General features: G+C 45.0%; 1 protein-coding gene across 1 annotated transcript; it reads right to left on the bottom strand.

The window, feature by feature from the left end:
* Nucleotides 1–4,662: 4,662 nt before the first annotated feature.
* LOC136588595 (beta-1,4 N-acetylgalactosaminyltransferase 2-like) lies at nucleotides 4,663–50,916 on the bottom strand. Its single transcript, XM_066587944.1, has 10 exons — nucleotides 50,646–50,916; nucleotides 44,390–44,539; nucleotides 30,056–30,156; nucleotides 25,522–25,556; nucleotides 23,065–23,254; nucleotides 22,594–22,680; nucleotides 15,279–15,466; nucleotides 14,805–14,945; nucleotides 5,994–6,216; nucleotides 4,663–5,474 (listed from the first exon to the last, which is right to left on the bottom strand). Exons 1-10 carry the CDS (start codon nucleotides 50,879–50,881, stop codon nucleotides 5,263–5,265), a joined length of 1,563 nt encoding a protein of 520 aa, XP_066444041.1. The 5' UTR covers nucleotides 50,882–50,916; the 3' UTR covers nucleotides 4,663–5,262.
* Between the last annotated feature and the right edge of the window lie 21,173 nt (nucleotides 50,917–72,089).

Consider the following 72,089-nt stretch of genomic DNA (forward strand, 5'->3'; position numbering starts at 1 on the left):
CGCGCTACTCGGTTCCCAGTTGCCACTACTTTTCCCGATGTGCCATCCCAGGCCTGCACGACCACGTCTCCCGCAACATTGTACGCGCCCTCACCAACGCGGTTACTGCCAAGGTCCGCTTAACAACAGACACGTGGACAAGCACAGGCGGGCAGGGCCACTATATCTCCCTGACGGCACATTGGGTGAATTTAGTGGAGGCTGGGACAGAGTCAGAGCCTGGGACCGCTCACGTCCTACCCACCCCCAGAATTGCGGGCCCCAGCTCGGTGCTGGTATCTGCGGCGGTGTATGCTTCCTCCACTAAACCACCCTCCTCCTCCTACGCAACCTCTGTCTCGCAATCAAGATGTGTCAGCAGCAGCACGTCGCCAGCAGTCGGTGTCGCGCGGCACGGCAGCACAGCGGTGGGCAAGCGTCAGCAGGCCGTGCTGAAACTACTCAGCTTAGGAGAGAAGAGGCACATGGCCCACAAACTGCTGCAGGGTCTGACAGAGCAGACCGACTGCTGGCTTGCGCCGCTGAGCCTCCAACCGGGCATGGTCGTGTGTGACAACGGCCGTAACCTGGTGGAGGCTCTGCAGCTCAGCAGCCTCACGCTCGTGCCATGCCTGGCCCATGTCTTTAATTTGGTGGTTCAGCGCTTTCTGAAAAGCTACCCACACTTGTCATACCTGCTCGGAAAGGTGCGCCGGGTCAGCGCACATTTCCGCAATTCCAAGACGGACGCTTCCACCCTGCGGACCCTGCAACATCGGTTTAATCTGCCAGTGCACCGATTGCTGTGCGACGTGCCCAAACGGTGGAACTCTACGCTCCACATGTTGGCCAGGCTCTATGAGCAGCGTATAGCTATTGTGGAATACCAACTCCAATATGGGCGGCGTAGTGGGAGTCAGCCTCCTCAATTCTTTACAGCAGAGTGGGCCTGGTTGGCAGACATCTGCCAGGTCCTTGGAAACTTTGAGGAGTCTACCCAGATGGTGAGCGGGGATGCTGCAATCATTAGCGTCACCATTCCTCTGCTATGCCTCTTGAGAAGTTCCCTGCAAAACATAAAGGCAGACGCTTTGCACTCGAAAACGGAGGCGCGGGAAGACAGTATGTCGCTGGATAGTCAGAGCACCCTCATGTCTATATCTCAGCACGTTGAGGAGGAGGAGGAGGGGGAGGAGCATGAGGAGGAGGGGGAAGAGACAGCTTGGCCCACTGCTGAGGGTACACATGCTGCTTGCCTGTCATCCTTTCAGCGTGTGTGGCCAGAGGAGGAGGAGGAGGAGGATCCTGAAAGTGATCTTCCTAGTGAGGACAGCCATGTGTTGCGTACAGGTACCCTGGCACACATGGCTGACTTCATGTTAGGATGCCTTTCTCGTGACCCTCGCGTTACACGCATTCTGGTCACTACGGATTACTGGGTGTACACACTGCTCGACCCACGGTATAAGGAGAACCTTTCCACTCTCATTCCCGAAGAGGAAAGGGGTTCCAGAATGATGCTATACCACAGGGCGCTGGTGGACAAACTGATGGTAAACTTCCCATCCGACAGCGCTAGTGGCAGAAGGCGCAGTTCCGAGGGCCAGGTAGCAGGGGAGGCGCAGAGATCAGGCAGCATGTACAGCGCAGGCAGGGGAACATTCTCCAAGGCCTTTGCCAGCTTTCTGGCTCCCCAGCAAGACTGTGTCACCGCTCCCCAGTCAAGGCTGAGTTGGCGGGAGCACTGTAAAAGGATGGTGAGGGAGTACGTAGCCAATCGCACGACCGTCCTCGGTGACGCCTCTGCCCCCTACAACTACTGGGTGTCGAAGCTGGACACGTGGCCTGAACTCGCGCTGTATGCCCTGGAGGTGCTTGCTTGTCCTGCGGCTAGCGTCTTGTCAGAGAGGGTGTTTAGTGCGGCTGGGGGAATCATCACGGATAAGCGTACCCGCCTGTCAACCGACAGTGCCGACAGGCTTACACTCATCAAGATGAACAAAGCCTGGATTTCCCCAGACTTCTCTTCTCCACCAGCGGACAGCAGCGATACCTAAACAATACGTAGGCTGCACCCGCGGATGGAAGCATCGTTCTCTATCACCATCAAAAACGGGGACATTTTTGCTTCATCAATCTGTGTATAATATTCCTCCTCCTCCTCCTGCTCCTCCTCCTGAAACCTCACATAATCACGCCGAACGGGCAATTTTTCTTAGGCCCACAAGGCTCAGTCATATAATTTTTCTAAACAATTTTTATACGTTTCAATGCTCATTAAAGCGTTGAAACTTTCACCTGAACCAATTTTTCTTTTAACTGGGCTGCCTCCAGGCCTAGTTACCAATTAAGCCACATTAACCAAAGCGATTAATGGGTTTCACCTGCCCTCTTGGTTGGGCATGGGCAATTATTCTCAGGTACATTAGTACTGTTGGTACACCAATTTTTGGGGGCCCTCGCCTACAGTGTAATCCAATTAATTTTTAGCCCACCTGCATTACAGCTGACGTTACATCAGCTGTGTTGGGCACTGCAATGGGATATATTTATGTACCGCCGGTGGGTTCCAGGGAGCCACCCATGCCGTGGGTCCACACGGAGTTGTAACTGCATGTGTCCACTTCTAAAGAACCCCAGTCTGACTGGGGCATGCAGTGTGGGCCAAAGCCCACTTGCATTAAACATGACATTACCTCAGCTGTGATGGGCACTGCAATGGGATACATTAATGTACAGCCGGTGGGTTTCAGGGAGCCACCCATGCTGTGGGTGCACACGGAATTCCCGTTGCGGAGTTGTACCTGCCTGTGACTATTTATAAAAAAACGCAGTCTGACTGGGGCATGCAGACACCTTGACAGAATGAATAGTGTGTGGTACATAGGTTCCCCATTGCTATGCCCACGTGTGCAGCTCCTGATGGCGGTGGCACAGGATTATATTTCTCATTGCTTCTGTATGGCATTGTGGGCTATCGCCCCGCCCCTTTTAAAGAGGGTCGCTGCCTAGCCGTGCCAACCCTCTGCAGTGTGTGCCTGCGGTTCCTCCTCATGGCAGACGCACTTATTAATAGACATGAGGGTGGTGTGGCATGAGTGCAGCTGAAGACTGCGCAGGGACACTTTGGTGTGCGCTGTGGACACTGCGTCGTGCGGGGGGGGGGGGGGTTGCGCAGCATGTAACCCAGGAGAAGTGGCAGCGGAGTGTCATGCAGGCAGTGATTGTGCTTTGTTGGAGGTAGTGTGGTGCTTAGCTAAGGTATGCCATGCTAATGAGGGCTTTTCAGAAGTAAAAGTTGTTGGGGGGGGGGCACTCTTGCCGCTATTGTGGCTTAATAGTGGGACCTGTGAACTTGAGATGCAGCCCAACATGTAGCCCCTCGCCTGCCCTATCCGTTGCTGTGTCGTTCCCATCACTTTCTTGAATTGCCCAGATTTTCACAAATGAAAACCTTAGCGAGCATCGGCGATATACAAAAATGCTCGGGTCGCCCATTGACTTCAATGGGGTTCGTTACTCGAAACGAACCCTCGAGCATCGCGATAATTTCGTCCCGAGTAACGAGCACCCGAGCATTTTGGTGCTCGCTCATCTCTAATGATGATATATTTTTATCTAAAAGTAATATTATTTCAAAATTTCTCTAAAACCTCATTAAGACCAAAAGGGGATAAAGTGTTCATTCTAAAAATCCAAAACATCTCTCGTGTTCTCAGTTTAGCGAAAGAGTATGTATGGATTTATTCTAGTGGGGTTACTTTCATATCTTTTGGATTTTTATTGTGTTTCTCCAAAAAATGACGTGAAACACTGTGTTTCGAGTAACCCGTTGCTATATTGAACCTACGTTGGTTTAATCTTACATTTAAAGTGTTCGTAGTGCGTCCCATATATTGAAGTCCGCACGGGCATTCAATTAGGTATATGATAAATTTAGAGCAACAATTTAAAAATTGATTAATTTTAATACATTTTTGTTCTTTTGGACAATATACCTCTTTTCTCCCCTGTGTGATGTTATTGCAACACTTGCATTTCTTTCTACCGCAACAGTATACTGCTGTCACTAGAGGTTTATTAATAGCTGATTTAACAGTGGATCTGTTCTAAATAAGAAGGTCTACAGCAGGAGCGTGGAAGGAAGCTTCTTTTTTCTTGAAAACATTTCTTATTTAACCCATTGAAAAAAAAAATTTTCTTTGGGGTTTTTTCTTTCCTGCGGCTCTCCTTCTCCACCGAAGGATATCTGGAGATCCTCTGCATATTCTACAGGCACACTCGGACCACAGGTGCAGGCGGGGTGTCCCTGACTATCCCACGATGTGCACCAGGTGAGTTATTTGATTTTTTAACCATAGGGGGGGGGGGGGGGGCGGATCGTTGTTCCAGTTTGCTGTCAGAATTTAAAGAGTTAACAGCTCCGATAAGCAGCGTGGTCTATCAGAGCTGTTATCGACATGTTCCGCCTGTAAGAAACAGTAACTGTACGTCCTGTAGCGTTAAGGGGTTAAAGATATATTAAGACATTAATCAGCGCAGTAATTAGTGCCCATTAAGCTAAAAGAAATAAGTGGTTTTTAAGAGCAGATATTCACTTTAAAGCCAGGATTGACAAGAGTAATGAATCTCTAAGCCATACAGGACACTTAAAAATATGCAACAATTTATGAATAGCAAAAATCTATTAACATTATAATTTATTATCTATAAATAGATCGTAATCATGGTGACCAATCACATTTCGCATATACAAATGAAAAATGGGAAAACAAAGATAGTTCCCCAAGACCAAAAGCATTAATCTTCTTGACCCATGGATGATGGCCAAACCATATGTGGGGAATGAAGGGTGCTTTCATATCACCGTTCCATTGCCTATGCTACCGTGTTTCCCCAAAAATAAGACAGTGTCTTATATTAATTTTTGTTCAAAAAGGTTTGACTTTTTTACATGTATAGCTCCCTGGACACTATTTAAATTGACTTTTTTAAATTAACTGTTAGCAGGGTTTAATTTTGGAGTAGGGCTTATATTTCAAACATCCTCAAAAAGCCTGAAAAATCATTTAGCATCCTCAAAAATTCTGGAAAATCATGCTATGTCTTATTTTCCGGCTATGTCTTATTTTTAGGGAAACAGGATAGTATGGACATATCTACAGCCAGGTAAACCTGCTTGTTTGCTGCAGGTAGATGTATGACAGCAGCAATAATGGAGAATTCCTTCAAGTAGACTTCAGTACATTACAGTACAACAAAGAAGATGATCATGTTGAGAGATTAACGCCTGGTAAAACAGCTCAGCCGATTCTTAAAGTGTAGCAGTTCAAACTTAAACTTCTGGAGCTCTGCAGTATCTTGCCGGAATAAAGTGTAATTATGCAATTTTTCCGCTGTTTTTTTATCTTTTGGATTCTCCATTTTCTGGTGTCCAATAGAAACATGACTACAGGATCCAACTCTCAGACGTCCCAAACCATCTATAAAGAATTCTGCAAGTGCAAGAAAAAAAAAAATATTATACAGAGTAAGGAAAATAATGCACTAGGCGTCGAGACAAGAAATGCAAGTGCTCCTATGCTGGTGGCAGGGAACCGATCAGGCTATCTAGATGTGGGGCTGCAGATCATTACTGTGTAATGCGAGATGGGCCAGGAGACAAGTATGTTGTGTGTCTAATCAAAAGTTCCTCCATTCAGCAGCCTCCGAGCCCCTATAGATCTTTTTAATAAAATTGTTCTATAATGCATTTGGTGATAATGAAAGCTGTAATTTGAAGTGCTTGGGTCCCAATGCAACATCTGTAAAAGCTGTCCCCATGTGCCATGTGTTCTCTTCTGTAGCAGATGGGTCTATAGACCCCCTCAGGGCCTGGGTGTGATTGCTACCTCTGCATCCACTGTAGCTATGCCCCTGGCTATAAAACCTGATGGCACTGGAAACCACTTTTATCTTCTGGCTCTTCTAGCGCTAAAAGTAATACAAGATTGTTTACAAAATGTGACAATTACCAGTATGTGCCACTCGGCTTAATTTTGGGTCAAATCCAACACCAAGAATTCGGTTTGTGTGGGCCAGGAAGAAGTTTACCACCCCACCAGCCAGGATGCAGTTAGGGAAGCCTGGGATTGTATGGTAACCTCCTCCCCTCCAATGTAAACAATCACCATCATCTCCACCTTCTTCCAAAATGAGCTTGAAGCTGAAATGGTTTCCAGCAACGTTACCTCCTACCTGTATAAAAGACAAACCGGACAGAAAGTCTGTCAATGCATCATCCAGTCCTAAAATTGGAAAAATCAAGAGAGGAATGTTGAGGAAAGGGAGTGCACGGGGGAACAGGAATATAAGGGGATAAATTAGAAGGCTACTAAAAATAGTGGGAATTAACCCCTTAATGACATGGCAATTTTTGGTTTTTGCATGCTGTGTTCCATATATTACTTTATATTACTAGCTTTCACTATTGAGTTACAGAGAGGCACATAGGACAAAATGGAGCAAGTGGTAAGATGGCAGCCTCTTGCTCCATTTTGTCCTATGTGCCACTCCGTAGCTTAATAGTGAAAGCTAGGTAATATATGGAACGCAGCGTGCATTCCACCACGACGCTCGTCCCTTCACTCAATACAATGCCCACTGTCACATGACAGCCATATACATGATGCAGTGACGTCACTAGTAGCTGCGCCCCCCCATACGAGCATCGGGGTGTGACAGCAGCCCAGGATGTAGCTGTACGGGATCACTTTTTAGGAAAGGTGCCGCCGAGTACAGAAACGCTTTGCTCTTTTTTGAATAAAGGTTTATTCTGTACCAGATCCTGACTATTTGTGTGGATCTACACTATATCGCTGGACTGGACACTTCAAGGAGGGGGCTTCTGATTCTCATATCCTCCTCCTTCAGAGTAAGTGCTGTTTTAGGTTTTATCTATCGGCATTGCATTACATGTCACCCGCAAGCATTCCAGGAGCGCAGGACGTTTTTTTATTAATGATTTTTCTTTTGTTGTCAGAAATAAAATACGATACATAGGGCTGGAAAAGGGTTCCCACTTTTTTTGGGGTGCAAGCTAGCTTCAAACGGAATAACAAAGGTATTCTAGATTGGTTGTTATGGATGAACAGCTTGTTTCACACGGACAGTTTATCAAGGAACTTGTCTTTAGCAACTTTTCTGTCCCCTACTAATCTAGGCCTCAGGTTCAAGATGAAGGCAGAATAGCATCAAAGCAGCTTGACTGGACTCAGTAAGCAGAAAAAAAGGGTAGCCTATTTGGCTGGTGATACACAAGCATATTCTGGCCGCAGTTGTGTTTCAAAATATTTTATTGAACGGGTTGCATTTTTTAACATACTAAAAAGCTTTAACAATTTCCCCACGCAACTGGTCTCTTACAATATGCTAAATAACCCTTTGCAATCCAATTTTGGATTCAGGGTTTCCTAGGGGCTTTTCTCTTTCGGCCATTATACAATGGCACAATCTGCTAGCTAGAGCCAATACTGCGGTATGGGACACGCCAAAGAGGCCCCCGACAACAGAGCGGCCAGCAATATACAGTATGAATACCCTGCTGGACGTCTTCCGACATCTGAGCTGCACAGGATTCAATCAGAATGTCTTCAGACGTCAGACAGTGGATAGGAAAGGGTTAATGTCCACACTCATTGCCGCAAAATACTGTGATAGATTAACAGCTCTTTCTTCCTCCTTTCTCCTCTCCCCTGAACCCATGCTTAGGGTGTACTAGAAGGCCAATATTTTTTATTTTTTTTATTTACCCCCTCCTTCCCTCCCCGCCTGGCCACCACTGTAGATTGTATTCTTGTGGACTTCTACCCCCAGTGGTCAGTTCTGATATCCCTTTCTCAGGCGCTAATTAGTCGGTTTAGACCGGGTATTTCTAGGGAGGCGGCCCATGATTGCCAGATTTTGAAGAAAATCTTCATTTTGTCCTCCCGCATGGCTGACAGCTTTTAGTATAACAAATCAAGACTTGTGGCAGCATGTAGAGGTGCAAATAAATTCCAAATCTTTATTCCTCCATAGTCCGAAATGCCACGTTTCGACCTCTGTTCAGGTCTCTATCAAGCTTTTTGTATAACATATTTCTTTAGATTCTTGTAATAATTGGGCTAAATGCAAGCGTAGGCCTAAGCCATTGGGAAGCAATAAGAATTCTAGTTGCCATGCAGATGTGTTGTGAAAGTTTGTGCTGTTGGTTATTAAAGCTTAGGGTTTTGTCTACCAGGAGGCAACTTGACCAAGAAAAAGGAAACGGTTTGCCCAGCACCTTAGAGGTTAGCCACCCGCCTCCAGAGAGGCTTTACCCCCAGATTTAGCAAGCGTGACTTGATGACTACCTTTTGAGATAAATTTACAGCAATGCTTCCATCAGGGAGATTCCCAGCGCTGCATAAAAAGGGAGCTTAGCCTCAGGTGGGAGTTGGTTCATGTTAGTGTACATGTGGGATATCGTATCTGTCTGCAGTGGGGACCCCTTGCAGGTTCTCTGAAATGCTGTAGGGATAGTAGGGGTGTTAATGGAGCCTACTAGGGAACGGAGTAAGCTGTTTATTTGCCACAATTCAAACCAGAGATGTTCTGGAATTGAATATTTTTCTACCAATTGCTGTGGTGTGAGGAGTTTATAATGCGGCATGAAATTATATAATAAAGGTAATGCCTCTAGTCCACCACCATGGAAAACTGTCTTTCTTGGTGCTCAGTATAAACTTTTGATTAGGGATGACAGGACGTAGTGAGTGGAGAGGCGACATTATAGAGTACTTAAACTCATTTCTCCTCCAAATCAAAAACAGGTGGTAGGTTAGCGGTGACAGATGTTGGATGGATATGGGCTTTATAATTTTATCCTTGAAAGGTGCTCCGAGATCCACCAGAGCCAGAAAGGCGGCCTCCAAGTCTACCGATAGAGGACCCCTTGGACCTGCAAAAATGAAGGGGGGGGGGGGAAGAATTTGTGACATCTGAGCTACTAGATAGTATTTTCACAGGTTAGGGACTGATAGGTGTTAGGTGAACTGTTCAGACACAATCTTCTGCGTCTGGCAAATATGGCCGTCGTCCCATTCTCTGTTCCCTCAGCTTATATTCACTCTCTTCCAGCACTTCTAGGGTTAATAGCTTCTGGTCTCCTGCTCAGCTGATGCTCCTTTTCTAAATCATTGTATTTTTAGCCTGCTAACCAAAATATTAAGGCTGACGCATTATCCAGAGCATTTGACTGTAACAACACTGAAGAGGCTCCACAGTACATCATTGAACCTGCCAGATTGGTGATCGTAGCTCCTGTTCAAATTAAGGATATCCCGCCAGGGAAGATGTACATGCCTGAGGCCAAGAGGAGAAGTGTCCTATCGTGGGGTCACTGTTCCAAATTAGCTGGTCATTCTGGGCAACGCAAGACTAGCGAGTTAATTCGCTGTCATTACTGGCGGCTGTCCATTATAAAGGATATCTGTGATTTTGTGTCCTCCTGTGCCTCCTGCGCCCAGTATAAACCACAGAAACTGGGCTCTTATGTCCATTACCCATACCTGAAGCTTCATGGCAGCATATTGCCATGGACTTTATTACAGACTTACCGCCGTCCAGTGGCTGTATTGTTATATGGTTAGTAGTGGACCGATTTTCTAAAATGCTCCATTTTGTGCCTCTTCCCGCTTTACCATCTACCAGTCAACTTGCCGAGAAATCCATTGATCACATTTTCCACCTCAATGGCTTTCCTAATCATATTGTGTCAGATAGAGGGGTGCAATTTACATCTAAATTTTGGAGATCTCTTTGTAAATTGATGGACATAGGATTAGACTTCTCTTCTGCTTATCACCCACAGTCTAACGGGCAGGTGGAGCATACCGACCAGATCCTGACTGGATATCTCCGTCATTTTACCAATGCTCAACAGGATGATTGAGTCAGTCTTCTGTCCCAGGGTGGAGTTTTCTCATAACCAGCATGTCAGGTGACTCCACTAAGACTTCTGCCTTCTTCATAGCATATGCGCATCAACCCAGAGTTCCCCTGCCAGTCTCCACGACTTCTGAGGTTCCAGCAGCTGCTTCTTCAGCAGAGAGTTTTGCAATGATTTGTCAGGAGACCAAGGTTAATCTGGAGAAGTCAATCGCTTCCATGAAGAGGTTTACTGCTTGCAGGAGTCGGTCCTCCCCACAGTTTGTCCCAGGGGACAAAATGTGGCTTTCCTCCAAATATATAAGGCTGAAAGTTCCATCTTATAAGCTCGCCCCATGATTTCTGGGTCCGTATGAAGTGTTGGAGAGAAATAATTCTGTTTGTTACAGGCTGCGACTCCCACCCTCCCTGCGTATCCCCAACTCCTTCCATGTTTCTCTCCTCAAGCCACTTGTGCTCAATAGATTTTCCACAAATCCCAGACCAGATGCCACTTGGGTTAGTTTGGAGAACATCTTCAAGGTGAAAAATATTCTTGATGTTAAGAAGGTCAAGAACAAATCCTTTTACCTAGTGGATTGGAAGGATTACGGACCAAAGGAGAGATCATTGGAGCTATCTGAGATCATCAACGCTCCACGTTGGATTCAGGAATTTCTGCAGAGAATCAGTAGGAGGAAGAGGGGGCGTAAGGGGGGAGGTACTTTTAGGTGCACTGTTCAGACACAATCTTCCGCTTCTGTGTCTGGCAAAGATGGGCATCGTCCCATTCTCTCTGTTCCCTAAGCTTATATTCACTCTCTTCCAGCACTTCTAGGGTTAATAGCTTCTGGCCTCCTGTTCAGCTGATGCTCCTTTTCTAATCCCCATCCTATATAGCTGCCCTGGGCCTTTCAGACCTTGCTGCAGTGTTTTTGAGAGTTTGTTCTCTTCACTTCATGTACAGCCACTGCTTCGGCAGTTACCTTGCTACCTTATGTTCTGCTTGTGTTCGGTGTTCTTCATTCGTGTACTCTGTGGTCTGTTAATCACGTTGTCTGCTTCTGTGTTTATCCCTGTCAGCTTGTTTCTTCTTTGTTTCTGTACTCCCTGTTGTTGTTCTAGCTTTTGTTCTATAGGTGTTCTGGCCCACCAGGGTAAGTCAGCGCCTGGAAGAAGACAATGGGGTCGTCCTTATCAGGACGAGTTCTCTGCTTATAGGCAGGGGTTTCCCTCTCCTGGTTATCAGCTCAGGGCAAGATACCTTCCCTAGTTTCCATCCGTATACGGGGCTGTTCATCTGGTATCTTACCTCCCACGCGGTGGTTGGCTGTCAGCCATGCTGGATCGGATCTTCACCCACCCGGTAGGTTGACACAGTGGTTCCACATCCACAGTCCTTACAATAGGTCTCTCACTCGCTTATGGTAGTGCATAACTTTGTTTGATTCTGGCTCTTTTGTTTCTCCATATAAAATGGAAGATAATTTGTTGCATTTCCTTCATATCAGTTGTAGGGACCTCTATGGGTAAACATCTAAAAAGATATAAGAGGCGAGGCAGGACTGTCAACTTAATGAATTAATACATTAATTCTGTGTTGGCGTCCCCCTGTAGGTAAGTATATAACTTCTGTATGGCCAATATTTAATGCACGATGTATATTACAAAGTGCATGTATATGGCCATACAGAAGTGTTTAACTTTACTTTATTTTGCGGGACAACCCCTTTAAGTGAATAAGACAAAGACGTATTCAAAGAATTAAAAACATTAACACTCAATAAATAAATATTCATGTCAATGTAAAGCCTTGATCTAAGGTCACGGCATCACTTCTTCATCTGCCAGTTTCTGTGAATGGCATCTAGATAAGATGAGTAGAGATGAGCGAGTATACTCGCTAAGGCTAACTACTCGAGCGAGTAGTGCCTTAGCCGAGTATCCTCCCGCTCTTCTCTAAAGATTCGGGGGCCGGCGGGGAGCGGCGGGGGAGAGCGGGGAGGAACGGAGGGGAGATCTCTCTCTCCCTTTCTCCCCCCCGCTCCCCCCTGCTCACCGCCGCAACTCACCTGTCACCCGCGCTGGCAGCGGAATCTTTACAGACAAGCGGGAGGATACTCGGCTAAGGCACTACTCGCTCGAGTAGTTAGCCTTAGCGCGTATACTCGCTCATCTCTAAAGATGAGTTATCACATAAGTAAAATTTCCATGTGTTTAAAAGTTCATTGCTGTGCGGCAACACAGATAAGTGACTTTAAGTCCGAGCCAATGCAATTTTGAAAGATAAATTACCTGCTGAATACCTGCTGAATAAGTGTATGCAAAGGAAACTTTTCAGAGTGTTAACACCTTGCTATCACTTTCACAGATATGTAAATATAGAAACTTTTGTAACATCATCTGTGACATATTCAGTTTAATAGATTGAATAAATAAATGTTTCAGGTTAAAAAAAAAAAACTGAAAAAACCAACAACACAATAAGTAGCAAAAAGGAAATCATATTGTCATACCATGTTGGGCCTGGGGACCCAAGGAATTCCAAACTGAACGCGCCCCTAGATAAATATGAGGAGCACATTCAGAGTCTGGAAGAGAGTGGTCATCAAATTTCCCTGCCATGTCCCAGGGCATTATGTAAACATGTAATAACGAAAACAATAAATCTAGTCTTCCGTGGAAATCAGTCTAGGGACCCACTGATGATTCAGTTATGAGGTTCAGTGTTTACTTGTGGAGGACCTTTGGGGTGCCTCCTATGTCCACATGTGCCTTAGCCTCCAGAGGGCACAACGGAGGGAAACTACGGCAGCCCTGCATGTTCCAGGTGCTCTCTCATGAGGAGTATTAAGAGCTATATGTGTGCACACCGGGGAGAGTCCATGGTTATTCCTTGCACCCATGATCTGTGCCCATAAAAGGTTTAACTATGAATGAATGTGGACTAGAGTCTTTTGGCCTCAGTGGTGTCAAGCGTCTCGGGGCGTGTAGTGTAGCACCCTGGAGTAAGGTGCTGCATAACTTTACCAATTGGTTCCGCTGCTGTTTCCCTAAAAATAGGGCTTAGTGGAAGAAGTAAGACTGAAAGACCTAAATGTTATCAACAAAACTTTAAATAGCAAAAGGTAAAGTCAGAAGATAATAGCCTGTCTCAGACGACTGGGTCGCAATGCTCCGTAGGTATTGGGCTGCGACGATGGTTTCCCACAGTCATCCAGGACCACACTGGTCGCTGAGGTCTAAGAGGTCAACCATTCTCTTCTTCATAGAGATTCTCTGCTCCACCAGCATGCGTTTTCCTTCTTCCAGTGACCTGATAGTAAAGGATCTTTGATAGATACAGGTGGAGCTTTCCATTTGCTTTGCTCTTCTGTATCACATATTTGCTTGCTGTAGTGCCATGGTGATGGATCTCAGAGTTCGTTGTTTCACTAGAGTGGAAGGGGCGATGTCGGCATGAATCTGGATGGTACGGGACACCCCCAGCAGTGCAGCTAGAACTCAGGCAGCAGACATTTCAGAGTAGTGGAGTTTCAACATGATGCCTCTCAGGAGGTCAGGATTAGCAGGTTTAGTGCGGGCGCGGTGTACTCTATCGATGCAGAGAGACTCCTAAGCTACTTGAGGAAGGAGAGCTGAGAACAGATTGGTGGCAACTTTCTTCAGATTCACAATGGATTCAGGGAGACTTATATTTGTCCTTTTACTCCTGTTTTCGAGGTCTTCACATTTTAACTTAAAGGTCTCCACCCTTGCCGAATATTCATCCCACTTATCTCGTTCTTAGACTAGGGCATCGATAATCTCGTCTGTTTTCTATTCAAGGTCGTTTGTACGTTGGCCTAGATTGTTGATCTGCTTAGAAATGTCGCATACTGCTGTTTTGTAGCTTGTCCTGAAACAGTTTTTTGATGTGACTGAAGAGTGCTCAATCTAAGGTAGATTGTTCAGCGTTACGAGTCGGTACCTCTGGTTCACTAGATTTTTGACTATGAGGGTGGTTCCCTGAGTCAGAGCTATGTGGTGAGAATTCCTTTAGTCTGGGAAAGTTGAGTTGGGATCCCGAGAAGGGTTCTGGCAAGGTGCTCTGAGCGATCGAGGGTTTCGCTTTGTTCTGCCTACCATTATTTCTGGTCATACTGGCTCCAGGGCTAATTATGTTTGTCTCGATTATTGCAAGGTGAAGTTTTCATCTGAGTGGCTAGCATAGGGTCAGAGCACAGATCATGGGAAAACCGTGGTGATCCCATTAATTGTGAATGAGCTCCTCTGGTGTTGGGGGTCAGGATGTCTGTAGCGTAGTCAGCGGCAGGTGTTCAGACTGCTTGTCATGGAACTAGTTTCATTCTATAGCCTGACGAAAGGGGCGAGATATCCCCGAAAGCTTGCTGTAACATCATGCATTTTTGTTAGCCATTAAAAGGTATCATATCTACAAGATTACTTGGTTTCTCGCTCTGAGAACAATCAGGCCTCCTTTACACTAGGGGGCTTTTGCCTGGGTCTCACTGCGGTTCTCTGCAGTTTGGGGCTTTGATTTTGCCGGTACTGCTCCCTCCCCTCTTCCTCCTCCCCTGGGGTTTGTAGTACCTATTGGTGGTGGTGATGGGGCTCTGGAGTCCTGCTATGGAGTCAGGAATCAGCCGCGCGGGTGTCCCCGCAACTTTAGCCTGTGGCTTCACCCGGCTGCTTCAACCACTATTGGTTTCATTAGGAAAAAGCTAGCTATGGCACTTCTGCTCCTGTCCCGATGTTGAGATCTGGCCTGCTGAACTAAACCCCTTTAAGTGCGGCCTGGTGGGGCAACATTATACACACTGTCAGCTATAGAAAGACTTAGCCGTGAGACAATGAGCAATGTGGGATACATTAGAAACATTTCCTCAGCTTCTTACCAGATCCAGGTCAGTCGCCTCCAGCACATCCAGCAGCTTTTCAATTTTTGTGTTACTGGTAAAGAGGAAATCGTCATCCACCCAGAGGAAATACTTGGTTGTCACCTGAGACACTGCAAGATTCCTGCCTGCAAACCATCCCTACATAAGATGACAGGCATCACAACTCTTATTACATTTTGTACTTTAGAAACAAAGAAGTTCCATAAATTCTTTCAAATATTGATTTTACATAATATATCATATTATCTAAATATTTGTAGATATAGCAAATAAATCATCCAGAACCAGTAGTTGGAAAATTCCAAGTTGGCAAGCATGATATAGCATGCCTGGTAAGCCAGCGCTCCTTTATGTATAGTGTACAAGCTTTCACTGGTTGCCTAGGAGGAGGAGTAGACTGAGCTTGCTGCATCTGCACCACCTATAGATACATCATTGCATTTAGAAGTGCCTGCTTATGTACATACAAACCTTTGCGAATGGCATAATATATTGCTCTACATTGGGGTCATCAATCTTCTCAGGCGTTTCATTGTCGTCAGCCACAATGACTTTCACATCAGGATAATATTGGCGGATGCTCTTTAACATCGTCCGCAGATTGTCGTAGCGTAAAAAGGTCTTGGTGGTAATGGTGACCAGGTCACGAATTTTTCTTTCTGTAAACACAATATGCAAGTTCACCATGACACTCCATTATCTACGTATAATCTGTTATAGTCGACTAGATTTGTAAATGCTCTCTGGAATAGGGAAGCGGGGTGGTTTCTGGATAAAAATCAGATCTTTTCTGGCAAGAGTGGTAGATTGCTGGGGGGTTCAGTCGCAAGACCCACAGCAATTAGTCATTTACCAGAAGTTCCTCATGGGATAATCCATTTAAAATGGTGAAAAGAGGCAGGGGTTGGCCTTAAAAGGGGTATTCCCATCTCAGTGCTCCCTGGCTCAGATGAGAAACCCGGGTCTCATTTCCTGACCACCTCACTATATGTTACGGAAATAGCCAAGCACGGCAGCCTTACGCCGTTTCTGTAACTCCCATTGAAGTGAATGGTCGTTATGAAGCCTCATAGTACAACTTTCTACACTGATTGCATAACTCCAATGTTATGGAAAGAGGATAGCACACTGTGCTACACTGTTTCTGTGACACCCATTCACTTGGATGGAAGTTATTGAAATAGCACAAGGCGGTTTCCTGCAGGTGATTGGGAAACCAGCTGTGAGTTTCTCATCTCAGCCAGGAAGTGCCGAGATTGAAATACACCTTTAAAGGGAACCTGTTACCACCATCTCACCCCTAAAACTAACTTCACTTGAATGAAACATTAATTAACTCTAACGCCATCACTTTTCCTAACGAGAACATATACCTCCGCAATAATGTTTCAAATTTATCCTGTTCTGTATACAAATCAGCTGAGAAGAGTCATGCTGAGTCATGAGGTGCTGAGTTAACCTCACCCCTTTTCTCTTGATAAAAACAGTTTCCCATGTAACAGGTATATGATGAACTATATATAAGGGAAAGAGGCATGGTTAGCTCAGAAGCTTATCAATCTGTATGACATTTCTTGGAAAGATGACTCTTCTCTGCTGATTTGTATATGGGGATAACTTTGGAATCTAATTGCAGGGGTATGTAGTCTGATAAGAAAAAGAGATGGTATTAAAAAAGTAGTTGTTTTTTTATTCTCCACTGGCCAGTTAAGTTAGTTTAAGGGGTGACATGTGGTGTCAAGTTCCCTTTAAGAACCTGTGACCTATGGATCTGATGGCCTGTGTTAGATCTCAACCTATAGAAAGTCACATGCACCATTTACAGCTACATTCCCTAGTTAATGTACGTGTACCTCACAGAGGTGCGGGTTGGGTATGAAGCAGGCTCCAAATCTGAACCCACTCTATACTCATTGGGTTCCAGCTGTTTAAGGCAGCTGACATCCGCCACAAACAGCTCCGTTCATGGCTGTTTGACAGCGGACATGTGCTGTCAATCCTGACCAAGGCATATAAGATGTTAGCTGGAGAGAGCACCCCCCCCTCCAACTCACCATCGACCCCCTGTGATACAATTGTGGGGTGCTATGGTAGCCTTAGGCCTAGTAAAGGTTACCAGGGCTGCCATGTATTTAACCATATTAAGCCCATTTTTTCCACCAAGCAATCTAGACAATAAAAGAACAAAATGAACATAACAATGTCTTAAAAAGGCCATACTATTCAAGTATCGCATTTATTATCTCACACGGTGGATGCTGTGAAAGAAAAAATAATTTAGAATTGTGTTATTTTGGTCACTTTGTTTCCTAATAGAAATTGAATAAAAATTTAGATGTATGCAAATACGGTAGCAGTAGAAATTATAGCCCGCTCCACAAAAAAGAAGCCCTCACACAGCGACATGGAAAAATAGAAACGTTATAGAGCCCTGAATAGGACAACAAATAGCATAAGTAGTAAAACATAAAAAAAATCTACATACTACTGTCATAATGATAATGACCCGTTGAATGAAGTATACATATCATTTTTACGGCACCATAAAGACTGCAAAAGCAAATCCTACCTAGAAATTGTGCTTTTACAATTTTTTTCCAATATAATATATACTGCATTACATAGTATTAATTTATGTACTGAAGAAGGGCCATCTATGCACAAAAACAGCAAAGAGATCACCATAAAGCCTGCAGATAAAGGTGGCGCTATAGTCCTCATGAACACATCAGACTACAAAAAAGAAGCAGACAGACAGCTGATGGACACCAGATACTACACCAAAATGGATCAAGACCAGACTCAAATATATGTGAGGTACGGTAATTGAGAAGGGTCATCAGAAGCCTATTTGTGAGCTCCACAAGAATTTTGGACTTGGTACCGGTGAACCCCAGGGTTGGAACAGAAGTCTCCTTTCCCAAATTGAAAAAAAATTAAGAAATTGTTAATTGATCCTCACCTAGTGGACTCATCGAGAGTTCTCAACCCAGTTCTAAAAGACTTCTTTTATTCTCCAATTCACAAAAAAAACTCAAGAATTGATTATTTATATATTAAATACTCTTTGTTAGACTCTATTACCAAAACTTTCTATGACCCTGCTCTATACTCAGACCATGCCCTGATATTCATAAGGATGGCTATTTCTCGAAAAAGAAGATCCGCATCCAACTGGTTACTAAACGATAACCTGCTAAAGTGCAAAGAGGATATTGAATATATGCAAAGAGGCTTACAACACTATTTTGGGGAGAATGCTTTGGAGCCATACACTACTGCGATTTTCTGGATGGCCCATAAGGCGTAATAAGAGGCTAGTCATTGAACTTGGTGCAAGGAAAAAAAAGGGGAAAAAAGAGAGCAATTACCTCTCTCATTGAACAGATCAACTCTATAGAAACCTGTAGTAAGAAAACTTTCTCACTTCAATATGAAAAACACTTGCGCACTAAGTTAAAAGAGCTGCTCAACCAAAAATCTGAAAAGTACCTTTTCTATGCAAAATATAAGCACTACGCTCTTTCTGACCAATGCAGGAAAAAGCTTGCAGCCCTAATTAAAACTCGGGATGCAAAAGAATTCACCCCCAAAATAAAAGACAAGAGTGATGTAATGCTTCACAAAACTTCATAGATTTCCAACATTTTCCATGCATTTTATTCTGATCTATATAATAACCAAAATCCCATAGAGTCATTATCAGATGATGTCAAAAGATCCACGATTTTCTGGACCCAGTCAAACTCCCTGGTGTACCTATAAGCCAATTACATTCCCTCCTCGAGCCAATCTCCTCTCAGGAAGTGGGGAAAAGTATTCAGTCAACCCCAAACCGGAAGAGCCCTTGCCCAGATGGCTTTGGCTCCCTGTATTTTAAAATTCACTCCACATCTAGTTAATTACTTTAACTCCATCAATACTGGAAACTGTTACCATGCGGCGGTTGCTGGTCCTCCCGGGGCAGCGGTGTGCGGGGTCCCGCGGTTGGGGCGCATCCCTTCAGCTTGTTGTCCGTCTGCCAGGGGCGCAGGTGCCTGGCCGCCATGGGCGGCCTGGTCCTGGTGGTACGCGGCACCGTGCGCGCGCACGTGTAAGTGCAGCTGCCGTGCACGAGCCCCCTTTTATTATGTTCTGTTGGGAGTTGGCTGTCTCCCTCTCTCCGCCCCTGGGCGGAGGCTATTGTTTAAAGGTCAGGCAGAGACTTGCAATCACTGCCAGTTATTGGTTTCCCTCAGTTTGCTAGCTAGTCTGCCTCTGCTGGTCTCCTGCTTTAGTCATCTTGTGTGCTATTCTTTGCTATTTTCTGCCAGGTTTTTCCATCTGCCTCAGTTCTGCTTAGTATAGTTCCTGTTGGTTTTTTACATCTGCCTTTCTGTCGGCATTCTACCCTTTCCATACAGGTACGCCAGCGTCCCTTTTTTTGGTCCCTAGTGAGAGTAGGGACCGCCGCCCAGTTGCCTGCCTGGGGTTAGCCAGGAGTGGAGGCAAGCAGGCAGGGACAGGGGTTGCGGGTGAGATCTAGGGCACCTGGGCTGGTGTATCAAGGGTAGTATTCCGTAAAAGAAACCCTTTTGGAAAAGAAGCGCTGACAGCACACATAACATTAATCCCCAAAGAGGGAAAAGACGCTGCTCTGTGTAGTAGTTATAGACCCATATCTTTAATTAATAATGATGTTAAAATATATGTTAAAATTTTAGCTAACAGAATAAAACAGAATAAAAGCGATCTTGCCTGGTCTGGTCAATGCTGAGCAGGTGGGCTTTATACCGAATAGAGAAGCAAAAGATAATACCTCAAAATTACTTAACTTGATACATCTAGCCCATCATAATAAATCTCCACTAGCCCTTTTCACCACAGATGCCGAAAATACCTTTAATAGAGCTGATTGGTTATTTCTGCGAATGTCCCTTCAAAAATGTGGTTTCCCAGGGAAATTCATAGACAAGATTATGGCTTTGTACTCCCTCCCCTCAGCCAGAATCAAAATTAACTCTGATCTCTCCCCCACAGTCCAGATTAATAATGGAACTAGACAGGGCTGCCCCGTCTCCTTTATTGTTTGTTCTAACTATGGAGACCTTCCTGGAAAAAGTCAGACAAAATAACAAAATTACGGGAATGAAGTGGGGTGCCATATCATCCTACGTGGACGATATATTGTTTTTCTTTACAGACCCCAAAATTTAAATCCCCCAGCTTTTACAAGAGTTTAAGAACTTTAGCCAGATCTCCAATTTTAAACTAAACCTTTCAAAATCAGATTTATTAAATATAAATATTGAGCATGACCCATGGACAGAAATCTTAAAAATCTCGCCATTCAAAAATTCGAGTAAACAGATGACATATTTAGGGGCAAAAATATCCCAGAACCTCATGGACCTTTACAATTTAAACTTTGCACCTTTACTTGAGAGAATTGAGAAGGACCTTATCTCTTGGAGCTCCTGGTTTGGCAGGAAAAACTTAATTAAAATGGTCCTCTTACCAAAAATACTGTATGTACTCCAAACTCTGCCAAACTAAAAAATTGTAGCGAAGTTTATCTGGCAGGGAAAAGGTTATAGGGTTAAACACACTACACTTATCAAAACCAAAAGGTGTGGTGGCAAAGGGCTCCCAGATTTTTAACTGTATTGGATTGCGTCACACTTGAACCGCATGGTGGACCTAACCCGCCAAACAAGCCCTAACCTTTGGGTGGAGCTAGAACTTCTTTCACTAAACAAGGATCAGAAAATATCAGTCTGGTCCACCTCATATAGCAAACCTAAATTGAAAGAGATTCCAAACCCTTTTATACAGTTAATCTTGTGTTTATGGCATAAATTTAACAAAAAGCATAAATTAGTACCCCAGATCAGTAGCTACACTCCACTCTTTGCATTAATTCCTAATAAATTTAGAATGCTTAATCAGAAAATTATGAGTGCATTATTGTATTAATGGCATTACAATGCCACGGTCTCATCACAGACAAGTCTGTAGCCCAGGACTTACAGTTCCTAAACCACCTGGGAGATATTCTACTCAAAAGCGAAGATTTACGTATCATTAGGGATTCGGTTTTGACGCATTCTTCAGATATTATAGGCACAGATCAGAATCTTCTATTTCACAAATTATTCTGGAATCTCCAACCTGTTAAGAAAGCAATCTCTAAAATCTACAGGGCTGTGATACAGAATGAACAACAACCCTCCTTTATGCCCCAACGGGAGTCTGAACTTAACACCACTTTTACCGCAGACGAGATAAAGGATATCATATGCAGGTCACACTTGTCCTCCTCTTCCACCAGGTTCCAAGAATTATACTACAAAATCATCACCAGCTGGTATAAAACTCCAGCTCTGCTCAACAAAATAGATCCAGACTATTTCCCTCTATGCTGGAGATGCTCAGACGGTATCGGTTTGTACACCCATATCTGGTTTTCATGCCCCCTCCTACGTCCTTTCTGGGAAGAGATCCAAAGGGTACTTGGTCTTATTTTTAAAATTAACATTACCCTTACACCTGAGACCGTCCTCTTAAATATGGATGTTCCAGCCTTACTAATTAAGTACAAGTCCACTCAACCATTTCTCATAAATGCGGCTAAGATTTTAATCCTCAGATACTGGAGGGACGGCACAGTTCCCTCTATCTTGGAGTGGTATAATGATATGAACACTATCTGTTCCTTCGAGAGGGTCAGAGCCAGACGAGAAGGAGATTTAGAGAAGTTCGCAAATCTTTGAAATGTTTGGTTGTCCTTCACTGGTGGAGACCCTGGTCCACCACCACAACTTGTTGAGGCCTCTTAATCATTGAGTTACTCGTATCTCTCTATTTGATTGCGCTACATCTAGGTTTTATTCTATGCATTGTTACTTTTACTTATTTGATGCTTTCTATTGCATTTTTATCAGAACTGTTATTGTTCTTTGTTATGTACAAGATTGATTGTTTTACAATGTGATTACTTACGGATTTTACCTCACCTTTGTTGTAATTCATTTAAAGACAGTTTAAAATCACAAAACCATAAAAAATGTGGGATTACATGTTATAAGATATACAAACTTATAACACTTTCAACAGAGGCCCTAAATTCTTCAAGAGGATTCATGCGTGACTGGAAACTATGAGAAATCTATAGCACAGATAACACTCTGGCTTGGTGACCCCCTAACACTAATTCAAAGACCATAAAACCCTCACATCTTTATCAGTGGGCTATTTAAGTATTTATTTATTTCTCTACTCATCCTGTCCTGGTATTTTTTTAAGTGCAAATTAATCGCACCATGTCTGAGCCTTGTCATATGTATGCGTGCGTGTGTGTATATATATATATATACACACACATACATATACACACACACACATGCCTCTTTGGATCTATTTCATTATGTCTAAGGAAAAAGCCTGATTAGATTCGAAAGCTCGTTATAACATCATGTATTTTTGTTAGCCATTAAAAGCTATCATATCTACAAGATTACTTGGTTTCTCTTGCTGAGAACAATTACATATGGTATCATTAAAAAATGTAACTCTACAATTCTACAAAAAACAAGCTGTCATATGGTTATGCTGAAGAAAAGAAAAAAAATCATAGCTCTTGGAATTTGGGAATGAAGTAAAGAAAGCAAAAACCCCAAAAATGTCTGGTAGCTAAAGGGTTAATTGATCGGTAGTATAAACATATCAACCTGTCCTCCCATCACTGTTCAGGAAACTTGAGAAACATTTGCATACCTTGCATCTCAGAATTTTTTAAATATATTACCTCGTCCTGGGTCATGTAAGCGTGGAATCGGTGGTTGTCGGATTGATATTGGTATCTGTGCTATATGTTTACCCAGAGTAAACTTCACTACAATGGAAAGCAAGAACATAAAAGGTTAATGAAGTGAAACTTTGTAATTGGATATTTGTAAAATTGTGTCAATAAAAAGGGACATGAATGTTGCTATCACAGTTCTCAATTTGGCGATCAGTAGGCATTTCACTGTCTAGGCCACCGGTGCTAAGAAGAAGGCATATGGTGGTGCATATCAATATATGTCACCACCTCTTCTTTAATAATGTTGGTGACATAAATAGCTCTCTTCAGAAGTCTGAAAAGACTTCACTTCTGCTGCTTCACAAACCCATCTCTTACTAGATCATCACCCTATGAAAAGCCAGGTAGATAAAAATGTGTCAATCAGTTGTCCGTATACTCAACTAAATTGTAAATTTTTGAGTAACTTCTTACCAATATCCAGACTGTCGATGCTATATACTGTGCTTGTATAAGTGATAGACTTCAAAATGAGATTTAATACACGGATGTTGCTGGTAGATATAGTCAGATGTTTTTCTCCTTTGCCATGAACCTGACATTCAGAAGTATTAGATATATTTATTAGAAAGTCAAGGGTTCCCAAAGATGCCTTCAGAGATACCTGCAACCAAGAGGAACACAAATGTATAAATAGATAAAACTGACAGATGGGAGTATGGAGATAGACAGATGAGTTGACCTTACAGTGTGTATACCATGCATCACTAGATAGATATGGATACACAGTCAGACATTTGGCGCCCTTACAGTCTTAGGATTTGTGGGGGTCCCAAACGTCAGACACCCCTGATCATAAAGTTATGGCTTATTCTAGTGATGTATTTGTCTGTATGCTTGGCCACCACACTGTTTTAACTACTTTCTCCTCTGTGACATATATGTACCTCAGAGGTACGGGATGGGTACGAAGCAGGTTCAGGAGCCAATCCCACTACATACCCAGCAGGTGTCAGCTGTTTAAAACAAACTGCCACAATTAGAGCTAGCTCCAACCACGGCAGTTTGACAGTTCACATGTGCTGTCAATCTTGACTAGGGCATGTAGGCTGTCAAAGGAGTCCCAATGGTTGCCATGGTAGACCTGGGCCTAGTGAAGGTTCCAGGGCTGCCATGTATTTAACCATATTAAGCCCTGCCTCCTCATGGGTTTGCGAGGTTATTTATTTTAGCCCTGATATTAACTAATTAAGCACCCTATTCACAAAATTTGAGACATCCAACAAACAAGTATTGCAGTATATTTTAGAAGCAATAAAAACAATTGCAAGTTCGAGCCCCCTAAGGGGACTTCAAAAAATGTAGAAATGTAAGTAAAATAATTTTTTTTTAAATAAAAAAATTAAAAATAAAAAAAAAACAAAATTGCTTTTCCCACAAAACAAAAAAAAAACAAAAACAGAATTGGTATGTCCAAAAAAGCTCAAACTATCTACTCACACAGTGAAAGCTGAAAAAAACTTAAATAATGCCGAAATTACCTTTTTTTTGGTTACCTCATCTACTAATAACAATTGAAAATAAAATGATCAAAAAGTCTTGTGTACCCAAAAATAGTAGCAATAAAAACTACAGCCTGTCTCACAAAAATCAAGTGCTCATATGGCCGTGTTGACAGAAAAATAAGATGCTATAGCTCTTTAAATGCATGGAAGAAAAAAACAAAAACATGAAACAAGGCTGGTAGTTAAAGTGTTAGGCCTCATGTCCATCTGCACGCACGGATTCACTGCTGAATCCCACAATGCAAGCTGTGCATGCCTGCAGCCATGGAGAGGGAAAAGACATTTTCTTTCTTCTCCGGTTCTAGCGCAGCTCTCTGCCGTGCAGGCCGGATTTTCTTTCTTCTGCACAGCGGATGTGCTAGTCATGCTGGAAGCATGCCGTGCGCATGCGCCGTGCACACTTTACAAAAAAAATCTCCTGCTCTCCCACGTATCCGTGGCACAGCACAAAAACAGCTGCAGGTGTGCCGTGGATACGGACGGCTTCCATTGACTTCAATGGAAACCGTGGGAGACGTCTGTGCGGGAGATCCGCAGGAAGATGCAACATGCTGCGATTTCTTCCCTACACGTGCAACCCGCACGCTGGGAAAAAAAAACGAATCACATCCACATGCATTTATTTGCCCTGCGGATGCTAATGCATCCCTATGGGCTTCTGGAGCTACGGATCTCCCGCGCTGGAGACGCTCGGATTTTGCAATTAAAATCTGCACATGGACATTGGGTCTTAGGCCTCATTTCCACGGGATAATTGTTATTTAAAATCCGCAGCATTTTTCCCGCATGCGGATCCGCCCCCCATAGGGATGCATTGGACACCGGCAGGTAGTTAAATACCTGCGGATGTCATTTTCCCTTCAGGCGCGGATTGCGTGTGTAGGAAAAAAAACGCGACATGCTCCATTTTAGTGCGGGTGTCCCGCGGGGACGGGTCCCGCAGGCTTCTATTGGAGCCTATGGAAGCCGTCCGGATCCGCGGAACACCCGTACCAGAATTAAACTTACCTGTCCAGACGCTGCGGATCTTCCCCCCGTCGCGGCCGGATCTTTTTTCTTCGACCCGGCGGATGTGCCCGTCACTTGCGCGCGGCACGCTACCAGCGTGCCGAGCACATCCGCCAGGCCAAAGAAAGAAGATCTGGCCGTGACGGAGGGAAGATCCGCAGCGTCTGGACAGGTGAGTTTAATCTTATTTTTAGCCTCATGTCCCCGGGAAAGGAGGGACCCGCTGCGGGATTCTGCATGGAGAATCCGCGGCGGGCCTGATTTTCCCTGTGGACATGAGGCCTTAGGAGTCCTGACATAATAGATAGATATGAATTAGAATTCTTCTCTACAATTTTGATGTTCCTGGAAATCGTACCGTGTATTCTGGGAGATTTGCATTAATCTGCAGTCCTGAAGCAATAAAAAAGGAAAATACAAAAGCAGTTAAATTACATTCTGCATAATTATGATTTTTTTTCTTTATATTACATCATTTTACATGACTTAGATATATAGATAGGAAGATTTTAGGCATCTTACAAAATAATCACACTATGGGGCGAAATTTATTAAGAGCAGCATTTTAAATGCCAGTCTTAATATTTCTGCTGGCACACAATTTGACTAAAACATGAAGTGGCACATGTCTCCTCTCATATACTAGTCGAATCTTGGCTCCTCCCTGTGTCTATGCAGAAATGTAAACCAGGTCCAATCTGGTGATCATTTCTGGTATAATTTATGCCAGTTAATGATGTAAATTATGCAAAAGTGTGCCTGTCCAGTGTGACTCCCCCCTCCCCCGACAAGCCACACCCCATTTTTAACACCCTGACAGTTTAGAAAAAGCTCTGTTTGTTCTGCGGGGAAAGGGCATTCCAGTTTTGGATAAACAGAGCTCGTTTGATTTTAAACAGCTGAAGCTCCATTTCTATTCAGGCTACTGACATGGTAGATTATTGGCTTTAAAATGACACCAGAACCACGTTGGTTGCATCTACAGAACTGGAGCTACAGCTGTTTGAAGTGGGGTCAGGAACACTGAATTTCCGCTGTCACTTTTTGCTCAATGTGTGCACAGGAGAAAAGGAGGGGTACAAGCTTAGTGCAGAGAAGATTTGTGATTCTTCTGTATATCTCCTTCTGCCAGGAGAGGGCTAAAATACATTTTTGTTCGTTATCACCCCATATCAATCAGAGAACATATTTGATCTCCACCTGTCAAATATGGTGGTCTTTTTTCCCAGAAAAGGAGTGAAATGATGAGGACTTGCTCATCTAATTACTGCTCTTCACAGTTCAACCCTGTAGATGCTGCAGTTATTGCTGACTGTGGCATCTAAATGTCTTTACAGAGAAAACAATTTTAACCCCTTAGTGACCAGCCCATTGCCTTTTTACGTCCTAGCTTGCTGGGCCTTAATCCCTGAGGACGTAGAAACATGCATCCTGCAGGGATTAAGGCCCTGCAAGCTGAGGACATGATAGCTCCAAGCTCCCAGAGGTAGCCGGCAACCTGGAGCTTTCTTTCCGGGCCGCGGGACCCCCACCCCAGTCACATGATAGCCAGCGATCTACTGAATGCCGGCGATCACATAAAAGTCAATACAAAGTAAAAAAAATGTTAAAGATTCAGCTGCCCTGATGGATCGATCCATCAGAGCAGCTGAAAGTACTCACCTGCCTCCTCTGCGATGTCCCGTGGTGTCCTGGCCTCCCGGGTCGCGACGGTGCCTTCTGCGCATCCGCGCCAGACATCATGCGTCGAACGCGTGCACAGAAGGCGCGCGTGGCCCAGGAAATTTAAAATCTCTCTGGCTCCCGGCTCTCATGTGTAGCCGAGAGCAGAGAGATGTTACCGGGGACCGCTGTATGCGATTCCCAGTCACATGATGGCTACTATCCAATGGATAACAGCGATCATGTAAAGTAAAAAAAAAGTTGAAAAAAAAGTTTAAGTTTCATCTCCCCTCATGGATCATATCCGTGAGGGAAGATGAAATTATGTACCTAAGGCCCCGGATTTATCCGTGGACCTCACCACGGCTTCTGCGCACGTGCCCGCCGCCAACATGGAGGACGCATGTACAAAAGCTGCAGATTGCCAGGATAATTTAAAATCTCACTGCTCCTGGCTACCAAACATAGTAAAGAGCCTGGATATTTCACAAGGGCCTGCAGTACATAGCTCCTGGTCACGTGATCGTCATTTTCCAATAGAAAACGGCGATCAAGTAAAAGTAAAAAAAAGTTAAAGTTTCATCTCCAATCACGGATCCGATCCGTGAGGGGAGGTGAAATTACTTACCTAAGGGCTCTGGCGATGTCTCCCGATGGGATTTTTGTCCGCTGACCTTTCCCCAACTTTGGCGAATGTGCCAATCAGCAAAATGGCAGACGCAAGCACAGAAGCTGGGGAGGGTCTGGGAAATTTAAACTCTACTTGCTCCTGGCTACTAAAGGTAGCCAAGAGCCTGGAGCAGTGACCGAGGGCCGCAGTGAGAGGTCCCCGGTCACATGATCGCTGTTATTCAATGGATAATGGCGATTACGTAAAAGTCAAGACACAGTTGAAGTTTGATGCGCCTTTTAGTTTGACCCCCGTTGTGCATACAGACATAATATTAGGGCCACAACGGGTATGTTTCTGAACACGAGACAAACGGGGGGGGGGGGACATTTTGGGGTGAAATTCTTCATTCAGACGTGTGCTGTACAAAAAAATTGTTTTTAAAATGACACAATTGCCTCAAAGTTAAAATTTAAATTTTTTCCTTCTGCTTTGCTCAGATTCATTCAAAAACTGTGGGGTAAAAATGTACAGTTCACCCCTAGATAAATGCGTTAAGGGGTATAGTTTTCAAAATCGGGTCATGTGGGGGTTCTCTGTCGTTTTGGCCGCTCAAAGGCTCTACAAGTGTGCAATGGAGCCTAAAACACCATCAAGCAAAATATCTGTTCTTAAAGCTACTGGTTGCTCCTTTCAGTTTGGGCCCCGTTGTGCATACGGACATAATATTAGGGCCACAATGGATATGGTTCTGAACGTGCAGCAAACAAGAGGATCCATTTTGTGATGCAAGTCTTCATTCCTATGTGTGCTGTACAAAAAAAAAAAACTGTTTTAAAAGTGGCATAATTGCCAAAAAAAATAAAAATAGTAATTTTTTTCTCCTGCTTTGCTTAGATTCATTCAAAAACTGTGGGGTCAAAATGCGCAGTACACCCCTAGATGAATTTGTTAGTTTTCAAAATGGGGTAATTGTGCGGGTTCTCCATCGTTTTGGCTGCTCAAGGGCTCTACAAGTGGGCAATGGGGCCTGAATCACCTTCAAGCAAAATGTCTGTTCTGAAAGCCACCGGCTGCTCCTCTCGGTTTGGGCCCCGTTGTGCATACGGACACAAGATTAGGGCCACAGTGGGTATGTTTCTGAACACAGGACAAACGGGGGTAGCCATTTAGGGGGCAAATACTCATTTTCATGCGCACTATAGAAAAAAAATCCTGTCTTTTAAATGGCATATTTGCAAAATTGCCTTAATTAATTGCATTAATTAATGAAAAAAAACTGTGGGGTAAAAATACTCCTGACCCCCCTCAGTGAATACATTAAGGGGTGTCGTTTTTAAAATGGGATCCTTTGTGGGGGTATCTGTCATTCTGACACCTATTAGCCTTTGAAAATTTTCCTCAAAATGTTAAAAATCTATGTGAAATTTGTACATCTCTTAAATAGTTAAAAAAAACTAAAGTTTTTCCAATGTGTGTCTAGAATAAAGTAAACAGATGGAAATATATATCTCATCAAAAATTTGTACAGTATGTTTGCAAATATTTAAGATATTGCAGTTGAAAATGTAAAAAAAGGGCAATTTTTTCAAACTTTTCCCAATTTTTGCGCTTTTAATAAATATACACAAATTCTATCAGCTTATTTTTAACACCTAAATGAAGTACAATATGTGGTGAAAAACAATGTCAGAATCACTAGGATATGCAAAACCTTTACGGAGTTATTCTATGTGATACATGTTAGATTTCCAAAATTTGGCTTCGTCATTAAGGCGGAAACAGGCTTGGTCACTAAGGGGTAATAACTCTTTTCCCCTTTAATATTGGGAAAAAATACCTACACATAATTGGTAATACTACATTCATGACAACCCATGCTATTAAATATTACATTATCCAAAAATTTATGTCACTGAGGGGTTAAAATGCACTCAAAATGACAGCGTTCTGCATCAAATATATTTACATGAGCCATAAATTCAAAATTCTCAATAAAAAAAAAAGGTTACATTTTCCGAAGGGTTTTTCCAATTGTATCGTGACTGTTAGGGGGGCTTCAGACGACCGTACATCGGCTGGGTTTTCACGCCCGGACGATATACAGTGTCTCTCTCTGCAGGGGGAGGAGGCTGGAAGAGTCAGGAGCAGTGCACTGAGCTCCCGTCCCCTCTCAGGCCCTCGCCACTATTTGCAATATGAGGGGGCGGAGCTAAGTACCAGAACTTAGCTCCACCCCATCCCATCCCCTCCCACTGCAAATAGTGGTGAGGGGCGGAGAGGGGGTGGGAGCTCAGTGCACTGCTCCCGACTCTTCCAACCTCCTCCCCCTGCAGAGAGGGACACCGTATATCGGCCGGGCGTGAAAACCCAGCCGATATACGGTCATCTGAATAAACCCTTAACAGGGTTAAAAAAAAATGGCAGACAGCAGCATAGACAGCAAAAAGTTGCCCATTTTTGCACAAATCCCCACTTGTACAAAAATGTTCAACTTTATTTTTACATCAGAAACTGACAAAGGATTTTATGACTGTCCCTCATATGTATCTTGTATTGATCCTGAATTACAGCATGTATTACAACCCAATGTATCATAATTGCTATTAATTTATCTCACCTGGTAGGTTAATTGTGTTGAGCGGCATCACTTGTACTCCATGGATGGGGTACCCTAATGGGGAATTTGGAGGGGCTATTAAAATTTTTTCAGTGTGTTCACTGTGAAGAAAGCATATATAGAGGTATCAATATTAAAAAGAAGTTTTACATTAAAAAGTGACCCTCCAAGCCTCGACAAACCACACTGTCTCTCTGACTACCTGATGTGTATTTTATATAGAATGCCTTGTTAGTCTAAGGACTCCTGCACACTGGTAAAAGTGATATCGGGCCGTGATTCACGACCTGATATTGCTCTCTCAAACCTTCTAAAAACCCCTGGATGTGAGGCGATTTCATGTGAAAATGGCATCGCATCACTGCGGGGGTTCCCTTCATCACATTGCTTTCAATGGTATTTCTGAAGTGCCGGCCCCCTTGAAAGCAATAGGAGAACATTGCAATTTCCTGCCGCTGCTGTGACAGCAGCAGGGGATTCCTTCTTCCCCACGGGGAGTCCCGTCATCACTGAACAACCTGCTGCTGCTGGGAGGGGACTCCCCGCAGGGATGAAGGAATCCCCTGCTGCAGCTGTCACAGCAGCAGCAGGAGATTGCAATATTCTCCCTAGGTTTCCAATGGGGCCGTGTAGTGGCCCAGAATGAGTGTGGCCCCTCCATAAGTATGAATGTATTTGTCTTGTGCTTAGTGTATTGTCAGTGTCTTCTATGTAAGTGAATATAATGTGTATTGCATAGTTGCAGCACTGAATAGGTTACTGTCTGGGTTATGTCTGGAAATGTATCTTGTGTATGTCATGTGACCTTGTCTTATAAATGTGTTTGCAAGGTGCATGAAAATGAGGAGTGGGGGAGTTGAGAGTTGATATCAGCCGTGTGTCTGAGGTACTTCAGAGAGAAGGGAGTAGGAGAGACTTTGCTCAGTTCCAAGAGAAGCACCAGGATGGAAGAGGCCGAGTGGATGCCTTGGGAATGCCCTGGGCTCAATGTACCCAGACCTTCATGCTGATGGATATGAAAAACAGAGAGAATGAGGAGCCGCCATGCAGCGTACCCACTTTCCAAATGTGAGTGATGACCGGTAGAAAGCTGGAGAGAGAGAGAAAGAAGAACCACAGATAACGGGACTGTGGTTTCTCCTGCCTACCCGTGAATCCTCCCTGTCACACCACTTTGTGTTTTTTACTGCTTCCCTACTGGCATGTATTGCTGAACTGTACAAAGCTGTTCCAGTAAACGAGTGTCACCGACCGTTCCTGGTTTGGCTCTGAAAGTTAAATCCCTGTGTATGGACTCTTCATTGCTACCAACTGGATTCACCAGAGAGAATAGAACGGTGGCAAAACGAGTGACAAAAGGACTAAGGTAAACCACCAGTGGGTTAACCTATTTAGTAGCCTGCCCTCTGCCCCGTGGATGTGTCCCTGTTTACCCTCTGGGTGGGAGACACCATCTCCTAGGCTAGGGCTCGCTCCTCGGACGCTGCAGCTGGCACTGTTGCTGCTGACTCCATTGAGAACATGGTTAAACCTCTGGATGTGACAGCCTCACATGCCTGCGGGACTGAAGGAATCCCCTGCTGCAGCTGTCACAGCTGCGGCAGGGGATCCTGATCTTCTCCCATTGCTTTCTCTCATCGCAAAAAGAATGGGCATGCTGTGATTTTTTTTTCATGCAGCATCGCAGGAGTGAAAACATCGCAAATGACAATGAAACCATTGAAATTCATTGCTTTCGTAATCATGCATTTTCACTCACTCTAAGAGCTCGAGAAAATCGTCTGATTTTCTGGCCAGTGTGAAGGCGCCTTAAGACACTACACACTGCTCTGACTGGCCGGCTCTGCTCATGTGGGCAGCATTGGTCAATCAAGGCAGGTGTAGTGTCTTATCCCAGTGATGCATATTAATGTACAGCGTGCACAAGGCAGTCAGAGAAGCTTGTACAGTCATCTGTTTGTCCAGGACCAGAGAGTCACTTTATTGATCAGAAAGTTTGGGTCTGTCAGTTGGGACCCCCCAAAACATGTAGCTTCCTGCAGCGATTATGCAATGCCTGTTGTTGGGAGGATGTATAGAGGATTCCCCACCGCAGCAGGGAACTGTGAGGTAATATGGAGACGTGACAGAACCAGAAAACCTCTTATTCATATCACAGTATGAAGGAGCGGATGAATTCATACATGGAAAACACCGAGGTGGAGCGCTCTGTGAGGTACCTGTGTGTGACACCATGAGGGGTGCTCTGTACGGTACCTGTGTGTGACACCATGAGGGTACGCTGTGAGGTAAATGTGTGTGACACCATTAGGGTACGCTGTCAGGTAAAAGTGTGTGTGACACCATGAAGGGTACGCTGTGAGGTAAAAGTGTGTGTGGCACCATGAGGGGTGCTCTGTACTCTGTAAGGTACCTGTGTGTGACACCATGAGGGTACGCTGTGAGGTAAATGTGTGTGACACCATTAGGGTAAGCTGTGAGGTAAAAGTGTGTGTGACACCATGAAGGGTACTCTTTCCTCCATGAGGTACCTGTATGGGACACTATGAGGGTACGCTATGAGGTAAATGTGTGTGTGACACTATGAGGGTACGCTATGAGGTAAATGTGTGTGTGACACTACGAGGATACTCTGTGAGGTAAATGTGTGTGTGACACTATGAGGGTACGCTATGAGGTAAATGTGTGTGTGACACTATGAGGATACTCTATGAGGTAAATATGTGTGTGACACTATGAGGATACTCTATGAGGTAAATGTGTGTGTGACACTATGAGGATACTCTGGGAGGTAAATGTGTGTGTGACACTATGAGGGTACGCTATGAGGTAAATGTGTGTGTGACACTATGAGGATACTCTGGGAGGTAAATGTGTGTGTGTGACACTATGAGGGTACGCTATGAGGTAAATGTGTGTGTGACACTATGAGGGTACGCTATGAGGTAAATGTGTGTGTGTGTGTGTGTGACACTATGAGGGTACGCTATGAGGTAAATGCGTGTGTGACACTATGAGGGTACGCAGCGAGGTAAATGTGTGTGTGACACTATGAGGGTACTCTGTGAGGTAAATGTGTGTGTGACACCATGAGGGTACTCTGTGAGGTAAATGTGTGTGACACTATGAGGATACGCTGTGAGGTAAATATGTGTGTGACACTATGAGGGTACTCTGTGAGGTAAATGTATGTGTGTCACTATGAGGATACTCTGTGAGGTAAATGTGTGTGACACTATGAGGATACTCTGTGAGGTAAATGTGTGTGTGATACTATGAGGGTACGTTGTGAGGTAAATGTGTGTGACACTATGAGGGTACTCTGTGAGGTAAATGTGTGTGTGACACTATGAGGGTACTCTGTGAGGTAAATGTGTGTGTGACACTATGAGGGTACCCTATGAGGTAAATGTGTGTGTGACACTATGAGGGTACGCTGTGAGGTAAATGTGTTTGTGACACTATGAGGATACTCTGTGAGGTAAATGTGTGTGTGACACTATGAGGGTACGCTGTGAGGCAAATGTGTGTGTGATACTATGAGGATACTCTGTGAGGTAAATGTGTGTGTGACACTATGAGGATACTCTGGGAGGTAAATGTGTGTGACACTATGAGGGTACTCTGTGAGGTAAATGTGTGTGACACTATGAGGGTACTCTGTGAGGTAAATGTGTGTTACACTATGAGGGTACGCTGTGAGGTAAATGTGTGTGTGACACTATGAGGGTACGCTGTGAGGTAAATGTGTGTGTGACACTATGAGGGTACGCTATGAGATAAATGTGTGTGTGACACTATGAGGATACTCTGTGAGGTAAATGTGTGTGTGACACTATGAGGGTACTCTGTGAGGTAAATATGTGTGTGACACTATGAGGGTACGCTATGAGGTAAATATGTGTGTGACACTATGAGGGTACGCTGTGAGGTAAATATGTGTGTGACACTATGAGGGTACGCTGTGAGGTAAATATGTGTGTGACACTATGAGGGTACGCTGTGAGGTAAATATGTGTGTGACACTATGAGGGTACTCTATGAGGTAAATATGTGTGACACTATGAGGATACTCTAGGAGGTAAATATGTGTGTGACACTATGAGGATAATCTATGAGGTAAATGTGTGTGTGACACTATGAGGATACTCTGAGGTAAATGTGTGTGTGACACTATGAGGATACTCTGAGGTAAATGTGTGTGTGACACTATGAGGATACTCTATGAGGTAAATATGTGTGTGACACTATGAGGGTACTCTTTGAGGTAAATATGTGTGTGACACTATGAGGATACTCTGTGAGGTAAATGTGTGTGTGACACTATGAGGGTACGCTGTGAGGTAAATGTGTGTGTGACACTATGAGGATACTATATGAGGTAAATGTGTGTGTGACACTATGAGGATACTCTATGAGGTAAATGTGTGTGTGACACTATGAGGGTACGCTATGAGGTAAATGTGTGTGACACTATGAGCATACGTTGTGAGGTAAATGTGTGTATGACGCTATGAGGATACTCTGTGAGGTAAATGTGTGTGTGACACTATGAGGGTACTCTGTGAGGTAAATGTGTGTGTGACACTATGAGGGTACTCTGTGAGGTAAATGTGTGTGTGACACTATGAGGGTACGCTATGAGGTAAATGTGTGTGTGACACTATGAGGATATGCTGTGAGGTAAATGTGTGTGTGACACTATGAGGATATTCTATGAGGTAAATGTGTGTGTGACACTATGAGGATACTCTATGAGGTAAATATGTGTGTGACACTATGAGGGTACGCTTAGAGGTAAATGTGTGTGTGACACTATGAGGGTACGCTATGAGGTAAATGTGTGTGTGACACTATGAGGGTACGCTGTAAGGTAAATATGTGTGTGACACTATGAGGGTACGCTGTGAGGTAAATATGTGTGTGACACTATGAGGGTACGCTGTGAGGTAAATATGTGTGTGACACTATGAGGGTAGTCTATGAGGTAAATATGTGTGTGACACTATGAGGATACTCTAGGAGGTAAATATGTGTGTGACACTATGAGGATACTCTGTGAGGTAAATGTGTGTGTGACACTATGAGGATACTCTATGAGGTAAATGTGTGTGTGACACTATGAGGATACTCTATGAGGTAAATATGTGTGCGACACTATGAGGGTACGCTTAGAGGTAAATGTGTGTGTGACACTATGAGGGTACGCTATGAGGTAAATGTGTGTGTGATACTATGAGGATACTCTGGGAGGTAAATGTGTGTGACACTATGAGGGTACGCTATGAGGTAAATGTGTGTGACACTATGAGCGTACGTTGTGAGGTAAATGTGTGTGTGACACTATGAGGCTACTCTGTGAGGTAAATGTGTGTGTAACACTATGAGGGTACGCTGTGAGGTAAATGTGTGTGTGACACTATGAGGGTACTCTGTGAGGTAAATGTGTGTGTGACACTATGAGGGTACGCTATGAGGTAAATGTGTGTGTGACACTATGAGGGTACGCTGTGAGGTAAATGTGTGTGTGACACTATGAGGATACTCTATGAGGTAAATGTGTGTGTGACACTATGAGGATACTCTATGAGGTAAATATGTGTGTGACACTATGAGGGTACGCTTAGAGGTAAATGTGTGTGTGACACTATGAGGGTACGCTATGAGGTAAATGTGTGTGTGATACTATGAGGATACTCTGGGAGGTAAATGTGTGTGACACTATGAGGGTACGCTATGAGGTAAATGTGTGTGACACTATGAGTGTACGTTGTGAGGTAAATGTGTGTATGACGCTATGAGGATACTCTGTGAGGTAAATGTGTGTGTAACACTATGAGGGTACGCTGTGAGGTAAATGTGTGTGTGACACTATGAGGGTACTCTGTGAGGTAAATGTGTGTGTGACACTATGAGGGTACGCTATGAGGTAAATGTGTGTGTGACACTATGAGGGTACGCTGTGAGGTAAATGTGTGTGTGTGACACTATGAGGGTACTCTGTGAGGTAAATATGTGTGTGACACTATGAGGATACTCTGTGAGGTAAATATGTGTGTGACACTATGAGGGTACGCTACAAGGTAAATGTGTGTGTGACACTATGAGGGTACTCTGTGAGGTAAATATGTGTGTGAGACTATGAGGGTAAGCTATGAGGTAAATATGTGTGTGACACTATGAGGGTACGCTGTGAGGTAAATATGTGTGTGACACTATGAGGATACTCTATGAGCTAAATGTGTGTGTGACACTATGAGGATACTCTATGAGGTGAATGTGTGTGTGACACAATGAGGATACTCTATGAGGTAAATGTGTGTGTGACACTATGAGGGTACGCTGTGAGGTAAATGTGTGTGTGTGACACTATGAGGGTACTCTGTGAGGTAAATATGTGTGTGACACTATGAGGGTACGCTACAAGGTAAATGTGTGTGTGACACTATGAGGGTACTCTGTGAGGTAAATATGTGTGTGAGACTATGAGGGTAAGCTATGAGGTAAATATGTGTGTGACACTATGAGGGTACTCTATGAGGTTAATGTGTGTGTGACACTATGAGGATACTCTATGAGGTAAATGTGTGTGTTACGCTATGAGGATACTCTGTGAGGTAAATGTGTGTGTAACACTATGAGGGTACGCTGTGAGGTAAATATGTGTGTGACACTATGAGGATACTCTATGAGGTAAATGTGTGTGTGACACAATGAGGATACTCTATGAGGTAAATGTGTGTGTGACACTATGAGGGTACGCTGTGAGGTAAATATGTGTGTGACACTATGAGGATACTCTATGAGGTAAATATGTGTGTGACACTATGAGGATACTCTGTGAGGTAAATATGTGTGTGATACTATGAGGATACTCTATGAGGTAAATGTGTGTGTGACACTATGAGGATTCTCTATGAGGTAAATGTGTGTGACACTATGAGGGTACTCTATGAGGTAAATGTGTGTGTGACACTATGAGGATACTCTGTGAGGTAAATGTGTGTGTGACACTATGAGGGTACTCTGTGAGGTAAATATGTGTGTGACACTATGAGGGTACGCTGTGAGGTAAATATGTGTGTGACACTATGAGGATACTCTGTGAGGTAAATGTGTGTGTGACACTATGAGGATACTCTGTGAGGTAAATGTGTGTGTGACACTATGAGGATACTCTGTGAGGTAAATGTGTGTGTGACACTATGAGGGTACGCTGGTACTACATGCAGGACATCAGCATTGCAAAACAGGTGGCTCGATGACGTCACAGCATTGAACAGAGATCGCCTTCCTTCACTTTTGCGGTAAGAAAACTCAATGTATGGCTGCCTGCAGACGGCCGTGTCGGATCCCCTGCGAGAAATCTCGCAGCGGGACCCGACCCACGCCCCTGCAGGGACCAGTGCGGGTCTCACCTTCTCCCGCGGCTCCGGCTCTGTGATTTGTTGACTGCCGGCCCGCCGGCGCATGCGCAGAGCAGAGTCGGGGCGCAGGGAGTGATTTCTGTGCGGGCCTCTACGAACCTGCACAGAAATAGAATATGCCGCGATTTGTTTTCCGCATGTATTTTCACGCTGACAAATCGCGGCCGTCTGCATAGGATTGCGTTTTGCAATGCAATCCTATGCAGGCGGGCAGGGGCGGGAAATCCCGCCTCAGAATTTCCGCCCGTGTGCAAGGGGCCTTAGGGATATATATATATATGAAATTTGTGTTCCAATTTTACTTTAACTTGTATTGGAATTATAGTGTTTGTAATATGTAGATTTATAATATATTGAGAATGACACAGCACATCTTTATATGCCCAATAATATCTGAGATATAAATTATCAAAAATGATGGTTCTCAGTGAAAATTGTCCCTCCCCCCCGTATTTCTTGACCACGAGTCTAAAAATTCCTAATTTTATATACATTTTAGAAATTAATAAAATATGCAAGGTTTTGTAAAATTAGGAGATGGTCGTGTGTTACCCCCTTGGGCAATTTCTCCTGCAATGACCCGTATGTGGGCTGGTGGGGTTTGTGTTCCTGGGGCTGCTTTTTAATCTCAGTCCGGCCCTGGACCGGACAGATTTCTTTGTTGACTGTGAAAATGAGGTAAAGTCGGAGTACATAGGTAAGTTTACATTCATTGCACTTGTGCTGTGCATTGGGCCTACCAGTTCTACCTCCTTGTAGTTGTGGCAATAAACGTCTGTCTTTTATTACACCTTTACCACTTAGTAGATTCTAGGCAGGGATTCCCAAGTCATCCCTGGTGGAAGAAGCTTCTGTAGTGGGCCAGAGTTGGGGTGTCTTTAGACTAGGTGGTGATCTTGTGTTGATCTATGTAAGTGCTGACAAGCTTGGTCGTGGCAAAATCTGTCTCCCCTAACTTGTTTGTTGTGTGTGGCATTGTGTAAGTTTAGAAGAAGCTGGAAGGCGGAGCCTAGAGAGAGAGAAGGGTGCAGAGATGTAGTCAGTGGGGGAGGATGTGTCAGCGGGAGGCTGGAGCTCGCTTTAGCTTCTGCCTGCGCAGAGCCATGGGCCTATCTTATTTGTCGTGGGATACTTTTCCCCTCCGGGGACTGAAGCTTAGAGTAATGGTTCCTGCTATAAGTAGTCGGGAGGAGTAACTAGCAAGCAAGAAAAGGCAAAAGTTGTGTGTTACCCACCGTGTCAGGAGCGTACCCCCGGGGATCATTTTACAGATAACTTAAACTGAGAACACCTAGATTACGGGAGGAAAGGTGTCTCCTAGAAGAACGCGTGCATGTGTGTGTAACAGAGTTGAATCAGAAGGAAGCCTGCCAGAAGCGTTGTGTCTCAGACTGTCATCTTGCTTTATACTTGGAAAATCAAAGTTGTACTATGTGAGTAACGAAAACCATCTCTTTGTTTGTGGACTCTTATATAACAAAAGCAATTGTTTGCTTGAACAGAGGTACTGGCGTCATGTGACAACACCATTAAGACTAATTACCATCATTTACATCTGTCTTCATTTTGCAAAGGAATTAGTATCATTCCAGTAAAGTGTGGTCCCGTCGCTGGGGTTGTGGCTACATGTGGCCTCACATCTTACCCTTTTTTAGGTAGGAACTCTCCCCCTCCCCTTTTGTTTCTTCTCCTTCTCTCCTTTCTCACCTCTAATTTTCCTAGGTCTCTGTCCCTCCCTCCCAACTAGTTGCTTTTAGAATAAGAACAGTGGTCTCACAGTAGGGGAAAGTTCAGGTTCCTGGATAGGTTTAAGTAAATCAAAAGTTGGAAATAAGGAAGCAGAACGCGGATTCTATCTTACTAGGGTCCACCTTCCAATACTTAAAGAGATGAAACGGCAGGAGCTCTTTGGGGTTTTAGACACTGGAGCACTCATCCCAGGTAAGGTAGTACTGCAAGCTTACTCATGAGGATTGAACAAAACAGCCGCAATCCCTTTTAAGAAGACTTTCGGCCTTAAGATCCACCAGATCCTTTAGATGAGCAGTATCCTCAATGGAAAGCAGGCACGCTTAGCCACTTTGGCAACCTGCACAGCAAATTTTGGAATGGCATCTTAATCTGTACATATCTGTTCAGTAAAGGGATAACGCCTCTTAATGCCCCTATGGCTCCAACATCAGGCTTTTCCCACTCCTTCCTGATACTGTTTTGTATATTATGAACAGGGAAGGTGGATCTCTGCTGCTCCCCAAGGCCTGGGCTCCCACACATAAAGTGTGTCCCTGCTGGCCTTAATTAGTTCATCTATGTCTTCTGAACTACGATAACTTCCTGTATTCCTCCTCATTTGAGGAATCCTTAGTTGCACCCTCCTGATTGATTTTCGACAGCAAAAAAACTTTCCTCAGAGTCAGAATCTGCTCCTCTGCTACAAGGTCTCTTAGCCGCCTGAGCTGTAGGTGTAGAGGAGGGAGTCGCCCCATGAGAAGCTAGGGCGGAGCGGACTTCATTCCTCCCCAGCATCTTAATATCATCTATACAGCCCGCTGACTCCCTTTAACCAGCTGGGCTATACAGGACTTGCACAGTAATCTGTGGTATTCATGCGGTAGTCTCCTCATGCTCAGAGGATCCTGCTGCAGATTTATCTGTCCGGTAAGGCATAAGGCAGTAAATCCCCTGTGCCATAAAATACATGCTGTATGTGAGGTGCCCCACTGGCTAATTACAACACCGGAGGTACCAGCTTGTACGGGGGTTTTCAGATCCTGGAGCACTCATCCTAGCTCAGATAGTGCTGCAGGCTTACTTCCACAGACAGTTAACATACTGTCCCGAGGCCTGCAGGTACCAGATTCTGTACTTCTCTCAGTTCCTTATTGAATCTGCCACCAAATAGCCTCCCCCACCTGCCCGTTGGCGTCCACATGCCCCAGCCACCTGACCACGCACGATGACACGACTTGGAAGTCTTGGGACGGCCGCCACCTGCAGGGAGCACAGACCTAGCGAGCAGAAGACTGGGTATGGCCACCACACTTAGCCCCACATGACTAGGGACCGCGGTGGGAAGGAAATGGACCTAGGAGGGCTGCCCATGTCTCACAGACGACCAAAGGAGTTGTCTCAGGAAAGAAGGGTTGACTGTCATTCTGGCCCTCCGATGCTCATGAATACACATGCTAGGAACCCTTCAGCTGAGCTCCCAGTTCCTCTTGGCTGTCCTTCCTCTGGCGGGACAGGAAGAATACTAACCAAGGTGGGGAAGGATAGGGAGGGGGGGGGGGACTTTAAACCTCTCGATGTGTTTTTTTCTCCTATCAGGGGAAGATAATCTCAGCTGGTGCTGTGGTGGACACAATAGGGAAAATAAGCACAATTCTAGCATTGCGGTATTTTAATGACCACTTTCACCGTGTGGAATACATAATACATTACTCTGAGGCCTCAGTCAGACGGGCGTTTTTTTGCGCGATTTGCGCATGCATCCGTCGATTTTATAGAACCATTGCTTTGCAATGGTATCGGACACATGAGCGCTTATGCGCTCGTCCGATAAATTATAGAACAGAAATCGCAGATTGCACCTATCTGCGATCTGCAATTCCTGTTCTCTTCTCTATATGCGCTCAATGGGGTCGACGGCAGCAGCGCCGACCCCATTGAGAACATATAGTAGACAAATCATTCTCCTCTGCCACAGCTGTAACAGCTGTGGCAGAGAAGAATGATGTTTGCCCATTGAATTCAATGGAGCCGGCAATACAGCCGGCTTCATTGAAAGCAATGGGCTGCCGGCGATTGCACGATGAATTTTCGGGAAGGGCTTAAAGGGGTGGTCTCGCGAAACCAAGTGGGGTTATACACTTCCGTATGGCCATATTAATGCACTTTGTAATGTACATTGTGCATTAAATATGAGCCATACAGAAGTTATTCCACTTACCTGCTCCGTTGCTAGCGTCCTCGTCTCCATGGTTCCGTCTAAATTCGCTGGCAGCTTGCTTTTTTAGACGCGCTTGCGCAGTCCGGTCTTCTCCATTCAGCACGAGCCGCTTCAGTGTGCTCCCCGCTACAGCTCTTCTGCGCATGCGCAGACAAGCTGTCACTGCTCGGGAGCGCGCTGCAGCGGTCATTCTGTACCTTCCTCTGTTAGAGGAAGGTGCAGAAACTGGAGCTGCCCAGCGGAGAAGCCCAGCCCAGCCCAGCAGCCCCGAGAAGCCTCCCAGGTAAGTGATTTGTCGGGGGGGGGGGGGGGGGCTGCCGCTGCGCCGGGCTGCGCCGGAGGGGCTGTCGCTGCGCCGGGGGGGGGGCTGCCGCTGCGCCGGGGGGGCTGTCGCTGCGCCGGGGGGGGGGGGGGCTGCTGCTGTGATGGGGGAACTAGCGCTAGGCCGGGGGGGGCTGTCGCTGCGATGGGGGGGCTGTCGCTAGGCCGGGGGGGGCTGCCGCTGCGCCGGAGGGGCTGTCGCTGCGCCGGGGGGGGCTGCCGCTGCGCCGGGGGGGCTGTCGCTAGGCCGGGGGGGGCTGCCGCTAGGCCGGGGGAACTAGCGCTGGGCTCCGGAACCTAGCGCTGGGCTACGGGGCCTTCACCTGGGCTGAGGGTCTAGCGCTGGGGAGCCGGGGGCTAGCGCCGGTTACCTGCTGCCTGGCGGTGGGCGTCTGGTCGGCGGCTGCGGGGCGTCTGGTCGGCGGCTGCGATGCGTCCGGTTGCCATGGAGACACAGCTGGCGGCGTCTCAGGAGCGTGCACGTCGGGCTGCAGCGAGCGACGGGGAAAGAGCCGGCGGCCATCTTGAGGAAACTTTTAAAAGTTGCTGAAACGCTGGAACGGTAAGTACGAACCAGCTAGAAATGTCATTTACAGGGGGGCTTAGTAATGTATGTTTAATGGGGGAGACTGGGCAAAAAAAAAATTTAACTGCTTCCTCGAGACATCTCCTTTAAAAATATAAATTCATCCAGAAATGTGTAAAAACAAAAAATATATATATACTCACCTGGTCCCGGCAGACGGAGTTCAGCCGCGGGCGGCCGGCAGTTCTCCTGAACTGCTCTGAGTAGTATTCAGCAGCCGGGGATTTAAAATCCCCGCCTGCTGAATGAGCTGCCTCTGATTGGTCACAGCCTCACCAATCAGAGGCAGCTCTCACTTACCCATTCATGAATTCATGAATGGGTGAGTGAGTGCTGCCTCTGATTGGCTCAGCGCAGGGACCAATCAGCGGCAGCTCTGACCAATCAGAGGCAGCCATTCAGCAGGCGGGGATTTTAAATCCCAGGCTGCTGAATACTACTCAGAGCAGTTCAGGAGAACTGCCGGCCGCCCGCGGCTGAACTCCGTCTGCCGGGACCAGGTGAGTATATATATATTTTTTGTTTTTACACATTTCTGGATGAATTTCAGGGAAGGGCTTATATTTTTAAGCCCTTCCCGAAAATTCATCGTGAGATCGCCCGCAGCCCATTGCTTTCAATGGAGCCGGCTGTATTGCCGGCTCCATTGAATTCAATGCGCTGGGCAGCTCCGGCACATTTCTAATGAAACGCGGCTAGGAGCAGTTTTTTCGGGCGATTTTTCGGCCCCGGTCACGCGATTTGCAGATACGCATCAGTCATGCGATCTGCAAATCGTGGAAAAAATGCCCGTGTGACCGAGGCCTAATAGAGCAGATTTTTATGTGGTAATACCAAAAAAGTTTAGTTATTTTTATCTTGAAAATGGAAAAAGAGTTTTTTTTATCAACTTCATCTTTTATTTTTTACAATAATTTTAAAAACTTTAACTTATTTTTACTTAAAGTTGCAGTTGGCTGATAGCTTAAATAATATACTGCAACCCTTTTGCAGTACATTGTATTTCTGCCAGCCATATTAGAGGTACGGCTTAATAGGCAGAAATACATGGCAGTCCTGGGGGTCTTCAAAAAGCTCCAAATTTTCCTGACACCCTGCAATCTCATTGTAAAGAGTGGGAAGGGCGTTTGGTGGATAGAGGAAGCTCACTCACTCTGTGATGCCATTTAAATAGTTAACAGTCATCTCCGATCACGATCCTTGCAGCCAGGTGGCAGTTGTCATGGTCAGCTGACGCTGTGTATGGTGCAGGCTTGAAGCACATATATGTAGGCCCTCTTGTGTGAAGGGGTAAAAGGCAGTCTGATAACTGCTGAAAGTACTTGCACAGATTAAGGGCTCCTGCACACTTGCTTTTTTCTTGCGCGTTTTATTCACGCGATATCGCTGCATTTTTTTTTTGTCAATGGGACTTTCTAATGTTAAAAACGCATCACAAATTTGTGCTTTGCAATTTTTGTGCGATGCGTTTTTAATAGAGATGAGCGAGTATACTCGCTAAAGGCAAGTGCTCGAGCGAGCATTGCCCTTAGCGAGTACCTGCCTGCTCGAGATGAAAGGTTCGGGTGCCGGCGCGGGGGAGCGGTGAGTAGCGGCAGTCAGCAGGAGGGAGCCGGGGGGAGAGAGAGATCTCCCCTCCGTTCCGCCCCGCTCTCCCCTGCAGCTCCCTGCCCGCCGCCGGCACCCGAACCTTTCGTCTCGAGCGGGCAGGTACTCGCTAAGGGCAATGCTCGCTCAAGAAATTGCCTTTAGCGAGTATACTCGCTCATCTCTAGTTTTTAACATTAGAAAGTCCCACTGACAATCGCGTGAAAAAAAAACGCAGCGATATCACGTGAAAAAAAGCGCAAGAAAAACGCAAGTGGGCAGGAGCCCTTAGAAAAGCATGGCTCCTTTCTTGCAGAAACAGCGCCATGGGTGTGTCTGGTATTGCAACTCATTTGGCCCATTTTTTGGAAAAATGGATCTATTCTTTTTTAAATCTGTACAATCCATTTATTCACTGTTACATATTGGCTTTTCATTGTGTATTTCTTTTTATCTTCACTTACGATTTTTTGTAGTGTTCAAATTCCTTTTTTCGACGGTCAAGGGCCGATTCTTGATCACCTGTTGTCAAATATTCCTTGAGATTGTAGACAGTTAATCCCGTTTGGTTGGAGGGACACGTGCACCTCCTCTTTTGTAAGGTTGTTTCATAACTGAAACAGAACATAAATTTGCATTCAGTTCAGCAACATATGATCTGATCTTTCAGAAATGTTGCTAAGCAGGTGTTTCGATTATGTAATCCACTTAGATCCTTGATTTCAACATGAGGGAAAAGAGCAGTTTGCTTCATTTTGTGTTCACTTGTACCAGATTGTAAGTATAAATTTATCAGTGAAAAAAAAAATTACAAAATTTTCAGAAAAAAAAAAACTAAAAATTTGTGGCATGAATACATCTTTAGTAAGGATGAGCGAGTATACTCGCTAAGGCACTACTCGCTCGGGTAATGTGCCTTAGACAAGTATCTCCCTGCTCGTCCTTAAAGATTCGGGGGCCGCCGCGGAGCGGGGAGCTGCGGGGGAGAGCGGGGAGGAACGGAGGGGAGATCTCTTTCCCCCTCTCTCCCGCCCGCTCTCCCCTGCTCCCCGCCGCGACTCACCTGTCAGCCGCAGCGGTCCCCGAATCTTTATGGACGAGCAGGGAGATACTCGTCTAAGGCACATTACTCGGACGAGTAGTGCCTTAGTGAGTATACTCGCTCATCCTTAATCTTTAGGCCTCTTTCACATGGACGGTTTTTTGCAGCTAACAGAACCAATGGTTTTCTACGTAAACCTTCAGATGAACGATTTATGACCGCGTCAAAAACTTGCAACAAAAAAGATAGGACATCAGCGGCGGAAGTCAACGACTATATTTCTCTGCTGCATCAAAAAATAGGTCTTAGGGCGCCCACCCACTGGCGTTTGCGTTTTCCGCGTTTTCGGCGCTTTTTCCGCGCGTTTTTCGCTGCGTTTTTTGCGGCGTTTTCGCGGCTTTTCCGTTGATTTCCATTGACATTCATGGGTGCATTAGGAGAAAAATAAGGACACATATGCAACTGACAGTTCCTATGTTAAAAACCGCAACGCAAAAAAACGCCAGTGGACAGGAACACATGTTATCTCTATGCCTGTGCAGGAAAAACGCAAAACGCAGGTAAAAAAACGCCAGTGGGTGGGCGCCCTTAAACCTATTTTTTGGCATAAAATCGCAGAAGCCCCCATAGACTCCTATGAGAGACTGTGCGAGCCAGCCGGCAAAGGGAGCTGGAGGGATTTCCCTGTAGCGGGGAGAGAGCGATTCCCCTGTAGGGGAGCTGGAGGGATATTCTCGTAGCGGGGAGAGAGCGATTCCCCTGCAGGGGAGCTGGAGGGATATTCTCGTAGCTGGGAGAGAGCGATTCCCCTGCAGGGGAGCTGGAGGGATATCCTCGTAGCGGGGAAAGAGGGGTTCCCCCGCAGGGGAGCTGGATGGATATTCCCATAGCTGGGAGAGAGCGATTCCCCTGCAGGGGAGCTGGAGGGATATCCCCGTAGCAGGGATATCTCTCCTTCTCCAATGTAGGGGAATCCCTCCAGCTCCCCTGCAGTGAAATCCCTCTCTCTCCCTGCTGAGCTGAAGGGAGTTCCCAGCAATGAAGTGAAGCCGTGCAGGGCTGTCCTTCATCCTTTTCTCTCCTCTCGAAGCAGCACCACTTTTTTCCTGCAACACGCAGCTCCCAATCGTGTGAATGGGCAATTTCACCGCTAATTAAGCAATCTGATAGCAGGAAATTGTCTATTCACGCGATTTTCTTGCAGGTAACCCGCCCTTTTTTTGCGCGGCTAACTCCTTTGTGATTTTGTAGCTCCTGTGAATGAGCACTTAGGATGCTTTCACATGGAACAGAATATTTCGCAACAGTATTGCGAAATCCAGCCTGAGGGCTTTTACCCACTAGTGTTTGTTTTTTTTAACCCTGCGATCTCGCTGCGTTTTTTTCAATGAGACTTTCTAAGGTTAAAGTTGCATCACACAAAAATTGCAAGTTTGTGCTTTTGTGATTTTTGTGCGATGTGATTTTAACATTAGAAAGACCCATTGAAAAAAACGCAGCGATATCGCAGCATTAAAAAAAAATGCTTGTGGGTAAAAGCCCTAAATCCTCAGTAAATTTGTAACATTTGCTACTGATTTGGTGCGGATTTTCCACAGCAGATTTTCTGCACGGAAATACGGAGATAATCTGAAGCAAATCTACAACTAATCCACAACAGTAGCCGCAAATTTGAAAAGCAGATTTTCAGTGCAGAAATGCTGCACAAAATCTGCAGCCAATCTGCCCCATGTGAACATACCCTGCGGGCTCATTCACATAGGCATACACTTCGTATTACACAATATAGAGTGCTGAATCCCTATGGATTTGGGTTTTCAGACCTGCGTTTTTCGCATGTGTTTTCACGCACCTGAACAAAAACGCATTATGTTCTATTTTAGTCTGTGTTCTGGACTGAAATAGTCCATTGAAGCCATGGGGAATGCATAAATATGCAGTAAATATGAATATTACATGTGCATTCACTGTAATTTACGCATGAAATCAATGGACCTAGTAGCGCTTTATTAAAATGTTTAACACATATGTAAAATGCTAATATATGCGCAAAAGAAAAGGCAAGCAGGGGCAGACTTGTAGGGAATCTGCAGGGGTTTTTGTCCATGAAAACGCTGCATTTTCACATACTGAAAACTCTATACGTCCACGCGAAGCCCTAAGAAGCGATTCACGCAGGAGGGAATATTCTGCAACAATGTCGCAGAATAATCCCTCCTGAGGAATATCTAGCACTAAAATCTGCACTGCTAATGTGCGAATTTTGGTGCAGAATTCCGCGGTACCATATTCCGTCCTGCGCAAAAGTTCCCTAAAGGAATTTTTTACATGGGTGTAATATTTTCACCGGGATGCTGCAGAATTCAGCATTAAAATCTGCAGAACTAATTGAATTACTGACTGCTATTTTTATTCCACATCAAAATCTGCATGGAGCTGTGCAGAGTTTACCGTGGCTTGCTAAGTGGAATGCAGAAATATTCCGCCTATGTGCAAGGACCCTAAGGGCTCATGCCCACGACCGGGTCGGATTCCGACTGCGAAATCTCACACCAGAGTCAGACCCAGCGCCTTACAGAGACCCCATACTCACCTCTCTGGATCCGCTGCGAGCGTCTCAGCCGGCGAGCCGGTGCTCATGCACAGTGCAGGGCATGACGCGCCGGCGCTGGGCTGTGATGCGGATTCCAGCGATACACTGCAGTGCCTACTACACTGAATATAGCGGTACAGACAGCTTCCATTGACTGCAGATCAGAACATGCTGCGATTCTCACCTGCGAGCGGAAAAACGCAGCTGACTTCTACTCATGGGCAGGGGAGAATCTTTTATCATAGCATGTCTATGAATGGACATTGCTGCAGAATTCGTGGCGGGCGTCTGGCTGCAAATTCAACAGCGATAATTTGTTTGTGGCCATTCTGCCTAAGGAGAAAATCACACAAGATTTGTGCGCCTCTCAATGAGGTCATATACATTTTTTTCTTGCATTGTGGCACATGAAAAACAAAACGCAGAATGTCCTATTTTTGGGCGTTTCCTTGGAACACATTGCCCATTATTTTCAATGGTGCCAGCAGAGCATCGCATGGCGTGCTAGGTGCACGTGAGTGTGATGCTTCCAATGGAAAACAAACAGCAGAGGAATGCTACTTCCCTGAAGTGATGCGAGGCGGTTTTGACATAAATACACTTCGCATCCGCGGGGAAATCAAACTCCGGCAAGCGTGTTATCACACTCGCCCGAGGGCTTCTTCACACAGGCGTATTTTTCATCAGTATTTTGATGGTAAATAGAACACTGTGTATTTCTTGTGCATGCAAATCAATAGGTTTTATTCACTGCGTAATTCATAGCGCATATACATCACAGTGTGCGGCCGCCCGGAGAAGCTAGCTTGCTGCATAATTAAAGAAATATAGGAGACCCTTCACTTGGGCAGGAGGGTTCTCATTCCGCACTGTAAACTGCGGTAAATGCTGCACTGAAATCCACACAGTGCTGTGCAAAGAAAGAAAATGGCGTAAATCAGCCTGCAGTTTCGCATAAAAATCCGCAGTTAGTCCCAGTGATTTTGGCGCGGAATTGTGAAGCGACAAATTAACAAATTCTGTTGCGTCCTCATGGAATTATTCCGCCCAGGCAATGTATGAAAAAAAGCGATGTTTCACACGGGTGGAATTTTTCCGCATTCCCACAAATGGGTCCAACACTGCAAAATCTGCGCCAAAATCCACATGCATCATTTCATATTTTGATATGATGGCAGAACAAAGCGATTTTTATTTTGCATCAACTCCGCACCGAGCCAAGCATATTATGGCGCAGAATTTGAATGTGGTCTGGAATGCAGAAAATTCCACCCGTGTGAAGTGGCTGATAACAGGGACCAATAGACCAACAGGAAATAGAAGACAGGTGGGAGACATTCAGATTTTATAATTGTGAAGTTTTCTAACTGTCCATGACTATAAGGGCTCAGTCACACGAGCGATTTTTTTTTAAGCGCATATTCATAGAACCAGTGCTTTCCAATGAAAACGATCACATGTGCGATTTTTTTTTTTTACATGCGCTTAAAATTCGCACATGCAAAAGGTAGAACATATGAGTGTCAATGGTTCCGGTCACGTGATATTTCTACACACGATGTGCAAATTTTTAATCGCTCGTGTGACTGAGCCCTAAAAGAGGTAAAAGACCAAGTTTTAGAACTACATGAAGTACATTTCTCTAGGGGTTTACACACACGGTGGTATTATGCCAGGGTCGTACAGAGATCTAATTAAGCACCCCTGCGTTCTATGTGCTGTGACTCTGTACGCCGCACACGTCTTGTGGAATTCCAGCTCTGCTCTGGTCATGGCCCTATAATTGAAATCAATGGGTTCCAGAAAATTATAAGGGCTCCTTCACACCGACAATTGTGATATCACCGTGAGAAAGTCGCGTATGTGCTTGTGAGATGTTTGAGTGTCAGCAAAGCTTTTTCCTGACAATCTCGCATCACCGTCAACTGCGATTTCCTCACGCGATAAACAATACGAGTATCTACTGGTAAAATAGTATCGCATGGACATTGCAAGTTCGTGCGTTGTGATAAAAACTGAGGTTCCATAGCAAAACAAGGGCAATTAGAGAAAATCTGAAAACGCACAAAGATAGGGCAAGCAGTGATTTCTAAATCGGCCTACATTGCATGAGAGAAAACATCGTAAATGGGAATGAGCTCATTGAAAAGCACGGGTTTCATAATTCTGCGCTTTTACACACACTTGCATTGCACAAAAATCATGCGAATTTTCTCGCAAGTGTAAAAGCAGCCTAAGGGCTTATTCACACGATCATTTTCACGGCTGGCTGATATACGCTACTCTGTAATTCGGGGCTCAGCGTATTGCCGTTGTCTGGCGCTCTGAATGGGGAGGAGGCGGGATGGGGCTAGTGTGCTGAGCTCCCGCCGTCTCTCCGCCCCTTGCCGATGTTTGTAATGAGATTACAAACAGCGGCAAGGAGAGGAGAAGAGAAGGGAGAAAGAGTTTACCAGTCACGCTGCTAAACTCCCTCCCACCTGCCTTCTCCGGCTGCCGTCATTGGTTCCCATAAGAGTCTATGCAGCCGCCGCCAGCATGAAAGCGCCCTTTTTACGTCGCAGAAATAGGCCCCATGTGCACTGAAGCATTGTACACCAATACATCAGAGGGGCAGCATATATCGGCCAGGTGTGAAAACCCAGCCGATACACACCCGTGTGAATAAGCCCTAAGGGACCTTTCACACAGCAAAATCGCCGCATACACATTTTAGATGCATTTCAAGCATTTTTAGAAACTTTTATTTTGTACACGAGTTTCTGAAGTTTTTTGGGGGGAACAAAACCCACAAACCTCGAACATGTGAAAAAAAATGTTATTGTTTAGTGTTTTAATGTCCCAAAACATTTTTTTTTTTTAAACTGCAAGAATTGTAAATTTTACAATATTTTAATATAGACTTTAAAACTATCGTTTTTCACAGCAATTTGGAAACAAAAACGGAAAATAAAAAGAAAGTCTGTTTACCAAAGTCAATAATATGCAAATTATACCCCAAATTCTACTCCTTTTATATTAGTCCCAAACTGAGAAGTTATAAGAAACTTCTACCAGATTTTCCAAAAGTGCACACTTCACACACCTGCTGATGTCTTCCATGGGCTCCAGCTCCCTTCTCTCCTCATGTAAGGCTGGACGGATCTCTGGACGGATCTCTGGACAGCTGTAGATTGCGAAAAGTTTGAAACTTCCCATTATGAAGAAAATCCCCAGGAGGATCAGGCAGGTCAGAGTTCTAAACTTTTTCCCAGCTGCCATAATTATATTGCTGATGATGGGGACGTTTACTGAAGTTTTACTAAAGTAATTGATGTGCATTGTATGGCGAACTGTTCAAGCACGTTGAGAGTTTCCGGAACACAGCCTGGTGCAACAGGTAATACAACATTTCGTAATGTGGTTGGTATACACAGGGACTGTAACTAGGCAGCCCGAAAAAAATAATGTATGTGAAAAAAGAAATCAGAAAAGGCAGCAAAGCTGAGGACAGAACGAAGTTATTTTCTAAAAAGACTAAAACAAGCCCTAAAATAATATTTAGTGATATAAATGGTAAAACTGACTGTCCTTTAACCCGCACTTAGTAACAAAGCCTGTTTGCGTCTTAACCCCTTAAGGACCAGGCTGTTTTGTACCTTAAGAACCAGACCAGTTTTTAAGGATTTTACCCATATGATGGTTTTACAGCCCTACTATTTTTTTCCTTTAGCTATCAAAATTATTTTTGCAGTGGTTTTTTTCCAGGACATATAGAGCTATTTTCTATATCTTTTTCACTGACTTTTTCCCCCCGTTTTTTTAGTTTTATTGGGGGTAAAAAGCTAAAAAAATGATATTTAACATTTCTAGTTATTTTTTTTAAATTAGTATATTTATGCTAAAATAAAGTATGGGAACGGATTCCTCATTTTGTTTTGGGCGTTTTGATATGTAATATGTATGGTTTTGGATTACAGGGCGCTTGTAGCATCGATTTTGGATTATTTGCTTTCTTATGTATATTGTTATTTTAGGGCTCTTTCCCACGAGCGCATATCGGCAGTCCAGTTTCACTGTCGGCCGATATGCGCTCTGATCTGATGAGTTGGATTCCAATGCGTCAGATCACATGGGTGTATTTGAGAGACGTAAAAACGCCCAGCTAAGCCAATATAGCAGCGGGCGTTTTTACGTCGGGTCCAAAACATAGTCCTGGAACTATGTTTTGGGCCGGAATATGTCGTCCGCTGCATGGGCTCCTATAGGCTTCCCGCGAGCCACCAACAGAACTTTCAATTTGAATGCTCTGCACGAGCGCTAACGACCTTATCGGTGATGTCAGCACTAGTGCAGTCGCTAAAACAACTGCTGGCTCGTGTAAAAGGGCCTTTAATCTCCTTCCAACTCTGTTCAGCTTCTATCTTCTTTAATTCTTTTTTGCCCTCTGACCAAAACCTCCCTTCCTTTACTATCAAAAATTCTTGCCTTTTTGAAGACCAGTAGAGGTTGTCTCCAGGCTTCTCTCTTCTTCTTCTTCTTGCCGTACTACCAGCATTAGTGACCCTATTCCCTCACATCTTGTCCAGTCTCTGTATGCTGATAATTATTTCCATGCAACAAATAAACACCTAAATGGTACTATTGGCCCCATGCTAAACAAAGGCTTGTGGTTATGGAATTTAGATAAGCCTAAAAAACGTTTACGCAAAAGAAGATCAAGCAACTATGATTTACTATGGTCCCAGGACAAATGAAGGCTTTTGATTACAGAAGCTAAAGAAACTGAAAAGGCGATCTCATTGTGGGGGCTGCTACTATGCATTGTTAAAGGGGTGGTCTCGCGAAAGCAAGTGGGTCTATACACTTCTGTATGGCCATATTAATGCACTTTGTAATATACATCGTGCATTAAATATGAGCCATACAGAAGTTATTCACTTACCTGCTCCGTTGCTAGCATCCCCGTTGCCATGGTTCCGTCTAACTTCGGTGTCTTCTTGCTTTTTTAGACGCGCTTGCGCAGATCCGTCTTCTCCCTTCTTCTCCCTTCGGCTCCGCTCGGCAGCATCGGCATTTTGGCTCCGCCCCCTTGTACGCATCATCGCGTAGCTCCGCCCATGACGTGTGCCGGTTCCAGCCTCCTGATTGGCTGGAATCGGCACATGACGGGGGCGGAGCTACGCGATGACGCGAAAAGGGGGCGGAGCCAAAACGCCGATGCTTCCAAGACCAGCCGAAGGGAGAAGATGCATCTGCGCAAGCGCGTCTAAAAAAGCAAGAAGACACCGAAGTTAGACGGAACCATGGCAACGGGGATGCTAGCAACGGAGCAGGTAAGTGAATAACTTCTGTATGGCTCATATTTAATGCACGATGTATATTACAAAGTGCATTAATATGGCCATACAGAAGTGTATAGACCCACTTGCTTTCGCGAGACCACCCCTTTAATGAAACAAAAGTAGATGGCTCCAGCACCATAAAGTCTAACCACTTTACTGAATGGAAGGTGCGCACAAAGTTCAAACGCGCTTATGCATTTTAGCTTGGTTGAGCCTCATTCATAGCATATTGTACTGACCAAATGACTTATGAATATAACAGGACAAGACGCGTGCAAATGAAAACATAACAAATATAAAATATCTCCCAGAATGCATATTTAGCAGATAGAGAGTAAATGCAAGGGCATATATATGGTCTTTGTAAAAAAAATAAAAAAATCCAGCCCCTAGAAGGAGTTGTTTTGCTGCAAAACTTGGCATGCAGTTACATCTCAGGCTGATATGCAAATTATTAGAGTTGTGGCATTTTTAGATGAACAGTCTTGCCACCTGAAGCCCTAAAAGTGGTTTCATCATTGGCCCATTAAATGGCTCTCAGAGGCTATTTGTGTGTAGTGGACCTCCTTTTTCTGCTTGTGAAGAGCTTGTTGACCACTAGATGCCTCTACGATGCAATCAAAAAGATTTTGCCAAGATCACAGAATTTGAGAAGCTGGATGGTTGTATTGATGAATTTCATGCCACCTGGGTCGTTCTAACCAGACTGTTAGGAGGTGTTGGGACCAGTGGGTGCGTGAGGGCACACAAGGTGACCGGGATCAGGACCCCCGACAGACCACCAGTAGAGAGTAGCATCTGACCAGACTGTTAGGAGGTGTTGGGACTAGTGGATGTGTAAGGGCACACAAGGTGACCGGGATCAGGACCCCCGACAGACCACCAGTAGGGAGGAGCGTCTGACCAGACTGTTAGGAGGTGTTGGGACTAGTGGATGCGTGAGGGCACACACCTGGTAAAAGAGCTCCGGACGCCCTTGACAGACTAGTAGAGATAATTGTCCGATCATCCGACAAGCAGCTTAAAGTTTAGTTGTCTGCCACCCAGAGAGAGGTGGCACTATCATTACAGCCCCCCTGTGTCTGTCAAAACCATTTGCAGGCACTTGACTGAAGGAGATTTGGTCTCACGGCACCCATTATGTGAATTATGTGCACTGCCTTTGACACCAACCCAATAGCACCTCCGTTTGCAGTTGTGCTGTGAACGATATCTTCAGCAACAAATCCAGGTTTAGTTTGGGCACTAATGACGGCTGTGTTTGTGTCTGGAGACGTTGGAGAGAGCGCTTCAATGTAGAGCAACACATTGCACCCACTGCTGTTGTGACGGTCTGGGAGCCATCATATACAACAGTCAGTCACCCCTAGTAGTGGTACAAGGGACAATCACAGCTCAGCGATATGTTCAGGACATCCTGCAGTCACATGTGTTCCTCTCATGGCGGCTTCCAAGAGGCAGCAGGATATTGCTCGGCCGCACACAGCAAGGGTCGCCATATTTATTGCCAAATGGGACCATCTGAAATGCCAACTTCGACAGCCTACAAGTTTGCATGATCTGGAGCTTGAGTTGCAGCAAATGTAGATTGATATGCCACAGGATACCGTTTACAATCTGTATGCCTCGCATGCCTGCCTGTATTACATCTTGCATCCAAGTTAGAGCCCAATTACAGCCACACTTCAAGTGGTCAGCTTTTTGCAATTAATTTATAATTTTGTTCTGATATTGTAATTACTTACTTATATTGATGTTACAATCACACAGGGGAAGCTTTATTTGATCCCAGCAACTCCTTCTAGGGGATGGATATTTTTTTGACAATGAGTGTAATTGTTCATTAGTATTTGATGATCAAACATCATCTCCCCATGTGTTACATTCTGGTAGATAATAATAATAATCTTTATTTGTATAGCACCAACATATTCCGCAGCGCTTACATAGACAGGTGGAATACAGAAAGACTAAAAATACAAACATTACAGAACCACGGTTACATAGTAATCAGTTGATGGAAACAATAGGGGTGAGGGTCCTGCTCCAACGAGCTTACATACTACAAGTAATGGGCTGATACAGAAGGTAAAGGGTCTGGAGATGTGCACGGTATGGCGAGGTGGAGAGTGAGGGATGCTATACACATAGACAACGGTCAGACATTTGGCCGTGTGACGGCAGAAACAGTATGACTGCAGGAGCGGTTTATGATGGCTAGCAGGGATTGCAGTCAGTAGGTCAGGGAGCATGTTATCAGGCATAGTACAGAGGGGTTTGTTTAGGGTATGCGGTATGCCTCCCTGAAGAGGTGCGTTTTAAGAGCAAGCCAGAAGTTCTGCGAGTCCTGGATTGCCCGGGTAGCCTTTGGTAGTCTTATCTCAACACCTAGAAGACTCTCTTATTTCTGGAAACAAGAACACTGGTTCTTCTTTTTTCTTATAGTAATAAATTATAAACCTAGTGTACTGGCTGATCATGGGGACATGTAAATATGCCCCCCAATCGGCCGATGAACAAATGCTGGCTCATTAGCTGACGTTCTTTTTAAAGCTGCAGAAGAAATAATTCTCAGCAGTACATGTCCCTGTGTAAATGAGGGTTGTGCTGCTAACAGTGATAATACTACACTGAAAGATCACTGCATTAGGACCAGCTGGCGAGTGACATCTTGTGATCAGTATCGAGGTGAGGGCCACATTATGATCCGTTTTCAGATAATGTGCTCACCTTTCCTCTGCGCAGCAGAAGGCATAATTTGGCAATCATGGGTAAACATGGTGACTTGAATGACTTTGACTGTGGGCAGATTGTTGGTGTCTAGAGGTATGGTGCAAGGATTTCTGAAACAGTTGCACTAGTTGGCTATTCCTGAAGAATGATATCAAGAGTGCTCCAAGACTGCTTGAACTGTGGACAGACATCTGACAGAAGATCCCACAGTGGCAGGCCACATGATCCTAAAGGCAAGAGTCAGGTGGCATGTCTGGTGTTTCAGCAGAGTGGACCAACTGACCTAGTAGTACAAGAGAAGTTGGACAAAATTCCACAATGACCATGTGGCATACAGTGCATTAATTGTGTTCAGTAGCCAAAGACCAAACAGGAATGCACCAGAGGACCACCTATCATCACCAACAATGCCTCACATGGGTCCAGGAAAAATGTCAATGGATCTCTACACATGGCAGAAGATATTCTGGAGTAATGAGTCCCGTTTCCTGCTGAATGTTAAAGATGGATGGATCTGTATCTGACATAAACAGCATGAAGCCATATCCCATGGGTGTACTGTTGGAGTTCAACAGGCCAGTGGTGGGGGTGTCGTTGTCTGGGGAGTGTTTTCCTGACTCAGTCTACGGCCATTGGTAATTAATTATACTACAATCCTTGATTGGTGAACACTATAGCGACCTGTTAGCTGTACATTTGCACTCATATCTTCAGGAGGTCTTCCCCGACAACAACGCCATCTTTCAACAGGACAATGCTTCGTGTCATTGATCTTGGATCACTAGGAAGTAGTTGGAGGAACATGATAATGACGTCTCCACCGTTCATTGGCTCCCAAGCTTAGCAGACTGTAACCCCTGTGAAAATGTTTGGGATATGTTAGAAAGGGCTGTGAGTTGTACTCCCACTTATCCTTAAAATGTATACCAACTGATAGAGTGGCTGCAGTGGGCATGGGTTGAGCTCAGTATGGATGTTGGCCACCAAATATCTGAAAGCTGCGATCACCTAAAAAGTGGACCAACCCATTATTGAGTAGATTTTTCAAATGTAGTGATCAGTGTATATTCGGGATAAACTATTGGATTAACATTAGTTCGACCGCCAATGTAGCTGATATCAACCTTTGTGAAGCCTATTTAAATGAGTGCTAATTTCTTTGATCAAAATTATAAGCTTCATCAGAATAATACATTTATGCTTATATATAATATGCAAGCTGTATTGGCAAAGGCTAATTTCTTAACAAATTTGTATTAGAATTTGCATATAACAAGGATTTTGGTGTGGAGTTTAAGAATTTGAATTTTGATGCAGTTATGCACTCTTTGAAAAAAAAAATCAAGCATCTAGAAAGAGTTGTTGTTTTGCTGCAAAAAGTGGCATGCAGTTTAATCATTTGAATATCTGTCTGAGAAATAAGTTGCGGCGTGATTAGATAAATGGTCTTGCCACCTGAGGCCATAAGTGGTACCACCCTATAAAAAGGCTCTCAGAGGCTACTTGTGTGTAGTGGACCTCTTTTTCCACTTGTGTAGAGCTTGTTCACCACTAGACGCAATCAAAGAGATTTTTCCCAGTTAACAGAGTTTGAGAGGGGTGCATTATTGGAATGCAAGAAGCTGGATGGTCGTATCGACGAACTGCCCACTGCCTGAGCTCTTCTGACCAGACTGCTAGGGGGTGTCGGAACCAGTGGATGTGTGACGGCACAAAAGGCAACCGGGCTCAGGACGCCCTTGACAGAGCACCAGTAGAGAGGATCATCTGACAAGCACAAGTACCTCCATCTGTTTTGATATCCACCATCCAGAGACAGGTGGCGCCATCGTTACACCCGTGTGCCTGTCAGAACCTTTTCCAAGTGCTTGGCTGAAGAACATCTGGGCTCACGGCACCTATTACATGTACTGCCTTTGACACCCACCCACTATTTTCAGGGGTGTTGGGAATGTCAAAACTGGACTGCCATGGAGTGGAACCGGCTTGTCTTTAGTGACAAATTCTGGATTAGTTTGTGCACTGACGACAGCCGTGTTCGTGTCTGGAGAACTAAGGTTAACCCCTTAACGACCAGCCCATAGTGTTTTTACGTCCTCCCGAAGTGGGCTTTATTCTCTGAGGAAGTAAAAACATGTGTCCTGCAGAGAATAAAGCCCCACGGGCTATGGACGTGACAGCTCCATGCTGTCGGTGTCCGCAGGTAGCCGACAGCATGGAGCTGTCATCCTGGGCTGTACGGACCCCCCCCCCCCCCCCGGCATTGCGATCGGCGCTATCCAATGGATAGCGCCGATCGCAAAAAAGTAAATAAAAGTACCAAAAAAGTTAAAGATTCAGCTTCCCTGATGGATCGGATCCATCAGGGCAGCTGAAATTACTCACCGAGGTCCGCCGCACTGCTCCCCGCTCTCCTGCCGCTCCGGGCCCTGAAGCCGGTCTTCTGCGCATGCGCGCCAGGCGGCATTGCGTCAGCCGCATGCGCAAAAGGCCCGGCGGCGCAGGAGATTTAAAACCTCCTGGCTCCCAGCTCCTGTAGGTAGCTGGGAGGCAGGAGATGTCAGCAGGGACCGCTGTGAGCGGTCCCCGGTACCGCGATCGCCGTTATCCGCGGAAAAGTGCAAAAAAGTTTTAAAAATGTAAATGTTTCACCTCCCCTCATGGATCGGATCCATGAGGGGAAGTGAAAATACTCACCTCAGGTCCGCCGATGTCCCCGGTGTTCCGGGACCCGAAGTCCCCCTCTGCACATGCGCGCCCGATGATTGACATCGGGCGCATGCACAGAGGGGCTCGAGCCCCAGGAAATTCAAAATCCCTCTGCTCCTGGCTGCCATGTGTAGCCAGGAGCAGAGACATTATACCGGGGACATGATCACTGTTATCCAATGGATGACAGTGATCATGTAAAGTAAAAAAAAATGTAAAAAAGGAAAAAAAACAAAAAAAAGGAAAAAAAGTTTTAAAAAGTTAAAAAAGCGTACGTTTCATCTCCCCTCATGGATCATATCCGTGAGGAAGGATAAAAGTACGTACATAAGGCCCCCGGATTTATCCGCGGACCTTACCCCAGCTTCTGCGCATGCGCCCATCGCCAAAATGGCGGACGCATGCGCAAAAGCTGTGGATTGCCAGGATAATTTAAATTCTCCCTGAACCTGGCTACAGAACGTAGCCAAGAGCATGGAGATTTCACGGGGGGCCGCGGTGAGAGGTTCCTGGTCACGTGTTCGCCATTATCCAATAATGGCGATCACGTAAAAGTAAAAAAAAAAAAATTTAAAGTTTCATCTCCCCTCACCGATGCGATCGGTGAGAGGAGATGAAACTTTTTACCGGAGGCCTGCGTATTTGAACCTCGACGCGATCTTCCTCCGTGAACCTTCCCGAATTCTGCACATGCGATTGCCGGCAAAAAGCCGGAAACATGCGCAGGAGTCGGGGAGCCCAGAAAATTTAAAATCTCCTTGTTCTCAGCGACCAACGGTCGCCGAGAGCCTGGAGCAGTGACGGGTGGCCTCGTTGAGCGGTCCCCGGTCACGTGATAAAAAAGTAGCGCTCTAACATAGGTCGGTCTCACATGACCAGATAGGAATTACAGATTCCGCATGCGTCTGATCCGCGCTAATATGCAGATCAATCGCATTGGATTACACAATTCTGCCCACATTAGCGGGTTGGAATTGTGTAATCCACTCGCAGAAAAGGGAACGCAGCAGGTTCTATTTTCCCGCGGCTATCCTGCAACATAGAGCCCATTGTGCTCCATGGTCGTGGATATAATCGCAGCCCATACGCAACTACGTTGTATACGGGCTGCTGCTACCCGCGTCATCGCTAAGCGAGGGTTTGGGAAATGCAAATAACAAAAAAGGTGTACTGCGCATGACCACCTGTGTGAGTACGCAGTTATGCGCAGTACATTACGCGGCCGTACGCAGGGTCACAGCCGGCTCACAGATGGGATCCGCTGCGGGCCTCCGCAAGCGGATTCCGCCTACGGCTGCGTGAGCACGGCATTATTCAGACCGCTACCTGTAATACGTAATTTACAAGAAGCCCCGGGAACGCTTGCCTTCATGCAGTTCCAGGAGCAGCTTGTTGAGCGTCTTCTGTGTGAGACCGCCACACCTCCGCAAGCTTACGGAGACTCACGGAACGCCACTTTTTACACCCCATACCCGCTACTGAGGTCACGAAATACCCCCAAAAAGCATGAGAGGAGGGGGGATACCCTGTTTTATTACCCCATGGGCCCATTTCAACCAGCCTCCGTAATTACCCCTGTCTTCGTAAATACTACATAGTTCACATTATTACTTTTATCTAAGATTTGCGAATGCCGAAAAGGGCGCGGAGTGTATGTGTGTGTGTGTGTGTGGGGGGGGGGGATTTTTAGGGAGTCAATTTTTATTCCGTACAAATAAGCAATGGGGCCTGGAATTTATTCAGTTGTGCCCTGAAATCCAGCGGGTGTTTCCTCCTTTATAGGCCTTGCCATGGGTTCTGTAAGTAAATTAGGGCCACAATGGGTATGTTTCTGAACACGGGACAAATGGGGGTATCCATTTTGGGGTGAACGTCTTCATTCCTATGTACACTGTACAAAAAAACTGTTTTCAAATTTAAAAAAATTGCCAAAAAAATTTAAAATCGTTACTTTTTCCTTCTACTTTGCTTAGATTCATTCAGATACTGTGGGGTCAAAATACGCAGTACACCCCTAGATGAATTTGTTAAGGGGTCTAGTTTTCAAAATGGGGTCATTTGAGGGGGTTCTTTATAGTTTTGGCCGCTTAATGGCTCAATAAGTGGGCAATGGGGCCTGAAATGTATTCAGTTGTATCCTGAAATCAACGGGTATTCCTTTCATTGTAGGCCTAGCCATGGGTCCTGTAAGTCTATTAGGGCCACAATGGGTATGTTTCTGAACACGGGACAAACAGGGGTATCTATTTTGGGGTGAAAGTCTTCATTTATATGTGTGCTGTACAAAAAAACCTGTTTTTAAATTGACGCAATAGCCCAAAAAATGAAAATCGTAATTTTTTTCTACTGCTTTGCTTAGATCTATTCAAAAATTGTAGGGTTCAAATACACAGTACACCCTTAGATAAATTCATTAAGGAGTCTAGTTTTCAAAATGGGGTCATTTGTGGGGGTTCTCTATGGTTTTGGCCGCTCAAGAGCTCTACAAGTGGGCAATGGGGCCTAAAAGGACTTCAAGCAAAATCTATGTTCTGAAAGCCACCGATTACTCCTTTCATTTTGGGCCCCGTTGTGCATGCGGACATAATATTAGGGCCACAATGGGTATGTTTCTGAAAACAGTACAAACAGGGGTATCCATTTTGGGGTGTAAGTCTTCATTCATGTGTACGCTGTACAAAAAAGCTGTTTTTAAAATGACAGAATTGCCAAAAAAGCAAAAATCCAACTTTTTTCCTTTTGCTTTGCTTGAATTTATTCAAAAACTGTGGGGTCAAAATACGCAGTACACCCCTAGATAAATTCGATAAGGAGTCTAGTTTTCAAAATGGGGTCATTTGTGGGGGTTCTCTATGGTTTTGGGCGCTCAAGAACTCTACAAGTGGGCAATGGGGCCTAAAAGGACTTCAAGCAAAATCTATGTTCTGAAAGCCACCGATTACTACTTTCATTTTGGGCCCCGTTGTGCATGCGGACATAAGATTAGGGCCACAATAGGTATATTTCTGAAAATAGCACAAACAGGGGTATCCATTTTGGGGTGCAAGTCTTCCTTCATATGTGTGCTGTACAAAAAAAGCTGTTTTTAAAATGACAAAATTGCCAAAAAAGCAAAAATCCTAATTTTTTCCTTTTGCTTTGCTTGAATTTATTCAAAAACTGTGGGGTCAAAATATGCAGTACACCCCTAGATAAATTCGTTAAGGAGTCTAGTTTTCAAAAGGGGGTCATTTGTGGGGGTTCTCTATGGTTTTGGGCGCTCAAGAACTCTACAAGTGGGCAATAGGGCCTAAAAGGACTTCAAGCAAAATTTATGTTCTAAAAGCCACTGACTACTCCTTTCATTTTGGGCTCCGTTGTGCATCCAGACATAAGATTAGGGCCACAATGGGTATGTCTCTGAACACGGGACAAACAGGGGTATCCATTTTTTGGTGCAAGTCTTCATTCATATGTGTGCTGTACAAAAAAGCTGTTTTTAAAATGACAGAATTGCCGAAAAACGAAAATCACAATGTTTTCCTTTTGCTTGGCTTAAATTCATTCAAACACTGTGGGGTCATATGCAGTGCACCCCTAGATAAATTCCGTAAGGGGTCTAGTTTTCAAAATGGGGTCATTTGTGGGGGTTTTCTATGGTTTTGGGCGCTCAAGAACTCTACATGTGTGCTATGGGGCCTAAAAGGACTTCAAGCAAAATTTCTGTTTTGAAAGACACTGACTACTTCTTTCATTTTGGGCCCCTTTGTGGACTCAGATATAACATTAGGGCCACAATGGGTATATTTCTGAACACGGGAGAAACAGGGGTATTCATTTTGGGGTGTAAATCCTCATTTTCATGTAAACTATAGGAAAAAAATGTGTCTTTAAAATGACAGATTTGCAAAAATATTAAATTTTACTTTTTCTCCTTTAAATTGAATTAATTCCTGAAAAAAAACAGTGGGGTCAAAATACTCATGACACCCCTCAGTGAATACACTAAGGGGGGTAGTTTTTAAAATGGGGTCATTTGTGGGGGTATCTATTATTCTGACACTCATGAGCCTTTCCAATCTTGGCTTGGTGTAGGAAAACAAAGTGTTCCTCAAAATGCTAAAAAGTAATGTTAAATTTGTACGTCTCCTAAATGGTTAAAAAAAAAAACCGAAAGTTTTTCCAATGTGCGCCCAAAATAAAGTAAACGGGTGGAAATATAAATCTTAGCAAAAATTTCTATATTATGTTTGCACATATTTGAGATATTGCAGTTGGAAATGTGAAAAAATGACAATTTTTTCAAAATGTTCCCAATTTTGGCGCTTTTAATAAACAAACACAAATTCTATCGGTCTATTTTTTCCGCCTAAATGAAGTACAACATGTGGTGAAAAAACAATGTCAGAATCGCTAGGATATGCAAAACCTTTCTGGTGTTTTTCCATGTTAAAGTGACACATGTCAGATTTGCAAAATTTGGCCTGGTCATTAAAGGAGATGTCCCGCGCCGAAACGGGTTTTTTTTTTTTAAACCCCCCCCCCCCCGTTCGGCGCGAGACAACCCCGATGCAGGGGTTAAAAAAACCACCCGCACAGCGCTTACCTGAATCCCGGCGGTCCGGTGACTTCAATACTTACCGCTGAAGATGGCCGCCGGGATCCTCTATCTTCGTGGACCGCAGCTCTTCTGTGCGGTCCACTGCCGATTCCAGCCTCCTGATTGGCTGGAATCGGCACGTGACGGGGCGGAGCTACACGGAGCTACACGGAGCCCCATAGAGAACAGCAGAAGACCCGGACTGCGCAAGCGCGGCTAATTTGGCCATCGGAGGCCAAAAATTAGTCGGCACCATGGAGACGAGGACGCCAGCAACGGAGCAGGTAAGTAAAAAACTTTTTATAACTTCTGTATGGCTCATAATTAATGCACAATGTACATTACAAAGTGCATTATTATGGCCATACAGAAGTGTATAACCCCACTTGCTGCCTCGGGACATCTCCTTTAAGGCGCAAACAGGCTTGGTCACTAAGGGGTTAACAGCCTCATTTTTGTCTTTGCTGTGGCGTAGCACATTGCACCCACGGCTAGTGTAATGGAGGAGGTGGCCATTGCATATGACAGTCAGTCACCTCTAGTAGCTGTATGAGGAAAAATGACAACTCAGTGATATGCGCAAAACATCCTACAGCCACATGTGTTCCTCTCATGACAAGGCGTCTCGTGTTGCCACAGTTATCGGAGAAACTTGTTTGGGCCAAATGAGAGGAGCGTAACTGCATTAACGTTACAGGGGTCTGCCTATACTTCAGATGCAGAAATGTTATAGGGGTCTGCCAATACTGCTGCTACTTAAATGTTTCTAGGGTCTGCGTATACTTCTGCAACTAAAATGTTACTGGGGTTTGTCTATACTGTTAATACTGAAATGTACCTAATACTGGGCTCTGCCTATACTGCTGCTACGGAAATGTTACTGGGGTCTGTCTATACTGTTACTACTGAAATGTTACTAATACTGGGCTCTGCCTATACTGCTGCTACTGAAATGTTACTGGGGTCTGTCTATACTGTTACAACTGAAATGTTACTGGGCTCTGCCTATACTGCTGCAACTGAAATGTTACTGGGGTCTGTCTATACTGTTACCACTGAAATGTTACTAATACTGGGCTCTGCCTGTACTGCTGCTACTGAAATGTTATTGGGCTCTGCCTATACTGCTGCTACGGAAATGTTACTGGGGTCTGTCTATACTGTAACTACAGAAATGTTACTGGGGTCTACCTAGACTTCTGCAACATAACTGTTAGTGGGGTCAGCTTATACCTTTGCTACAGGAATATTACAGGGGTCTGTGCATAGTATGGGTGCACTAAGTTTTCCCATCGCGTTGTTCTACGTATCTGGCCCCCCCAAAAAACCCAGACTGACTAGGGCATGCAGTGTGGGCCGAAGCCCACCTGTATTTTATCTGACGTTAGCTCAGCTATCCAAGGCACTGCAATGGAATTTATTTATGTACCGTCGGTGAGTTCCAGGGAGCCACCCATGCTGTGGGTGCACACAGACTTCCCATAGCGGAGTTGTAGCTGCCTGTGACTATGAAAAAAGGCCAGCCTGACTAGGGCATGCAGTGTGGGCCGAAGCCAACCTGTATTTTATCTCACGTTAGCTCAGCTATCCGGGGCACTGCAATGGGATTTATTTATGTACCGTCGGTGGCTTTTCTGGGACCCACCCATGCTGGGGGTCCACACAGACTTCCCATAGCAGAGTTGTACCTGCCTGTGACTATTAATAAAAAATACCCAGTCTGACTAGGGCATGCAGTGTTGGCCGAAGCCCACCTGTATTTTATCTGACGTTTGCTCAGCTGTCCGGGGCACTGCAATGGGATTTGTTTATGTACCGCCGTTGACTTCCAGGGAGCCACCCATGCTGCAGGTGCACACTGACTTCCCATAGCGGAGTTGTACTTGCCTGTGACTATTAATTAAAAAAAAACAGTTTGACTCGGGCATGCAGTGTGGGCCGAAGCCAACCTGTATTTTACCTGACGTTAGCTCAGCTATCCGGGGCACTGCAATGGGATTTATTAATGTATCGTCAGTGGCTTCCTGGGACCCACCCATGCTGTGGGTCCACACAGACTTCCCAGAGTGGAGTTGTACCTGCCTGTGACTATGAAAAAAGGCCAGACTGACTAGGGCATGGAGTGTGGGCCGAAGCCAACCTGTACTTTATTACACGTTAGCTCAGCTATCCGGGGGACTGCAATGGGATTTATTAATGTACCGTCGGTGGGTTCCTGGACCCACCCATGCTGTGGGTCCACACAGACTTCCCAGAGCGGAGTTGTACCTGCCTGTGACTATGAACAAAGGCCAGACTGACTAGGGCATGGAGTGTGGGCCGAAGCCAACCTGTACTTTATCACACGTTAGCTCAGCTATCCGGGGGACTGCAATGGGATTTATTAATGTACCGTCGGTGGGTTCCTGGACCCACCCATGCTGTGGGTCCACACAGACTTCCCAGAGTGGAGTTGTACCTGCCTGTGACTATGAAAAAAGGCCAGACTGACTAGGGCATGCAGTGTTGGCCAAAGCCCATCTGTATTTTATCTGACGTTTGCTCAGCTGTCCGGGGCACTGCAATGGGATTTATTTATGTACCGCTGGTGAGTTCCAGGGAGCCACCCATGCTGCGGGTGCACACTGACTTCCCATAGCGGAGTTGTACCTGCCTGTGACTATTAATTAAAAAAAAACAGTTTGACTCGGGCATGCAGTGTGGGCCGAAGCCAACCTGTATTTTACCTGACGTTAGCTCAGCTATCCGGGGCACTGCAATGGGATTTATTAATGTACCGTTGGTGACTTCCTGGGACCCACCCATGCTGTGGGTCCACACAGACTTCCCAGAGTGGAGTTGTACCTGCCTGTGACTATGAAAAAAGGCCAGACTGACTAGGGCATGGAGTGTGGGCCGAAGCCAACCTGTACTTTATCTCTCGTTAGCTCAGCTATCCGGGGCACTGCATTGGGACAAACTAGAGGAGCAATACAGCGCTAATGAGACGTGCACAGCTACGCTAGCATTGGAGTCCGCTGTAGGCCCGCGATTGCTGAGGATTTGTGCAGAGGCCTATGTCCTGGGTGCAGTGAAAGTTCGCTTCCTGCCTACGATTGCTGAAGCTGTTGGCCGAGGCCTATGTCCTGGGGGAACTGCAACTGCGCCAGGTTGGGGCTGTGCAACTTTTTCCTGGCTAATCCAGTCATTGGAGCGGTGAAAGGAAAGCTAGCTGATTTAATGAGCCCGTCACAGATGAACTAGCATCGAAGTCCGCTTCATGTCTACGATTGCTGAAGCTGTGGGCCAAGGCCTATGTCGTCGGCGCAGTGCAAGTCTGCCATGTTTGGCCGCTCTGATTTATTTATTGTTCATGTCTTGGGTTGCCTAGGACCCACCTATGCTGTTGGTGCACACTTAGTTCCCATTGCGGTGTTTGACCTGTCTGGCACAAAGACACTGACAGACTTGGGTAGGGGGCAGACTGCAGATGGCTTTCCCCTTGCGGTGTCGATTGAGCTATGCGACACCTAGACAGAATAAATACTGTGTGGGCACATGGATTCCCCATAGCTATGTAACTTATGCCCACGTTTGCAGCTCCTGACGGAGGTGTCAGAGGATTGGAATGAAGATCGAATGTCAATTTCTCTACAGCATTGTGGGCTATCACCCCGCCCCTTTTAAAGAGGGTCGCTGCCTGGCCCTGCCAACCCTCTGCAGTGTGTGCCTCCGGTCCTTCCTCATGGCAGACGCACTTATAAATAGACATGAGGGTGGTGTGGCTATGAGGCCAGCGTGTGGCATGAGGGCAGCTGAAGGCTGCGCAGGGACACTTTTGTGTGCACTGTGGATGCTGGGTCGTGCGGGGGGTTGGGCAGCATTTAACCCAGGAGAAGAGGCAGCGGTGTGTCCCGCAGGCAGTGCTTGTGCTTGGTTGGAGGTAGTGTGGTGCTTAGCTAAGGTATGCCTTGCTTATGAGGGTTTGTCTGAAGTAAAAATTGTTAGGGGGGGGGGCCCACTTTTGCCGCTATTGTGGCTGAATAGTGGGACCTGGGAACCTGAGATGCAGCCCTGCATGTTGCCCCTCGCCTGCCCTATCCGTTTCTGTGTCATTTCCATCACTTTCGTAGGTTTTGAAGATTTGCACAAATGAAAACCTTAGCGAGCATGGGTCATATACAAAAAGAGTCGCCCATTGACTTCAATGGGGTTTGTTACTCGAAACGAACCCTCGAACATCGCGGAAAGCTCGACTCGAGCAACGAGCACCCGAGCATTTGGTGCTCGCTCATCTCTAAATGTAACCTAAAAAAAAAAATCCAAAAATATAAAACCGTAAAACACAAAACTATAAAAACTGTACAATTTTTGTACAATGCTGACAGGAATAGAAAAGACTCCACGCTTCCAGGAACCTGGGTGCACAGAGTCTTTTCTATTCCTGTCAGCTATTCTAGAGGACACAGTTACTCGGCAGCTCTCCTGTTTATCAGGAAAAAGCAACGACAAGACGATTCCACCTGTATTTACTATAGACCCACCCAGATGGGGAGTTGTTTCCTGGCAGGATCTCCACTGGTCACAGGGTGAGTCCCTATTTATTTAGTTCTATATTCCATTTGTTCTACTTCAGTGGAGCGCTGTCTTAATTATTCTATCTGGGTGGATACTCGGTGTATCCGACCAATAGACTTAAAATGTGAAAAACCGTCTTCTGCCTCGTGTGTTTCTTTTGCCTTCCATTGCAAGTTGAAAACAGTTTGATAGGAAATAAAAAATATAGTGCCCTTCCCTATTTTAATTGACAGAGTCTCGTTTTGTGTGTAAAAGAAACTTGTATAACCTGAATGAAACTTAGAAGCAACTCCCTACTTTCTCAATAAACCAATTTTATCTTTTTTTTTTTTTTAGCTAATTTAGCTTGCAGTATAATATATAGCTAATACATTCACATAGCATTCACCAGCATCGGTGTGCTTCCATGTATTTATGCGTATGCTCTGATATCAACAGCAACCAATCACAGCTCAGCTTTAGTTTCTTATGCTTCTGAGATAAAATAAAAGCTGCACTGTGATTGGCTGCTATGGGCAACAGCTTTTTATTTTGGACAGCTTTCATAACAGTGCGGTGCTGGGCTCATCTTTATGACCACTTTGCATGTCGCAGGACTGATATCTATAAAATCACTGTGCAACGCACCGGTATATCATCTAGTCTTCTATATATTTGTCAATGTCTGTTTGTTGGAGCATTACGCACAAACTGTACGACCGATTGACATGAAATTTTGCACACAGTATAATCTCGACCCGGAGAAGGTTATAGGCTAAAAAAAAATCTGAAATGTTGTTGTCTTGGCAACCTTATTTGTATATTTTCAGCTTTCCTTGAATTTTAATGCAGCAACCCCCAAATTTGCTTTCACCAATGGATTCTATGGACTCGATTTAGTATTCCTGGTTATTTCCAACAAGTAATTCCCACTAGAAGAGTCAGACTGAGCAGTGAACATTTGTGTTTCATGAAATGATCTGTCCCCAGATAGGAATACATGGAGGAAATTCATGAACACCGGCTCTCATTTATCAAAACTGTCTAACTGTAAAGCAACAAACAGTTTTTGTTGCCCATAGTAACCAATAACAGAGCTGCTTTCATTTTACCTCAGCCCTAAGAGGATTAAATATTGTTGCCAATAACAAGCAATCACAGAGCTGGTTTCATTTTCCCACAGCACTAAGGATTGAAAACTGTTGCCCATAGCAAACAATCACAGCGCAGCTTTCATTTTACCTCCGCACTAAGATAATTAAAAGCTGTTGCCTATAGCAACCAATCACAGCAGAGCTTTTCTTTTACCTCAGCAGTATATGTCAACCAATCACAGCAGAGCTTTTATTTTACCTCAGCAGTATAATATATGTCAACCAATCACAGCACAGCTTTTATTTTACCTCAGCAGAATAACAAATGGAAGCTGAGCTATGATTGATTGCTATAGGCAACAAAAAAATGCACAATTTGACTCAAATGCGACCAGAACTGGGGGTTTGTATACGACACAAACAGATTTTGTGTTGTAGATCTATGTAGCTTTCATTTTATCTCAGCACCGAGGATTAAAAGCTTTTGCCTACAGCAGCCAATCACAGCACAGGTTTTTTAGTTTACCTCAGCAGTATAATATATAGCTAATACATTAGCATAGCATTAATCAGCATCGGTGTGCTTCCACGTATTTATGCGTACGTTCTAATAACATCTTTTTCTGTATTGCCCGTATTCTGTATCAGGTACCCGGGCTGTATAATATATATATAACGCACAATGTTTGTTTGTGTCGTATACAAATCCACAGTTCTGGTCCGATTTGAGTGACATTTAGCATGGGCGTTCTTCAGCACCAGGCGACGAATACTGGCAGAATTAAAAATCGAAAACTCAACTAATCACAGTTCAAATTTCGTTTCTTATACTTCTAAGGTAAAATAAAAGCTGCCCTGTGATTGGTTGCTATGGGCAACAGCTTTTTATTTTGGGCAGCTTCCATAACAGTGCGGTGCTGGGCTCATGTTTGTGGCCACTTTGAATATTCCAGGACTGATATCCATAAAATCGCTGTGCAACGCACCGGTATATCTTCTAGTATGTATATAAACAATGATGATTATTATGAAACACAGGGAAAACATACAAAGTCATACAGATATTCACAGTATATGGAAGTGAAAATATTAACCAGCACCTGGGTGTAGCCAGTCACAGAGGTGGTTAGAGGTCAGATAAAATACTGTGTGGAGGGTGCTAGTTTAATCTACCCCTAAGGCCTCATGTCCACGGGGAAAATCAGGCCTGCTACGGATTCTCCATGGAGAATCCTTGGCGGGTCCCTCCTGCCCCGCGGACATGAGCGCTGAAAATAAGAATAACTTACCCGCAGCGGACCGGGCAGCTCTTCTCTTCTTCACGGCCGAATCTTCTTTCTTCGGTCGGCGAATGTGCTCGGCCCGCCGGCTGCGTGCTGCGTGCATGCGCCGGGCACATCTGCCGGGCCGAAGAAAGAAGATCCGGCCGTGAAGAAGAGAAGACCTGCCCGGTCCGCTGCGGGTACGTTATTCTTATTTTAGGTCTCCCGCGGATCCGGACGGCTTCCATAGAAGCCTGCGGGAGCCGTCCCCGCGGGAGACCCGCACGAAAATGGAGCATGGTCCGGATTTTTTCATGCTCCATTTTTTTTAATTCACTTTTATTGACCATCCACGGGTATTTATCTACCCGTAGGTGGTCAATGCATCCCTATGGGATGCGGATCCGCATGCGGGTGATCCGCTGCGGATTTAAATTAATCTTTTGCCCGTGGACATGAGGCCTAAATCCAAGTTTGCTCATCATCTGTTTGAATCCAGGGGTGGATCAGAAGAAGCCTGGACTTTATTTGGATATAGTCAGGGAAGCAATGCGTTTTGGAGGACTTTATCAACAAATTGCCTTCTTTTTCAAGCCATAACATGTCATCAATCAACAACAGTATAAATAAGATACATTCCCAGTACTTTTTAGCCAATAAGAACGCCTTCCCTCAATTAGCGTCAAAACATCCGCTGATTATTTGTTACGGCTTGAAAAAAGGTGGCAATTTGCTGGTAAATACCTCCAAATCGCATTGCTTGCCTGACAATGTCCAAATAACCAGAAAAAAGTAACAATGTCAGCAGCATTCACCACAAACCCAATATGGGGAAGCACATAGTGTTACGCGCTAAGTGGTAGATTGAACTCCAAGAATCCACAGAACTTTCCTAGTAAATATGCAGACCGGGCAGCAAAAAAGGTACAGGAATGTTCTTCACATCAGAAGTACAAAACTTTATTTTATCCACATAGAACAGGCAATGTTTCATTCACCTTGGTGGTCTTTGTCAAGCTTGGTCAAAACATTGGCTGTTTTTTGGGAGAGGCCATCAATATTAAAAGCCCAGAAAACCCTTTAAGGTCCTAGATTTTGGCACCTGGTACAGAAGGGTCTGGTGTTTGTTTTTCCTATCCACTATCTTTCTAAAACCCTTAAGACCATTCCCAATATTCTTGTTTTCGAGCATTTTAGTTTCTCTGGATAGGTGAGTTCTGCACTGGTTCCAGCCACCAAGTAGAAAGCGGTGTAAGACCAAACATCACTGTGTCCCCTCAATCCATGGGCCCCTAAGGAGCTGCATGGTTTGCCTGTATCGTACATATGCTTTTGATAGGAAGGTTCTGCCTGAGATAAAGGGGGTAAATTTTAGGGTCTTTACTCCATGACTGACATAGCTATTTTATCATGAATGAATTAAGCAGTTTGATCCCAATAGCGCCAAAGCACTAGACAATCCCAGATTAGGTGAAAAGATACATTTTGTGGAGCCCTATAACAGTAAAGGTGCATGTACACACTCAGATGATCTCTCAAAATTCATCAGAAACTGACAGTTTTGAGCAATCTTTTTTCATAAGCACTAATGGGCTAATCAGACTTTTAGTACTTCATTGAATGTATTTAGAGAACAGTGGGTGGTCTGTTCTCTAAATACATCACCATTGTTCTCCAGCGGGACAGCGGCTGGTAACAACTGTTAAAAAAATGTTATCAGCGCTGCCTGCGGAGAACTCAGTGTGCTGTTCCCGACGAGGATTTCATACTGACCTGAATTCAGTGATGGACGAAAAGTGCACGATGGGTACATTTACATACAATGATTATCGCTCAAAAGATGGCTTTTGAGCAATAATCACTCTGTGTAAAAGAGCCTTAAAGGAGATGTCCCGCGCCGAAACGGGTTTTTTTTTTTTTAAACCCCCCCCCCGTTCGGCGCGAGACAACCCCGATGCAGGGGTTAAAAAAACCACCCGCACAGCGCTTACCTGAATCCCGGCGGTCCGGTGACTTCAATACTTACCGCTGAAGATGGCCGCCGGGATCCTCTATCTTCGTGGACCGCAGCTCTTCTGTGCGGTCCACTGCCGATTCCAGCCTCCTGATTGGCTGGAATCGGCACGTGACGGGGCGGAGCTACACGGAGCCGCTCTGAGCCCCATAGAGAACAGCAGAAGACCCGGACTGCGCAAGCGCGGCTAATTTGGCCATCGGAGGCCAAAAATTAGTCGGCACCATGGAGACGAGGACGCTAGCAACGGAGCAGGTAAGTAAAAAACTTTTTATAAC

This window comes from Eleutherodactylus coqui, chromosome 13 (genome assembly GCF_035609145.1).
Source record: "Eleutherodactylus coqui strain aEleCoq1 chromosome 13, aEleCoq1.hap1, whole genome shotgun sequence".
Lineage (NCBI taxonomy): Eukaryota > Metazoa > Chordata > Amphibia > Anura > Eleutherodactylidae > Eleutherodactylus > Eleutherodactylus coqui.

Excerpts from the sequence above, each read along its gene's own strand:
- LOC136588595 (XM_066587944.1), bottom strand. The coding sequence starts at position 50,881 with ATGCACATCAATTACTTTAGTAAAACTTCAGTAAACGTCCCCATCATC. Across the intron at positions 23,255-25,521 it reads CAAATCTCCCAGAATACACG|GTATCTCTGAAGGCATCTTT; the intron begins GTACGATTTCCA and ends TCTTGGTTGCAG. Across the intron at positions 6,217-14,804 it reads AGGCGACTGACCTGGATCTG|GTAGGAGGTAACGTTGCTGG; the intron begins GTAAGAAGCTGA and ends TCTTTTATACAG.